The following is a 62720-nucleotide window of genomic DNA, read 5'->3' as shown; positions in this document are numbered from 1 at the left end:
AGTGGGTGGGGTGGAGGGGCTCGAGCCAGCTTGGGGCGTGTCCGGAGCAAAGCAAGCAAGGCAGGGAGATGGAGCTGATCCCGCTGGGGCCAAGTCTCTACGGAGGAGGCTGGCCTGGGGAGCCCAGCTTCCTCCTGGGTGGGCCGGCCCAACCCGCCAGACCAGTGTCTGCTACTCCCAAGCTCTGGGAGGAGCGGAAGGCTGGAGGGGCTGTGGTGGGCACGGGCCCAGGAGCACGTCTGGGGCCTTTCCCCTGGCAATTAACTGCAAGGAGACAGCACAAAACCTCTTGCAAATGAATCCTAGATCTTGTGGGAGCTGGGGCGGTACCCATGGTGGATGCCCAGATCATGGAGAAAAGGGTGGGCTTGGGGGTGGGTGGGGAGACTCCTACACTAGAAAACCAGGCACAGCCCGTCAAAGGGAACGCAGCCAGAAGTCTGGCCTGGGATGCACTGGAGATAGGGAGGGGTGCCCTTGAGGCGGGGAACAAGCCTGCCTGAGATGGGTGAAGGCCAGGAGCTGCTCATTTGGGTCCAGGACAGCAGGAAAACTGGCAGGGAGGATGCCTCTCTGCCCAGTCCTGCAGCAGGAAGGCCAGGCGGCAGGATGGGTCCCTTACTGCAGGCCCAAAGGGGTTTATGAGAGAGAGCACAGGAAAAGCAAAGGGGTGGCGGCAGGCCAGGCTCTCTGCAAAGGCAGTCAGTAGTAGAAGTCTCTGGAGGCTCAGGTAGCCCCATGCAAGCCTGTCTGGCCTGGGTCCTACGCTGATTCTGTCTCTCAGCTTCTGCTCCCCATGACCTGGACAAAGGCCCTGCCCTCGGCCTGAGCTTCCTCCTGTGACTCATCAGGGCCTAACCTCAGTGACCCTTCCTCCCTCTCCAGCCCCGACATCAGGGGACTATTCCATGCCAGGCTGCGTGCTCTTTTGAAGATGGCCATCCAGTCCCCATGACCCTTCCCCAGAGATGGTATAAGAGGCATGGCCTGGAGGCAGGGACAGCATGGAGTGGCTTCTCAGACACTGCTCCCAAAAGGTCTGTGAAGCTCAGGGTCAGCGTGGGGAGAGGAGGAGACTTGGGGCTGGAGGCAGGGACCCAGGGCAGGCCAGAAATAGGGACGCCCTCGGGGAGGACAGTGGCCTTGCAGCCAGTAGGAGAGGAAGGTGAAGGGGAAAGTGGCAGGGGCTGGCAACCACCCAGGCCTCCCTCTCCCCACAGCAGAAAGGGAGAGGTGACAAGAGGACTGAGCTAAGTGATGGTTCTTGGGCTGGGAGACAGCATGGGTCCAGGGCTTAGCTCCACCAACAGAGTGAGAGTCGCCGGGTGCCCTGTTCAACTGCCTCTCCGGGGGGCCTTCCACTTACAGACCCCCACCTGAAGCCTGGACTCTGCATCCCTGAAAAGTCCTCTCTCCCGGGGACCCTGTCCCATTATGAGGGACTCCTCTTCTGACCTTCTCCTCGGACTTGGGAGAGAAGTGTCATTAAGAATGCAACCCCCTGGGGTGCCTGGGTGGCTCAGTGGGTTTAAGCCTCTGCCTTCAGCTCAGGTCACAATCCTAGGGTCCTGGGTTGGAGTCCGGGCCTGCTTCCCCCTCCCCCTCTGCCTGCCTCTCTGCCTACTTGTGATCTCTCTCTGTCAAATAAATAAATAAAATCTTAAAAAAAAAAAAAAAAGAATGCAGCCCCCAGGGTTAGGCTGCCAGGGTTCAAATCCTAGCTCTGCATTTCCCATGTGTCCTTGGGCAAGTTATTTAACCTTGCTGGGCCTCTGTTTCCTCATCTGTAAAATGGGAATGATCACAGTGTTCACAAGGATTTAATGAGCGATACAAGTGCAGTGTACAGCCCAGGACAGGGCAAACATGATGGGGCGTTTCTTCCCAATTTGTTGAACAGAATAGGACCCTCACATCTCTCCACAGACTTGAGGCCAAAGAGGCCAAGTCTGCCTTCCGCTCTCCCCAAAGGCCAGAGAAGTCCAGGTGAAGAAAAGAGGTGGTCTCCCCGTGGTGACCCCTCCCCCAAAACTGTTCATGCTGGGGGCAGAATGTCCACAGCCTCCATAATAAGACGGGCCCTGAGTTCAAGTTCTGCCTCAGTCCCTAAATAGCTCTGTGATCTTGAACCAATAAAATCTCTTGAGTTTCAGCTGTCTCATCTACCAGAGCGGCTTAATAAGGATACCCAGTGCACAAGAGGGTCCTGAAGGTGCTGTCTGCAGAATGCCTGGCAGAGAGAAGCCACTTGTTCAACGGGTGCTGCTGTGGCCACTGGCACACAGTGGGTCCCTAAATGTCAGTATCCCCCACCATGCACGGAAGAGATACTATTTCTTTTCATGCAAAGTTTGTAACCAAGACTCAAGTGAAAAGGACAGACAGACATGGAAGGAAGGGAGAGGCTCCAAGAGACACAAGTGTGTGGCTCGGGTAGAAGTGGCGGGGTGGGGGGGCGATGGTAACTGGCCAACCAGCCAGGCCGGGAAGGCGCTGGGCTGCCCAGCAGGCACCGGGAGCTTTGTGTAAACACTGAGGAAAGGGGGAGGCCAGGGGCAGGGTGCCAACAAGGGTGGGAATGGAGGGGGAAAGGGAAGGCTCCGGGAGGGAGAGCAGGAGGCTGTTTCAGTCTGTCGGAAAATAAGAAAATTGAGACAAATATATCACAGCCGTGAAACTGGTTGGATGCCAAATGAGCCAGATCTGTCAGGAATTTGACCCCAGTGCTAAGCCCCAGTGCTCGGGGCTTGTCACTGACACCGTGAGGGTGGGGACATGTGGCTCTTTAAATAGCTTGGTGTCTCAGAAGTGGGGGAGGCAGAATGTTAAATATGACGCCTGCTGCCATCCTGGCCTCCCCCCCTCCAACAGGCCACAGTGTCTCACCCCCTGCCTCAGGCAGGGCAGCCCTTCCCCACCTCCCTCTTTAGAGGGAAGAGGGGAAGAGGCGGATGAGATGGGGGGGGGAAGATCGCTTTTCCCACCATCAAAAAGGATTCCTTGGGCGCCTGAGTGGCTCAGTGGGTTAAGCCACTGCCTTCGGCTCAGGTCATGATCTCAGGGTCCTGGGATCGAGTCCCGCGTCGGGCTCTCTGCTCAGCGGGGAGCCTGCTTCCTCCTCTCTGTCTGCCTCTCTGCCTACTTGTGATCTGTCTCTGTCAAATGAATAAATAAATTCTTTAAAAAAAAAAAAAAAAAAAAAAAAAAAAAAAAAAAAAAAAAAAGGATTCCTTGATTTCCTGCCTTTGTCTGTTGCACTGGCTTCTGTTTGACCAGTGGGAAGTCCTTCCCGAAGTCTAACCATCATTCTGCTGCAGGCTCAACCTGTCTCTTCTCTTGGTTTCTGCAGCAGAGGCAGAACACAGTCAGTCCCCACCTCCATCCATCAACCTGCAGGGATAGTCTGGGCTCTCCTGACCCCTCATTCTCTCCCTCCCCTCTACTTCTGAGGACCTTTCCTTACTAGACGAAAGGTGGGGAACTGGTTTGGCCTCCTGGCTTTGCAGAGAGCAGGCACCCCCAGTTTCCAGAAGTCAAAGAGCTCTGGCAAGCTCTCCCAAAGCCTGGCTGATGTCCAGCCCAAGCCAGGACCAGATGTCAAGGCAGAGATTACTCCCTTGTGCCAAAGCTTCGCCAGCCCTATTTGGGGAGCAGCTCCTCATTTCCCAGGGGTAAAAGACAGAGACAACTCTCCCAAGACTTAACCTGAAAAAGGCCTTCTGATCCTACCCCAAGAGCAATCAGGAGCCTCACTCGCTCCAGAAGACCCAGCCCTAGACAAAGTCCACCACCACACCCTCCATTCAGCTCAGAATCCCTCCCTCCCGTAAACACAAGCACATGGGACTAAAGATCAAGTGTAAAGATCAAGCGTAAAATCAAAGGGAGTGTGGGCACCGAGACCCGTTCCCTCGAGGACCTAGTGTCAGCATGTGGGGGTTCCATGTTCCAGAACCCCATATCCTGAAGATGTCCTCAGGCACAATCCCCAGGTATCTGCCCTCTCTCAACCTAACATCCCCTGCTCTGTCCTAAGTGTTCTCAGTAGACTGGACTGTGGGATACCAGCAGGCCTGACCCTCCCCGAGAAGGAAGCTGAGTGGCAGATACCAGCGAGATCAAAGATCCAAGAATCAGGGAGATCAAGACGAGAGTTGTGATGTGACCTCTGGCAAAGGCTGGGACCCTCTGAGTTCCCCCCAAGACCCATGGGTCTATCCAAGGCGGCGCTCAGCTTTGTTCAGAGAGGTCAGGCAGGGCTGTCCAGCGTTCTTTAGTAGGGGTGGGGGTAGGGGGGGTGGTGCAGGCTGTGGGCCCAGACAGCAGTGACCCTGGAAGAACCCCCAGGGAAAGGAGACAGGTGTACCCTCCTCAATTTCTCTGCCCTTCCTGCTTTCTTGGCCAGGACCAAGCTCCCTCCTCTGAGAGCGGCCTAAACAGGAAGTGGTGGTTCCAGGCCACCTATGGCCAAGACAGGGTAAGAGGATGCCAGGCCCCGGCCTACACAAGCATCCCTGCCCCCCAGCACTCGGGGCCTCTCTGTGCCACCTTACCTCTCCCTCCTCTCCTCTCCACCCAGCCACACTGTGCCCCGCTGACCTTTTCAAGGCTGCCTGTGGCTGTCCCACTGCCCCCACTTTCTGCCCCTCTGCTCTTGCCGTGCCTCCAGCCCGAGATGCAGAAATCCAAGCTCCTCTCCCTTCACGTGTATGTGTCTAAGCCTGATCAGGCCTGCGAGTCCCCAGTGGAGCCTGTCCCCTTTCTGGGCTTCTCTGACGGACTTCTCCACTTAAAGGACGTAGTCTCCCTTCTGACCTTACTGCTGCCAGGTCTCTGCCCACATTCTGCCCTCTGGGGCCAGCCACACCTGCACCTACCTCCCCCCCAGGGCTCAGCTTTTTGGGGCAGGAGCCTCAGTTCTCACCACTGCTAACCCCGGTCTCTATCCATAGCAAATGCTCAACAGACATTTATTGGTATACGGAAAGAGCCCAGAAGAGGAGCTAAGCCCTCTTACGGTCCTGGAACCAGTCCTAGATGCCAGCCTGTCTCCCCCAGTCACTAACTTGTGAGCTGTTGACTTTGGACCAGGTTTTCCCGCTCTGACCCTTGCTCAGAGCACCCAGTGGTAACATGAGGATTGAATGAGAAAATATACATAAAGTACTTAGGACAATGTCTATTATGTAATTCATAACAGTTATTATGGATATTTGTTAAATAGAAAATATTAGGGAGGGTCGACATTTCCCAGAAACTTAACAGCCTCCCCGCTACCCTCCTTCCAATCCCCGTCTCCTAAGTCTGAGGCGCAGCCTGGACTTCTCAGTACCCTAGTATGACCAGTTTTCCCAAGGTCCTCAGAGACCTTGCGGTGGCCAGATGCAGGGGTGTCCTTCAGGTCTCTTGACTGTCCAGCAGAATTCCAGAGAACCGCCTGCCTGCTCCTACCTGCTCCTGTCCCAGGGCTATCCTAGTTTCCCCACCTACCCCTCCAGCCACTCCTGTCTCTGTTGCTGGCTCATGCTGCTTTGTCTGAACTTCATGTTTTGGGGGCCCTTGGGGCTCCATCCTAGACCTCTTCTCCTCCCTCCTGCCAGTGGCGCATCGGCCTGGCCTAGATGACACGAGTGCAAACTCAGCCTGGGTTCAAAGCCCGGCTCCTGGGGCAGGTTACTTTTTCAGTTCTTGGTTTTCCAGCGGTAAACTCAGGGTAATAGTACCACCTATTCCCAAGCTTATGATGGGGTTAATGAGATTAATATTTATAAAATGCTTAGAATGGTACTTGACATACAGTAAGAGCTATGTATGTGTTTGGTAAATAATTTTTTAAAAAAGATTTTATTTCTTTACTTGACAGAGACAGTGAGAGACGGAACACAAGGGTGGGGGGGGGGGGGGGGGAGAGGCAGGGGGAGAAGCAGGCTCCCCGCTGAGCAGGCGGAGATGGATGCAATGTGGGGCTCCATCCCAGGAGCCCGGGATCATGACCTGAGCTGAAGGCAGACTCTTAACAACCAAGCCACCCGGTTGCCCCAGAAAGAAATTTTTAAAAAATGTTGGGGCACCTGGGTGGCTCAGTCGGTGAAGCGTCTGCCTTCAGCCCAGGTCATGCTCAGCAGGGAGGCTCCTTCGGCATCTACCCCTGTCCCTAAGTCATGCACGCGATGGGTGCACACTCTCTCTCTCTCTCACAAGTAAATAAAATCTTTAAAAAAATGTTAACCACCTCAAAACATAGCTCAAACTAGTTCTCTTTAATATCTCCCTTCCCAAGACCCATGCCCCACCCCAGTCTCGGGCTACTGTGCCCGATGCTAAAACTTACTAGGCCCTGCAGCCACTCCTACCCCTCTAATCTATTTGCTACCACAATAGCCAGAAAATGAGCTTTCCAAGCAAATCTACTCCTGAAATCTCTCCCCTTCAACCCTCAGGGCTTCCTGAGGCTTCGAGAGAGTCAAGATTAAAAGTGTTAATGTGCCCCCAGGCTCTCCACGGGCTGGCCCCCTTCCCTGCCCACCCGCCACCTGTCTCGCACCCACTCTCTGGTTTCCAGCATGGCAGGCCTCCCCGCCTTTCAGGATCTCTCTCTCTTCTGTGTGTGCACATTCTGCGTCTTCTGTGTAGATGACTCCTCCTACTATCCCTGAATTCACCTAGCTAACAGTCATTCATCATCCTGATCTTCCTTCCAAAGCCACGTCCTCCGGGAAGCCCTCCCTGACTGCCCCGCACTGGTCTGGTCCAGTGCCCCCTCACACGCCTTTATAGCACACATATCCTCCACCACACTTTTCCAGACTTACACTTTTACCTTCAGTTGTGTGCTTGTGTGGTTATGGCTGGAGGGCAGGAACCTGTTTTTGCTTTTCTTGCTTTGTCTTTCTAAGTAAGCTCTACACCCAACTTGGGACTTGAATTCAGGACCCTGAGATCAAGAGTTGCACGCTCTCCGACTGAGCCAGCCAGATGCCCCCTGTTTTTATACACTTTTGGATCTCCAGCCCTCAGCCGAGTGCTGGGCACATGGGAGGTGCTTGATACACAAATGAATGGCTGCTTTGGTGGCAGGCAGGTGATTGAGCACAGAAGCTTACAGTGGAGGTTCTGAGGGCAGCCTCTTACTCTCACACCCTCCCCAAGGTCGTCATGGTGCAGAGCTGTACCCTAGTCCGTGCTTCTCACATGATTCCCGCCCTTGATGCTGGCTCCTCTGCCCAGTTGCACTGTGAAGCTCCAAGACTACTCTGGAAACTCACATGGGACATATTTCAGTTTCTCCAGGAGGGTCTAAGACCAGGCTGAGCTCTGCGTGGAGTCCTGTGGCTGCCATACCTCCAGGCCTGGGCTGGGACTGAGGGTTGCTTGGACTCATCCAGAGTGGTCCCTACAAGCATGCTCCCTACCACGCCTGTCCCTTCTGTGCTTGTAAACTGCCCTACTAGGTCTCTTAGTGGCTTCTGCCCTCAGGACAAAATTCTCTCCTCCCTCCCTCTCTCTCTTCCTCCTTCCCTCCCCGACAAACAGCCTGGCCTAAGACTCTGCTAGAAAGGTAAGGTCTGATCCAGGACCTCCCTGTTTTCTCTCCCTAGACCTAAGCACCCACAGCTGCAGTTTTTGACCTGGAAAGCACCGAGGAAGGCAGGGGAAGGCAAGCCCTGTTGGGTGAGAATGGGGATCGAAGAGTTCCTCCTTCCTAGATGAGGGTGTAGGGCAGGAGTCCCGGCAAGTTACCTACCCAGGCGAAGGCCACGCAGGTGGGATACATGGGGGAGGAGGCTGGCACCGAGGTGTAGTAGCGGTACAGCATCATCAGGCTGGCCAAACCATTGAGGAAAGAGGCCATGGCAGAAGCTGGCTCTTGGAAGAACAGGAACCGGGAGAAGGGCCACTGAAAAGGGAACACATGGAGGGGGCCTGAGGGGCAAGCAACCCCTAGCCAGCCCGACCTGCTTTTCCTTGACATGCCACATCAACAGGTCTTCAGCTGGTTCCTTAGCTCTGGACCTTGGCCAAAGCCTCAGGTTCAGTCCCTGTTTGGGTCATTGTGCTCTCCTCCAGGCCCCAGCTGAAGGTCCTCCCTCTGTGGGGCCAGGATTCACAGCACTGGTAAGCCTGGTCTCTGGGAAGACCAGGCGGGCCAGTGCAGGTGGCTCAGTATGGCCTGGGGGAACGAGCATAGACTCGCCATCCAGAAACCTGAGGTCCTAATCTGTCCATCTTCTACCACTGACCACAGGCCTCTGAGCCTTAGCTTATTCTGACTAACTGGGGAGAATTATTCTTGTCAACTTCAACAGTCTAGAACAAGGTTATTATTGGGTGACAAAGCACTAGCAGGGGAGGGGGTGAGAAGATGGGGAAAAAGAGTGATGGGCAGTAAGGAGGGCACGTGACATGATGAGCACCGGGCGTTATATGTGACTGATGAATCACTGACCTCTACCTCTAAAACTAAAAATGTATTCTACGTTGGCTGAGTTTAAATTTAAAAAAAAAGAAGAAGAAAAGAAAAAGCATTAGCAATCTGAGGGGGGTATTACTATTTTAACCCAGAATACTACTGAAGAAGCAAAAGAAAGCATGCTGGGCGGTGGGGTCAGGAAATTCGTTCTTGTAGCAAGATGGACATTCAGCCACCCTAAGAAGTCCACCATCACTCTCTGAGGTCACACAGCTTCCCAGACCTTCTAAGTCCAAATCCAGAGCCAAGACTCACTGGTTCCATCCGATAATATGAAAACCAGAGATTCTGAGAATAAGCACTGACCCTAAACACCAACCCATATCACCCCACAGCTCAGACTGCCTGACTCAAGGGTATCTTTCTCCTACAGCACTGTCACCATATACCATATACTTACCCCGACCCTCCAACTCACCTTGCCATGGAACTGAGGCACTTTGTGACCTTCCTTGAGGTAGAGGCCAACAGTGACCCACATACACTCATACTTACAGTCGTCCTGACAGGTCCAGCCTGAAACACAGAAATGGGACCCGGTGAACTCCCCATCATGGGAGGTACAGAGAGAGGTCAAATGGGACCCAAACTCAAATCCAGGCTAAGAGGGCCTGTAGGTTGGAGAGAACCAGATGAAATCTCAAAATTCTAGCTTCCCACTTGGTTGTATGAGAGACGGTGGGCTACACACATAAAGGAAAGGTATGTGTATGTGGGTGTGTTTTTGAGGATGGGGGTCTGCTGCGAGCAGAGATGTTTCTTCTCTTCTCCTTCCACCAAGATGGGAACTTTGGCATCTGACAGACTCATCAATAGATAGGTGGGCTATATTTGTTATTGCTGAACTCAGGCTTTGGTCTCACTCGCCAGGGAGGAACTCTTGCCATCTTACCCCGCTCACATGAAAATGAAGGAAGCCCAAGTTCTTCCCTCTGACTTCTGAGGCCCCAAACTGCTTATCCAACTTTGTTTTCCATACTTCTTTTCAGGCACCCTGAACCCTGCTCCCTGAGTAAACCAAGCTACCGGAGATGCTCACATCTGCCCAGGGCCTCCATTCTCTCTGTTCCCTCTGGAATGCAAAGGCAGAGTAAAGAGCACAAACTTGTAGTTAGACAGGCCAGAACTGGAAACTCCGCTTTACCACTTTCGGCCTGCGTGACTTAGGGCAGGGCACTTAACCTCTCCAAGTCTCCCCATTGTAAAATTGGGTGAAGGGTAATCACCTTCAAGGGTTGTGAAAATGACCGGACCTACTGTGACTCCTGTCACACACCAGCTGACCACAATGGCCACAGGTCCAAATTTAATGTATCCATCCTGAAGCCCTTCCCTTGAAGAAAGTTCCAAGGATGATCACTGCCCCTACAGTCTCAAAGCCAGAATGATTCCTTCCTCCTCCATATGCCGCTATTGCTTGACTTAGGGGTCTTTTAGGACTCAAATCATCCTCTCCCTTGGGCTGGAGAAGGCTATTGTTCCCGTGAAGACTATGACCCCGAATGCCAGGGCACTGGGTCCAATTTCAGTGTCATTCTCGGGCCAATTCCCAGGAATATTAAATAAATACCAAATTGAATAAATAAAAAAGTAACTAAGACTGGCTGATGCTGCTCTGATCAACCTGGGGCTCCATTCACACTCATAACGGAGAAGGGGTAAACGAAGGTTCAGAGGTGGTTTAGGGGAGCAAGGGGGCGGAACCAAGGCTGAGGGGCGGGGCTTTCCGCGGGGTGGGGCTTACCTGCTAAACTCATGTAGATTGGCTGGCGGGAACGGAAGTGCCTCAGTGCGCCCCCCGAGCAGTTCCGCTCTTCGCATCGGTGCACGCAGTCGCGGTACACCGGCTCGCGGTCGCCCTGGGAGCCGCTTGCCAGCGCGGCTGCTCCAGCTAGCAGCACCAGCCGCGCCGTCCGCCCGGCCATCCCTTCAACCTGGCCCTCCGCCGGCGGAGGAGCTTAAGAAGTCTTCACTTCCGGAGTAACCGGAAGTGCCTTGTGTTCTGTATTCTGCTCTCGGGTGAGTCCACCCGCCTTAAATATAAAAGTGCCCGGATTTCTGTGGGCGCCTGCCCCGCCCCTCGTCTTACTGTCATCTCTATATATCGAGGCGACAGGGCTAAGAGAAGGGGGACGCCAGGTGGGTTAAGGAGCAAAATAAACTGGTCTTTTATCAACATGCGCCCTTTTTCTTCTCTATGCTTTCTTTTATGAGGCATGGTTATTTTTCCGTCACCAGCCCCGTCGAATTTCGCTTCCTAATGGACCTGGAACTGTCCATGTCTCTCCGTCGGCACCACCCTGGTTTAAAGACCTCATCATCTGTCGCCGAGACAGTCGCAGGGGCCCCTTCACGAGTCTCCCTGCCCCCTCCTTTTGACCCCATCGACTCCGCGTTCCGTTAACAAATTCAAATTTGACCGTGAAACTTTTCTTCTTAAATGCTTTACTAGCTCCTAATTACCTCTGGATAAAAATCATAATTCCACAAGTCCTGCATGATCTGACCCCTGCGCTAGACCCAAGGGGCCATGTTTGTCAACCCTCCTGGTTTTGCTTCGTCTCTATCATTCATACTCTCACACCTACTTCTTCTTCTAGTCTCAATTTAAACACCATTTCTGAGAGTGGTAACGCCTGCAGGGTGATATAAGATACAAGTGGTATGTTTTCCCCCAGGGGGGTGGGGACCTCTGCTGTCTTGTTTACCACTCTACTTCCAGCTCTAGGAGAGAATTTGGCTCTGGTAGGCGCTGAGAACTCATTTCTTTTCTTTCTTTCTTTTTCTTCTTCCCTTTTTTTTTAAACGAATAAACTATGTTAATTCAATGTAAGAATCTGGGTGCTGGGGCGCCTGGGTGGCTCAGTGGGTTAAGCCGCTGCCTTCGGCTCAGGTCATGATCTCAGGGTCCTGGGATCGCAGGGAGCCTGCTTCCCTCTCTCTCTCTCTCTGCCTGCCTCTCACCGACTTGTGATTTCTCTCTGTCAAATAAATAAATAAAATCTTTAAAAAAAAAAAAAAAAAAGAATCTGGGTGCTAAACCCAGGGCTCTCAAATCACCAACGTGATACAGACCACACTGAGATGTAATATTAAAAAAAAAAAATCAAGAAGAGGACTTTGGGGTTAGGATACTTGCTCTAATATCCATTTCTTCCTCCCGACATCGCCACCAGGACACACAGACATACCCATGTCATTGAAGCACTGAAGCCTTGTAGCTAGATGCCAAATTAGTGTGTGTAGATTAATGACAGCCTTTCCTTCTCTCTCACTCTCCAACCAGGTCAACTTTTCCTTTTTATATTGAGAAGTGGAATGAACCAGAAGTAAAATTGTATTCCATTTACTTACTCATTTAGCAAACATTTCCTGAGTACTTAGCTCTAGCACCATGCTAGGCAAGACTCAACTCCAGGAGGCCCCATTCATATTGTATTTTCTGTGAATAGCGCTCAGGGGTGCACCATCCACACTGTATTTTTTGTGAATGGTTCCTTTTCGAGTTAAGTATAACTTGAATAGTATCCCCTGGAGTTGAACACCCAATTGATAATGATTGGGAAGCTGAAAGGAACAAAACAACCACTCAGCCCTCCAGGAGCTGACCAGAAGCAATCTAGTGCTAATACTACTTTGCATCTGATAGATCAGTCCTTTTCTACTACTTTATTTCATTTTGTCCTTACTATAATGCTGGGTTTACATTTTTTAAAAGATTTATATTTATTTATTTATTTGACAGAGAGGTAGAGAGAGCACAAGTGGGGAGAGCGAGAGGGAGAAGCAGGCTTTCTGCTGAGCAGGGAGCCCCATGCGGGGCTCGATCCCAGGACTCTGGGATCATGACCTGAGCTGAAGGCAGAGACTTTAACCCATTGAGCCTTCCAGGCACCTCTGGGATCAAATTTTTAATGAGCATCCTCATTTTTAAATGAGCATCCTCATTTTTAAAAAAAGTCAGGGTCCTGGGATCGAGCCCCGTGTCGGGCTCTCTGCTCAGCAGGTAGCCTGCTTTCCCTTCCTCTCTCTTTCTGCCTGCCTCTCTGCCTACTTGTGATCTCTGTCTGTCAAATAAATAAAATCTTTTTAAAAAAAGATTTAATTAATTAATTGATTAATTTGAGAGAGAGAGAGAGAGCATGAGCTCAAAGCCAGGGAAGCGGGGGAGGCAGAGGGGAGAAACAGACTCCCCACTAAGCAGGGAGCCCCTGCTCATGATGGGAGCTGAAGACAGATGTTCAACGGACTGAGCGACCCAGAAACCCCATTGAGAATTTTCATTTAAAGATGAGGAACCTTAGGGATGCCTGGCTGGCTCAGTCAGTAGAGTTCACGACTCTCTCTCTCTCTCTATTAAAGATCTTATTTTATTATTTTTTAAATATTATATTATTTATCTATTTGACAAAGAGAGATAGGGAGAGAGGGAACACAAGCACAGGGAGGCTGGAGAGGGAGAAGCAGGTTCCCTGCTGAGCAGGGAGCCAGATGCGGGGCTGGATCCCAGGACCCTGGGATCATGACATGAACCGAAGGCAGCCACTTAACCAACTGAGTCACCCAGGTGCCTCTAAGATTTTATTCTTAAGTAATCTCTACACCCAACATTGGTCTTGAACTCACAACTCTGAGATCAGAAGTTACAGGCTTGATCTCTGGTTTGTAAGTTTGAGCTCCATTTTGGGTATAGAGATTACTCAAAAATAATTTTTTAAAAAGATTTTATTTGTTTATTTCAGAGAGAGAGAGATAGGAGAGAGAGCAAGCAAACAAGGGGAGTGGCAGAGGGAGAAGCAGACTCCCCACTGAGCAGGGAGCAAGACGGTGGGGCTCAATCCCAGGCCTGTGGGATCAGGACCTGAGCAGAAGGCAGAGGCTTAACTGACTGAGCCACACAGGCACCCCCCAAAATAAAATCTTTCTTAAAAATGAAGAAATTGGGTGCCTGGGTGGTTCCGTGGGTTAAGCCTCTGCCTTCAGCTCAGGTCATGATCTCAGGGTCCTGGGATGGAGTCCCACATTGGACACTCTGCTCAGCAGGGAGCCTGCTTCCCCCTCTCTCTCTGCCTGCCTATCTGCCTACTTGTGATCTCTCTCTGTTAAATAAATAATTAAGATCTTACCCCCCAAAATGAAGAAATTTAGCATAAAAGAGGATAAAATCCTTTGAAAGCAGATTCTCCCTTTGAGAGAACTCTGGAGTAGAGATAGGGTTCTTTTAAAACCTTTAAATTTCTGATTTCAGAGGCTTCATCCTATATTACATATTACATCAAACATTAAAAAGGAAGGGAAGGGGCGCCTGGGTAGCTTAGTCTGCCTTAGAGACTTAGCTCCTGATTTCGGGGGGCCTGGGATTAAGCCCGGAATTCAGCTCCCTGCTCAGCAGGGAGCCTGCTTCTCCCTCCCCCACTCCCCCTGGTGTGTTCCCTCTCTCGCTGTCTCTCTTTCTGTCAAATAAATAAATAAAATCTTAAAAAAATAAAAAGGAACAGGAAATGTAAAAAGAACAATTTCAGGTAGTCACACCTGTGGAGTTATATAATTGGATAATGTAAATAGGGAGGGGGGGTAAGGGAATGGGGAGGGAGGAGAAGGCTACTTTGGATTGGGTGGTCTGAGGAGGCCTTTTGGAGAAGGTGACATTTGAGCTGAAACCTCTGTGACCAAAAGGAACCAGTCCTGTGAACACCTGGGGGCAGATTGTTCTAGGCTGAAGGAACAGTCCTTGCAAAGGCCCTAAGGCAGGAACAAATCTGGCATCTTTGGAAAACAGAAAAGAAGCTTGTGTGTTTGGAAGGCTATGAGCTTGAAGTGACAGCCAGAGACTAGATTCTGTCAGGTCTCGGGTCACAGGTAAGAGTTTAGGGCTCAGTGGGTTAAACCTCTGCCTTCAGCTCAGGTCATGAGCCCCACATCCGGCTCTCTGCTCAGCAGGGAGCCTGCTTCCCCCTCTCTCTGTGCCTGCCTCTCTGCCTACTTGTGATATTTGTCTGTCAAATAAATAAAATCTTGAAAAAAAAAAAGAGTTTAGGCATTGGGAAGTCATTGTGAGCTATTTTAGCACTCGAACAAATAAACTTATGTTTCAAACATTTACTTTGGGGCACCTGGGTGGATCAGTTGGTTAAGTGTCGGCCTTCGGCTCAGGTCATGATCTCAGGGTCCTGGGATTGAGCCTTACATGGGGGGTGTGTGTCCCTGCTCAGTCTGCTCAGTGGGGAGTCTGCTTCTCCTTCTCTCTCTGCCTCTGTGTTCTTCGTCTGTCTGTCTGTCTCTCAAATAAATAAATAAAATCCTTAAAAACAACAATAACAACAAAACATGTACTTTGGCTGTTTTAGGAAAAGAAGGGAGGTAGGATTGAAAGAAGGCAAGAGCAACACGTAGGAGATCAGAGGGTAGTGCTTTCACCCAGAGAAGACCTGATAGAGGCTTGGATGGGCTGGATGGCAAAGATGCCAATCCTTGGATGGGCTGGAGGAAAAGCACAAGTATCAGAAGAGGAAGTGGTAGATCTGAGAACGACCAGATGTAAAAGGCCAGAAGAAGAATCATTAACGTGGGTCCCGTGAATGAAATAATCTGAAACTGGAATTGTCTCTCCAAATCAGGACTTTGTGATTGCCACAGTTTTATGCTTCTGGAAACTTCCCAGCCTTCTCTTCCCCAGATTAAAAGCCAGAGGCAAGAGTGTCCTCATTCACATCCCAGGAGTCTGCATCTTCAGCAGCAAGCCAGGGTAGTCTGGAGTCCTGAGGGGGCTGAGTAGAGCAGGAAAACTCAGTGTTTGTGAAACAGAGAATCTGGACTCTGGCAGAGGGATGGCTCAGTGGGGCTTTCAAGGGATAAGCCTGGGTTTGAAGGAGTCGCTGCTCCCACACTTAAGTCTAAAACAGCGACCAGGAACTATTCAGTTCTCTCATATTTCAGTCAGCAAAATGAAGCCTTGTTCAAGGTCACAGAACCCAGCTACTGTCTGAGGAGAGATCCCTAGATAAACTGAGGGTGCGTGTTAAATGGCCAGCCCAATCACTCAGCACAGGACACAGGAACACAGATCACGACAGTCTTGCATGTACGGGCCAGGAGGGAAGCTCTGTGTACTTCATGCGTTAAAGCCAGGTAAGGCTGGGAATGCCTTTTGTCTTGGCAATGCAGCCTAGAGAGGGAGCGAGAAAGACAAAACTCCCTAGGCCTTGGGCCTGCATTCCTGAGATGGGGTGAGAAGGGCTAAGGGGGGTGATCAGCAGGCCTGGGGTCAGCATGTCTGGTATATTGGCTTGGGCTCTGCTCTTTGCTACCCAGTGACTAAGCTAACCCTGGCCCAGGGAGCAGCCTCCTGGTGGCTGGGTAGCAAGTGTCCTTAAAAGGCCACCTTTAAAAGGGCAGATTTTCTTTCTTTTTCTTTCTCTCCTTCTTTGTTTTTCAAATTTTACTTATTTATTTGACAAAAGGAAAGAACGCACAAGCAGGGGGAGCAGCAGAGGGAGAGGGAGAAACAGGTTCTCCACCAAGCAGGGAGCCTGATGCGGGCCTAGTTCCCAGGACCCCGAGATCATGACCTGAGCAGAAGGCAGACGATTAACCACCTGAGCCACCCAGGCGCTCCTAGAAAGGCGGATTTTCTGGTCAGAAGCTTCCAAATTCCACTCTCCTATGGCTCCAGGGAGGCTTTGTGCCTACTCTTGGGGGACTCCTTCCATATAACTAATTCACACAGATGCTTCCCCAGCAACTCCTGCCCCAGACTCAAGGCCCTGTGGAGTAGGCCCCAGTCTGTGGCCCGGACCTCGGACTGTGGACCGTCTCCTCCCTTTATGTGTTTGTTTTCAGTCCTCTGACCCCAGGTTGGCTGGTGAGGTAGGCAGAAGGAAGGACACACACACACACACACACACACTCACACACACACACACACACACACACACACACACACACACACACACGGTCTCCTGTGTCCCCCAGTCTGAGAGGCTGGTCAATGATTGACTGGCATTTCACAGGCTACTGGTTTCAGACTCCAGCCTGTTGACCCTCAGAGGTCATCTCCTTAAGCCAGAGCCCCGTCCTGCCTCTTCAGTACCACTGGTCTGGCCCTACACCTCCACCACCCACAGGCCCAGGTACCTCCTCAGGGGGATCTCAGGCATCTGCCCTCTGCCCCTCCTTGGCTCTCCTCTCCCCTGCAGTTGCCCCTCTCCTCCTGCCTCTCTCTCCACAGGCCCCTCACCGGACCCTTCTGGCAAACTCTCAGGCTCCTCCTCCCTCCCCGCTGAGGCCCCCTCAACCACTGTCCCTCAGACATCCTCTTTCCTTGGCTCTCCAGCCAGGCCCTGCTGGAGAGGCAGTGGAGGGGAGAAACGAATCAGCAGCGCCCACCCCTGCCCCCCTTCCTCTCCTCTTGTCAAACACCAGACAAGGTTTTCCCCTTCCTTCCCGGCTCTGAATGGGCTCATTCTCTTTGGAAGACTGGCCCCTCTCGAGCCTCCTCCCCGGGCGTGAGTTCTGACCCCGCTCCTCCCCCATCCCCACGCCGGCCGCCCCGCTCCTGCTGGCCCCGCCTTCTCTGGGCAACCCACTGGGACTGAGCATTGTCTCCAGTCCGGGGTGGTGGGGGTGGGGGGTTCCTGGGATCTGGGATGCGGAGAGGGTGTGCTTGTTGCCTGGGTGGGGGTTAGGCAGGAGGACATAGGATCTTTGTAGAGGAAGGACTGGTAGTTACCAGGATACCTTGGAGAGTCCTTCTCAAGCTCCGCTGTGGGAGGAGGGGGTGTTGGGGGAGGGGTGGTTCATGGTACTCTCGATTCGGGACTGGAGCAGAACGCATGAAGGTAAAGCCTTCTGGTTCAGTTTCCCTTAGTTCCCTTGCAATTTCAAGGCTCCTTTCATGCAAAATGGGGAAAGATACCATGCGCCTCATTTGACATCCCAGGACTCAGCGTGCTGAGAGGAGTGTGACTCCCAGGACAGCTGGGGGCCTGGAGGACGGGTCCAGTAAAGGACGTTCCATAGCAGCTTTCCTGGCTGGACAGACCTTCCTAACTAGAGCAGGGGAGTGTAGGACCTGGCGGAGAAGGGACATCTCTAACACTGACCCTAACACTACCCCATGAAGAGTGACACTCGAGTGTGAGCATGATCAGCAAGTGACTCTTGGAGCTAGGTCCAGGGTCTCCTCTCCCTCAGGGCTGAGAGACACCTTGACCAGGACCCTGGGTTTGGGTTTGTGATGGCTGAGGGTGATGGACTGGTTTGGGCTAGCTGTTCCCCTTTTCCCTCATTAGCCCTGAGACAGATGCTCCTGGGGAAATTGATTAACTCACATGAGCATCTTTTCCTTGACCCCACCCTCACACTAATTAACTCCAACTCTAAGCACAAAGAAAATAGGGGTGTTGATGCCCATCCTGAAGGACTGCCATGGTGTTCCCCCACCCCAGCAATATTTCTCAAACATTTGTGACTACTATCCAAGGAATAAATCTGTTGAGTATCATCACCCAGGATATACACAAACTTACCCACACTAACATGTGATGAGCACAATCATTTCTATTCCATTCTATTTCTTACAAAAAAAAAAAAAAAAAAAAGACTTGTATTGATCATCTAAATTGGTTTGATGACTGACCTTCCAAGAGAACTTAACCTGCAGTTTGCACATTGCTAGTTCAAGCCAGAGGTGGACTATTCCCGTGGTGTTAAAGAAGGGTAAGCCCCAGGCCCCTCATTTGTATACATGTATATAAGTTTGTGCTCACAACTTTTTATTCCTTATCTTGAAGGGAGCCCCTCAAATTTCAAAATTCAAGCACCGCAAAACCTGCATCTTTCCCAGTGTAAGTAAACCTGCGACTTAAATGAGCAATTACCTTGTGCTCCATACTATTCTGAGCACTTCGCAAACACTGTCTCCTTTAATCCCTGGGACAGTATGCCAGATGCTGTTTTACGAGTGAGCAAACTTGGTCACTTGCCTAAGGTCATACTGCTAATATGTGGCCGATCTGGAGATTTGAACCCAGGTGGTTCTGATCCCAACCCCCACCCCCACCCCTGCCTATAATGCTGCTAGGAATATGAAAACAGTTTAAGAAATGCTGGTGTCCTTCATTCTCCAGTCCTCACTAGATGCCTCTGATCCCCTCTTGACCAGCACAGGCATGCTCTGCTCTTGGTCGAGGCATTCCAACTAGAGTTTGACAGACATAGGAAGTAAAAAATAAGGATGCCCCGTCAAATTTGAATTTCAGCTAAACAACGATTAATGTGTTAAGTATGTCCCATGCATTTTTGGTTGGAATTTCCAACGGAAACACACCTTCCTTCTGTCAACCCATCCTATCTCCCACTGGGCCTTAAGAGCAGGATCTGGGGCTCCAGATGGAATGCAGAGTGGGTAGGCAGAATTGGACACGCTAGTAAAATGCAAAGGACAAAAAAAGAACTTTGCATGGATTGGGAGCCCAGTGTCCCCCTAAAACCAAGAGAGGAATGTTCTTCGAAAGATTAAGTTGGATGCGCCTCAATTTGACTCTCCTCCAAACTTGTAGACCCAGTATTAAAACTGTGCTTTTCAACCTGGAAGAGATGCCCCCAAAATTCGAGAAGGTAGGCAAGGGAGTCCCGGAGGCCACAAGTTAAACACAACCCACCCATCCCCTTTACTATCAATTTGATTTGAGGATGTGGTGGGAGAACCATTGTTGGATATATATTTTTTAAATAGGCACAGGATGGAGTAGGATGCGAACTTGCCGGGAACGTCTGCGGTGAAACCTGCGACTTCAAGGAACGTTAAGGATGGCAGGCTGAAGCATTTGCCCTGGACTCCCCCCGGGTGTGTGTGTGTCGGGGCCGGGGGGCGATCGGCGTCCCCCGCTGTAGGGTTCTCCGTGGGAACGCGCGAGAAGTGCGCAGGCGACCCCGGCGTCCGGGCGCCGGGAGGGGCGCACCCCAGGCCTGCGCGCCGAGGGAGAAAGTGAAGCTGGGAGTTGCCACTCCCAGGGACTCGCTGGAATGCGGTGGCGGGGGTGGGGGGGCGAGCCGGGAGCGCGCTCGCTCCCAATCACGGGAGGCGGAGGAGGTGGAGGAGGAGGGCTGCCTTGAGGAAGTACAAGAATGAAGTTGTGGAGCTGAGAGTGCCCTGCGTTGAGCCCCGGGAGCCGAGCAGAGACCCCAAGCAGCCGTTCGGCCCTTCGCCGCCCGGTCCAGCCCGAGCCATGGGGCCGGAGCCGCAGTGAGCACCATGGAGCTGGCGGCCTGGTGCCGCTGGGGGCTCCTGCTCGCCCTCCTGCCCTCCGGAGCCGTGGGCACCCAAGGTGGGTCTGGTGAGGGGAGGGCGCGGAGCGGAGACGCGACCCTGCAGCCCGGGGCTCCACGCCGAAGTCTCCGGTCAGGCGGGGGGCAGAGGGGGGCCACGCGAGCTCGCCGATCTGCGGTTTCGGACGGTCCCGGCGCGGCGGGCAGCCGGCCGGGGCGGGGAGGGGGGCCCCCGGGAAGGTGGGGCAGGGGGCGAAGACGCCCTAGGGGCGTCCTGGTCCGGAGACTGGCGCTTTCCAGACTCCGCCAAGGCTCTGGGAACTTGTCAGAAAAGTTCTCTGAAATTGTTCAGAAAGTTTGCCCTCAAAGGGTGGTACTGCATGGGGCATGTGTGTGAGCGTTTTTCCCCTTTCTGGAGCCCCTTCAGACCTTCTCAAAGCCTTTCCAGTTGGCAGCCTCCGCCTCCAGACTGGACTGGGCTGGATTCCTCGGGGGTCCCTGCGGCTGCCCCTCCCCCTACCCCCTCCCCGTCCCCCGCCCCCTGCCCGCAGCGGGTAGGGTTTAGTTGCTCCAGCTTCGGGCAGGATCGGGGTGTGGAGGGGGTTGGTGGTGGTGGGGAAAACAACCTGTCCGGCCAGAGCCGGGCCGGGGAGAGGGTGGCCGGTCCGACTGCAGGGTTGCCTCACGCTGGAGACTGAGGTGGGGGGAGGGGGAGACGTTTGTTGGGAGCGAGTTTCTTTAGGGCCAGCTCGGGGACTGTGCGCTTTGTGACTTTTGGAGAGCATGGACCACGGACGGGTGGTGGTGGGTTTCCTGGTCTGGGGCACAAGAGGGCCAGAGTTCCAAGCGAGGGATTCCTGGGCAGTTGTGGGGGCGGGGTGGAGAAGGAAAGTTGAAGAAATCCAGCCAGACGCGGGTACCCGGGCGCTGGATCGTCCTTCATGCTGCGTGTGGGGAAGGTTGGTGGTGGGGGCTGTGTTGTGTGGGTTTTGCCCCACTTTGTCCCTCTGGATGCACTGACAGGTAAAGCTGAGGTGGGCTGGAAAGACACTTTATGCCAGGCATGGTGCATGGCGGTTGGTGTGCATTCCTTCCTTTAAATCGTCAGACCGACCCTACAAGAGGAGACCTGCTGGTATTCTGGTTTCCAGGTGAAAACCGGGGCTTAAAGAGGTTTAAATAGCATCAAGGAAGTGGTGGGTCCAAGACTGGATCCCGGACAGTGTGACCCGCAAGCACACATTGGAAGTCCCTGTATCGGTCAACCTTGAACAATGGTGGAGACTGCTCCCTGCATCCCTGGGTTGCAGCGGGCGAGACGAAATAAGAGTGTTCTGGGAGTGGTGGGTGGTCTCCATTGGTCAGGGAGTCTGGAGAAGGGGTGGGTGTCATCCTGTGTGTGTGTTGCCCCTGGGCGCTGAGCGCTGCTGTGTTATCAGAGGGGTTTTGTCCCTGGGTGTTCCGGTGTTGTGTGGCCTGTGTGTTTGTGTGTCTGGGCTTTAGTGTTGCCAAACAGTAGTCTCCCTGCTGGCTTGGGGACTTAGCTGAACTCTGCCCTCAGGAGGAACTCCCTCAAGGTGCTGGGCCAGATCTGCTGTAAACAAGGGGAGGTGGCCCCACACCTTCTCTCCCAGGAAGGAGGCTCGGCTTTCCTGGGAGCCCGTCCTTCTCCCTGTTTCCCAGGCTGGTGCCCTCAGCCCTGACCTTCTGCTGGGATGGGTGAGGCTGGGCTGTGTGGTCAGACGGGGTTGCTGCCGATCTGAGGGCTCGGTTCTCCCACAGACAACTGGGGCCTCCTCAGGTCGATCTCACCCCTCCGTCTGCGCTGCTGGGTGCAAAGACAGATGTTGGGCGTGTCGGGCAGAAAATGGTGGCGGCAACAGCGCTGTGCCCAGCTGCCTCCAGTGTCCCTGTTGTATGGCAGGGCTGAGGGCTAAGGCAGGAATTTGAAGGAAAGGAGATGGAGAGGACCGGAGGGGCAGGATTTTGCCAGGATCCATTCCTAAATATTTATTTATTTCTGAGAAAGGGGGGGAGGAGGGAGGGGCAGAGGGGGAGAGAGAGAGAGATTCTCAAGCAGACGCCCCGCTGAGTGCCACCCCCTCCTCCCGCGGCCCCCCCCAGGTGAGGTCTCAGTCTGATACCCGTAGGATCCATCCTTAGAGGTCAAAGTTTTGTCAAGTGTAGTAAACACATACTTCTTATCTTGCAGAGCTCGTATTTTTAATTCCCAAACGATTCTTCCAACAACTTCCTTTTTACCATACTTGGGGGAAGTAACTACATTTTAATATTCAAGGAGAAGAAAAAAAACAATGAAATGCTAGAATGAAATGGAAAATGGAAAAAGGGAAAACACAGGGCAATCAAATACAAAAGCACCTTTTATTTTCTCTTGGTTTGGAATTACCCATACTCCTGCTATATGAACTTCTCTTGCCTTAAATTAAAAAAAAAGAAAGAAAGAAAGAAAAAAAAAGTGCAGTGTGCTATCTACGTGCCAGGTTCTTTTCCACGGATGGTTTATTTCATCTCTGCAACAATCCCATGAAGTAGGTATACACGGTTCAAAAAAAGTGAAGTGACTTATCCATGGCTTCCGAGAGACCCAAACATGTCTAGACCCAATAATAATGTCTAACGAGGAAGCATTAAGAGTTGGGTGAAGTTTTGGGGTGCCTGAGGGCTCAGTGGGTTAAGTGGGATCAGGTCATGATCCCAGGGTCCTGGGATCAAGCCCCGCATCGGGTTCCCTGCTTGGCAAGGAGCCTGCTTCCCTTCCTCTCTCTCTGTCTGCCTCTCTGCCTACTTGTGGTTTCTCTCTCTCTCTGTCAAATAAATGAATAAAATCTTTAAAAAAAAAAAAAAGAGTTGGGTGAAGTTTTATCCTATTCCACAGGAATGGGGTGAGTAAAGCCTCAGGGGCCGCTGGGTAGCCAGACTGGGGTAGAGGTGCTACTCTGTAATTCTGGCAAATGACCTCCTTTATCTAGGCTATAGAAAGGGGAGTTAGCTGGGCCCCACCGAGGTCCTCTCCCTCCCTGTCCTGCCCATGCTTGCCTTCCTCTCGCGCCCCCCAGGCATGGCAAGGGGCTGAGAGCAGGGACAGGGCAGAAACCAGGGGGGCCTGCAGGGTATGGGACAGCTGAGTGGAAGCATGAGAAGCCAGTAGGGGGCTAGAGTTGGGGGGTGCTGGAGGAGGGCCCAAGTAGTTGTGCGTACCCCTGGGTGCTGAAATGATCTGGAAAGAGGTCCCCCCACTACCACCACATTGCCTCTGCCGGTGGGAAGACCTCCATCTCTTGCTGGGGCCACCTTTCTTCCCCACCCCTGGGCATGAGGGGTGTGTGCTCTCCAGGAGTGGGAGAATTATGATAGCCAATGTTTGTGTTGTCTCAGTTCTGTTTACAAAGCCTTGTTGTGTTTACAGACTGCTTTTTGATTCATTATCTCATTTAACTCTCATTTAACTTCTCTGCAGAGAGTAAGAGTTGTTATTGTTTTATTATGCCATCCTTACAGCCAAGTTCAGGTCACTAAATATTCATTGAGAGTGCCTGCAAAGTCATAGGCACTGCTGGGCCTAGAGATGAACCTGATGTGGACTCTGTCCCAGAGGTCCAGGGACTTGCTCAGGGTCACACACAAGCAGCCCAGCTAGGGTTCTGGTTTAATGACCCTGAGCCCAGGCCCTTGTCTGATATTGGCCTTGATACACCACGTGTGTGTGGTGGGTGAGTTCTGGGCATCTTACCCACCTGGGCTCTTACCCTTTGGGTCTGGGGGAGGTGAGCTTTGGGGGTGCAGGTAGTGACATGGAGACCAAAGGAAGTATCTCTTGCTGGTGAGCAAAAGAAGCATCTGGGGCTGAAGTGTCATGGGGAGGAAAGAACCCTCTTGAGAGCATTCCCACAGTGTGGACCGAACCTTGACACTGAGGTCCAGCCGGAGGGGATATGAAAGACCCTGAACAGCCTTTGAGCAGAGGGATGGGCACCACTGCTTCAACTGATCTTTTGGTTTGGAAGTTCTTGATTGGATTCCTTCCTTCCATCCATCCATCCATCCATCCATCCATCCATCCGTCGTCATCCAGCAAACTCTTACCTGGTGTTGGGCTGGTCCTGCATCATTGTGCTGCACCAGAGAGCTGGAGATCGGGGCCCCTGAAGGTCAGGTGTCCTGGAGACGCAGAGCCCCTCTGTAGAACAGGACTTCCCACCCCCTCCTCCAGAAGGTCAGTGGAGGCTGGGTGGATATGGGGGACTGGTGAGGACTGGAGAGGAGGAGATTGGTGAGGAGAAGGGGAGTGGTGGGAGGGGCTGAGCTTCCTGGTGAAGGGGAAGGAGTCAGAGAGGTAGGGGAGGTGACAAGAGGCCCTTCTTGGCTTCATGTCAACTTGGTGGGGGAATTTGCCTGCCAGCCTCCAGCTCCCTGGGAGAGAGTAGGTCTCCGTACCAATTTTGCCACCTGTTGCGAATACTTAAAGAATCTTAGACTCAAATCAGCCACAGACAAACTCACTAGCGGGGCGGGACTACCACTCTTTGGTCCTGGACTCAGCGCAGCCCCCCTTCCCTGCCCAGAGCCTATCATGTTTATCAGTGGCATCAACTGAATTGGTGTGTCTTTCCCTTTGCACCAGGCGTTGGGGGGGAATTTGTCCGTGTCCAGTGAAAAATGTAGGATCTAAAGTCAGACTCAAGTTCAAATCCTACCTCTCTTGGCTTACAAGCTTGATGATCTCAGGAGAGTTAGCCCTGTCTGCCTCAGCTTTCTTTGGGAGATAAGAGTTTGCAGTTCTTGAAACTCCGCCCAGAGGGCCTGCCCGCAAACAGTAGGTGCTCAGTTAATGTCCCTGCCCTGGGTGTTCCCATTGTTGATGTTTTCCTATTGCCTGGTTGCCACAGCTGGTGTCCCTTAGAGGTGGCAGAGGGCCTCAGGGGGTGGAGACAGCCTCTGCCTCAGCTCTGTTTGTCCCTGTCGCAGGCTTGGGCAGGCTTGGGCCAGAGCTTTGGGGTCTGGGCCTAAAGACAGCTGTGCCTACAGAGCAGCTGAGGCTGCTGAGGCCGCGGGAGGTCCTTGCAGCGGGCGTTATTTTGGGCCTGTTCTGCCATCCCCAGCTCCTATTTCTCTTGGGAGTCTGGAGAGAGGGACCCTTGAGTTCTATTTCTGGGCCCTCCCCTTCCTCCTCCTCCTCCTCTGCTTCCTTCCCTCTCTGTCCCAGGGGTGGGAGAAGAGACCACACTGGCTTTTACTGGTAGACTGTCAGCTCATGGCCCACAGGCCCAGGCGGGAACCCCAGGAGCTTGCCCCACTAGCCTCTTCCCAGCTTTTGGGAGGCAGAGGGATCTTTTGTTATGCCCAGGTCCCCAGGACTGGACTTCAGGCTCCACGTTGCTAGGAGAGCAGGAGCCCTGCTGTTAGACCTTAGAGTCCGCCACCACTGTCCCCTGTAGGCTGGGGGAGGTAGGGTGGCGGCCCACAGGAATTGAGGTGGCTCAGACACCTGTGGGCTGTGTCTCTGGGGGTGCCCTCCGCCCACCTCGCCCCCAACCCCGGCACACCCTCCTGGGCAAGACGAGCTAGGTGATTCATCTTCTCACCAGAGCAGAAAAACGAGTTCAACTGGGCACTTTACTCTCCCCCCTGCTGGCAGGCACGGAGCCAGCGGTTGTCCACAGTAGCCCCTCACTAGGGTTGGCTTTCCTTCTAGATTCCTGGGCTTCGTAGGCCCTTCTGGGCTCAGCGACACCCTGTGGGGGCCCAGGGGGGCTGGGGAGGCAGTTCGGCTCGATGCCCCTTGGCTGGTGGCTGGCACCGGGCAGGTAGGCAGAGCTGACGTAGTGCCCTTGCGGCAGGCGTTTCGTGGCAAAGACTCTGCCAGCTGGTTCTGGAGCCTTGCCCTGAGGAGGTGGCAAGGGTGAAGTGCCAGCACAGGAGCCATCAGAGGAGGCATCGTCCAGGCCCAAGGTCTGTGGCCTGGGTCCGGATGCCCATTGTTGGGGGTCTGATACTCCTTTTTTTGGCTGGGGGAATTCCAGAGGTCCCTGCAAGTGACCAGGCCCCTAGGGGTCCCCATGCCCCAGCTGTGACTCTACCCGACTTCCTGGGTGGCATTGTGAGGGTGGATATCCCTTGCCAAGAGGTTGGCATGTGGGTGGTATTGGAATGGGGTGCGGAGAGTGCCCTGAGTTTGTTTGCTTGGGAGAGGGGCAGGGGGTACCCCGAAGATGCATGATTCATCATGGCCTCTCTAGGGGGATTTTTACCCCTTGGCCATGGGTCGGGCCTTTGGGACAAAGGGAGGCTTTCTTTGCCAGCCAACACGCTGTATCAGGCAGGCAGGCTCCCCAGGCCTGGCACAGTGGGGGCCCCTTCTGGATGGGCCACGTTAGAAGGGGCCTCTCCTTGGATTTCCCTCCTCTTCCCAAACTTGCAAACCTTCTTTTGCAGTTGTGCCTCCTGCAGGTGTAAGGGACATGGGAAAGGCTCCTTCGCTTGTGCTTTCTCACCGTCGAGATGGCACGACTCGGGGGCAGGGGGGGTGTGGAGGAGGGGCCAGGCTGCAGAAGCCCCTGGGCAGCGCCCTCTGACCCATGCCCTCCCTCCCACCAGTGTGCACCGGCACAGACATGAAGCTGCGGCTCCCAGCCAGTCCCGAGACCCACCTGGATATGCTCCGCCACCTCTACCAGGCCTGTCAAGTGGTGCAGGGTAACCTGGAGCTCACCTACCTGCCTGCCAATGCCAGCCTGTCCTTCCTGCAGGTGAGGCCCCTGGGTGACCCAGCCAGGCTCTGCCTCCAGCTGAGCGGAGCCCTATGCCAATAAGTGCTGAGAGAAGAGGGTGCTGTCTGTTTCTGCTCTCGTTGCGGTTCCTTAACTGGGAAGTCCTTTCTGATGTCTGCCCCCTGTCTCTGCTGCTGCAAGAGTGGTTGACTCCCTCTCTGTGACATGGCAGGCCACGGACATCTCGGGGTGGAATGGACTCGATTCTGTGCTAAGTTTTTTTGCTCTCTTGCCAGCATGATCCCTTCCCCCCGTCCCCCTGCCCTAGCCGTTGTCCCTGCCCTGCCTGGAGTGGCGAGTGGGCAGCTAGGAGATACGGGTTCTAGGTACCTGTTCTGGTACTAACAAGCTATGCAAGTGTGGTCTTGGCCCTTGGCTTTGGAAGCAGTAAGAGGCGTAGACTGCCATCTGGGAAACTATCAAATGGGAAATGTGTGTGAAAGCGTCTCATGAACGGGAGAGAGCGGGAACCAGCCTGTTGGGTTGTGGCCACTGCGACCTGGATTGGGGCCATGTGCGTGATGCGGGATCAAATCACAGACATCCTCTCACGCAGGTCTTTTCCTTTCATGGCCGAGGAAGCTGAGATGCAGAGCGGGTGGGACGCTTGCTCTCAGTTCAAAAGTGCTCCACCCACCGTCTTGACCCTACAAGAATCTGACTTGGGGAGGTGGAGAGGGGCCTTGGTCTTTATGCCTGAGAGAACTGGACTTCTCAGTGGAGGGGGGCTTGGCCCCAGATCCCAAGCCCTTGGTAACCCTGAGGGGGTCTTAGGGGACTGGTAGTGTTCCAGGGCCCAGGCCTGCCTCAGCCCCGCGACCCTCTTCCCTCCCAGGATATCCAGGAGGTGCAGGGCTACGTGCTCATCGCTCACAGCCAAGTGAGGCAGGTCCCGCTGCAGAGGCTCCGAATTGTACGGGGCACCCAGCTCTTTGAGGACCACTATGCCCTGGCCGTGCTGGACAATGGAGACCCGCCCGAGGGGGGCCCCTCTGTGGCAGGGGCTGCCCCAGGAGGGCTGCGGGAGCTGCAGCTTCGAAGCCTCACAGGTGGTCATCACTGTCACCATCACCTTCTCCTCGATGTTGGGAGCTGGCAGGGGCCACCGCTAGCCATGGGAGGCTGTGGGTGAATTAGAACTTGAATCCCTCAGGATGGATGCAGGTAGAGATAAGGAAGGTGCCGGGAAGAAGGGAAACGGGAAGTCACGGCTTGTATGAGCCTGCACAGTTTGGTAATGAGGATACAGGCTGGGGTTTCTCCACTTCTTGGCCAAGCACCCATGTGCAGTGAACAACCTGTGTAACTGTATGTGGCAGCCTCGGAGCTGACAGTATCCCAGACTCTGTGGCTGGTTATTTTGCACACAGGATCCCATCTTGGTGCTATCTTGTAAAGAAGCATCAATATTAGGCTCTTTTTACAGATGAGAAAACAGAAAGGCTTACAGTGAATGGGTGACTTGCTCAAGGTTACATAGCTAGTTAGTGATGAGGCTGGTTTTCAGGCTCCAGAGTCTCTCCTAACCATGAGGCAGTGTGCCCAGGGGGTAGAGGTGGGAGGATAGGAGAGAGTGACGTGGACATCTGGACCAGGTCATGGACAGCCCACCCCTCCCTGGAACTCAGGTTGTTCATGTGTATGTGGAGCAGGGGTGGGGTGGGGCTGGTAGAGCTAGAAGATGCGGGTGTCTTCTCTGTGGGGCGAGTTTAAGAGCCCTGCTCCCCTCTCAAGAAGCCAGGAGGGCCCCACTGGAAGGCAGAAGGTGGCCGGCAGGAGAGGAAGGTGCTAATTATTGCTCACCCTGCAGAGATCCTGAAGGGCGGGGTCTTGATTCAGCGGAACCCACAGCTCTGCCACCAGGACACGATCCTGTGGAAGGACATCTTCCACAAGAACAACCAGCTGGCCCTCACGCTAATAGACACCAACCGCTCTCGGGCCTGTAAGCCATGCTCCTCCCTCCCTGCCTGCCACTTCCACTCTTTCTTGGGCAGCCCGGAGCCCCAGACTCCTGGCTTACACCCACCATCCGAGCCCTGCGCTAACCCTGCCCATTTCCTCATTCTACCCCATTCTCTCCGTGTCTCTTCATCTCTGTGGCCCTCTGTCCTGCCTCCCTCTGCTTTTAGAGTGCGCCTCGGGTCCTTCGTTCCTGCCAAGTCTTTCCTTGTTGTGTATTTAACCTTCTGATCTCTGTCTCTCTGTTTCTGTCCCTAGGCCAGCCCTGTTCTCCAGCTTGTAAAGACCTCCACTGCTGGGGAGCAAGTTCCGGGGACTGTCAGAGCTGTGAGTCTTAGGCCCAGAATCTGGGGGACAGGGGGCTGAGTGGAGGAAAGGGGACATGGGGCGAGGCGCGGGTTACCAGGCCTCGGTGTCTTCCCTCGAGTGGGAGGTCGTGATGCCAGGGAGGGTTTGGTGCCCGGCGGGGGACTGCCCAGGCCTCATCCTGCCCCTTGTCTGACAGTGACGCGAACCGTCTGTGCTGGCGGCTGTGCCCGCTGCAAGGGCCCGAAACCCACGGACTGCTGCCACGAGCAGTGTGCGGCTGGCTGCACGGGCCCCAAGCACTCGGACTGCCTGGTACGTGCCCATGGAGCCCCAGGGTGGGCACAAGGCAAGAGGCGCCCCACCGGCTGCGGCCCTCTTGCCCCTTGAACACCAGGGAAGAGCAACCCAGTGACCACCAGCTGCCTGTCCCTCTTGTCCACCCACTCCCCACCCCTCCAGGCCTGCCTTCACTTCAACCACAGTGGCATCTGTGAGCTACACTGTCCAGCCCTGGTCACCTACAACACAGACACCTTCGAATCCATGCCCAACCCTGAGGGCCGGTACACCTTCGGAGCCAGCTGTGTGACCTCCTGTCCCTGTGAGTGCCAGGGACAAATGTCATTTCGTAATTTTGCTTGGAGGGGGGCTGGTTTGCTGGTTTATGTAAATGGCAGCTCAGGTGCAACCAAGAGCCCAGGCTGAGGAGCTGGGCCGCCTGGGTTTGAAACCTAGCTCTCCCATATTCTAGTCATGTGACCTGCCCACTGTACCTTCGTGTTCTCATCTGTGAAATGGGAACGATAGCCCCACCCTTGTAAGGTGGTTATAATGTTTGAACGAGTTCTTATATTTTTATTATTTTTTAAAAGATTTTATTTTATTTTATTTATTTGACAGCAAGAGAGATCACAAGTAGGCAGAGAGGCAGGAAGAGGGGAGGGGGAAGCAGGCTCCCTGCTGAGCAGAGAGCCCGATGTGGGGCCTGATCCCATATATATATATATATATATATTCTTTTTAATTAATTAATTAATTAATTTGACACAGAGAGATCACAAGTAGGCAGAGAGGCAGGCAGAAGAGGAAGGGAAGCAAGCTTCCCGCTGAGCAGAGAGCCTGATGCGGGCCTCGATCCCAGGACCCTGTGATCATGACCTGAGCCGAAGGCAGCGAGCGGCTCAACCCACTGAGCCACCCAGGCGCCCCTAGTTCTTATATTTTTAAAAGATTCATTTATTTATTTTTAGAGAGAGAGATTGCAGGGGGAGGGGCAGAGGGAGAGAATCTCAAGCAGACTCCTTATTGAGTGCAGAGCCTAATGAGGGCTGATCTCAGGACCCGGAGATCATGACCTCAGAAATGAAGAGTTGGATGCTTAACTGACTGAGCTGCCCTGGCGCCCCTGAATAAGTTAATATTTGTAAAGCTCTTACAACAGGGCCTGGCACATACTGAGCACTCCCTAACTGCTGATTTTTATTCAATAGTCTAGATTGGTCAGAGTTTCTTTTAACAGCTTCCCTATTTATTGATGTGCATTCAGGGACTGACCTTGGATGTAGGGCCCTCTTTCTTCCCATCATGGGTGACAGGAGTGGGCTCTCGGGTCCTGGTTGTGCCCTCCCCATGGTAGGTCAGAATGAATGTAGAGCCGGACTGTGCTCAAGTCCTGGCTTCTCCACTTAATAGCACAAAGACCTCGAGTAATTTACATAAAATGCTTTGGTTCCCTCTTGACAAAAAGGGAGTCAGTGTCCATCACATAGGGTTGCTGTGAGGTGTAAATGAAGGTCAAGTGCACAGACACATAGTAAGGGCATTTCAGTATTGGTCGGTCCTGTTTACTCTGTGGGCACGGGGACATTGCTCATGTTGTGGCATAAGGGGCCAGGGCACCCGGACCCACGGTCTCCCTCTCCTCAGACAATTACCTGTCAACGGATGTGGGATCCTGCACCCTGGTCTGTCCCCTGAACAACCAAGAGGTGACGGCTGAGGATGGAACGCAGCGTTGTGAGAAATGCAGCAAGCCCTGTGCCCGAGGTGACTGCTGGCCATACCCTGAGCCAGGCTGCGCTTCCTGTCCCTCTGCACACCCAGCTCAGCGTTGCCCGCTATCCCGACCCTCTTCAGACCCTCCTGGGACCCCGTCCTTTCCTTCCTCTGCCTCTGTCCTGGCCCTCCCTGGATCGGCCCCACACATTCCCCCATATCTCCTATCAGTGTGTGAGGGGGTATATGGCCCCAGGGCCGGGGGCTGGGGTGCAGGCTGTGGGCAGGGCCCCGCAAGTGGAGGCCCTAATGCTCCGTGTGGGGGCCAGGATGGCCCCCCCTCACCCCTGCCCCTTCCCACAGTGTGCTACGGCCTGGGCATGGAGCACCTGCGGGAGGTGAGGGCGGTCACCAGCGCCAACATCCAAGAGTTTGCCGGCTGCAAGAAGATCTTTGGGAGCCTGGCATTTCTGCCAGAGAGCTTTGAGGGGTAAGGATCTGCGAAGTGCAGGGCGGGCACAGTGGTCTGAGGACGCTCACCAAATCCTGAGCGCCCAGAAGTGGCAGCCTCTCTCTGGGGACTGAGTGGCGGCGGGTGTGGGGTGGGGGGAGGCTTGTTCTCATCAATGACGTGTTCTCCGCAAACATGCACTTGTAGGGCGGTCCAGCCATTCAAAAATTCTCCTTGAGTTCGTAGTGGCTTTATTCATATAGCCCCCAGCTGGGAATAATGCAAATGCCTCTCAGAAGGTGAAGAGGTTAATAGATGGTGGTATATCTAAACACTGGAATTCTCAAGTGATAAAAAAGAGACAAAGTAGACACTGGTGGATTCGACAGCATGGACAGACCTCAGGACCCTTATGTCCCGCAAAATAAGCCAGGCAAGAGAGAGGCCCCATGGCACGATTCTCTTCACGTGAGGCTCTAGAATACGCAGAACCGCCCTGTGGTAATAGAAATCAGAACAGTGGTCGTCCCCGGGGTTGGGGGGGCGGCCTGGAAAAGGGACATGAGAGAAATTTCTGGGGTGAATGGCAGCATTCCGTGTATCAGTTGGGGTCGTGGATACATGAGTGAATGCACTTGTCGAAACTTCTCCAAGTGGACATTAAAATTGTGCATTTTATTGCATGTGAATGAGACCTCCTTAAGATTATGTGTTAAAAAAGGAGAAAAAAAAATTCCCTTTAACCCTTCCTATAGCTGTGTTCCCCGTTCAGAGGAAACCACTGCTGACAGCTTGCGTGGGTTCTTCTAGACCAATTCTCCATCTGTGGACACACGCAGAGGAACATAGCTGTAGTAATTTTGTTGAGGAGGTTGACTTAAAGTGGGAGCTCACTGTGGGCCTTGTCTGCCTCTTGCCCTGGAGAGTTGGCCATGACCCTTCGTGTCGGGCTGCCTCTCGCAGGCGAGAGCTGGGGCTGAGGAGCCAGGTGGCCTGGGTTTGGAACCTGGCTCTCCCATAGTCTGGTCATATTACTTGTCTGTTGTACCTTCATATTCTCATCTGTAAAATGGGGGCAAGGATAGCCCCACCCTCACAAGGTGGTTACAACGTGTGAATGAGTTAGTAATATTCATGTGCTGTTAGAATGGTACCTGGCAGATACTAAGTGCTTTTTTTTTTTTTAAGTGCTCTTAAATGTTAATTTTCGTCTCTAGTCAGGGTGGATAGGGTTTATATTTAACAGCTCCCCTATTTCCTGATGGGTATTTAGGTCGTTATCAGTTTTGGCTCTTAGAAACAGTTCTGTGCTGTACGTGTCTCTGGAACAGGAGCCAATGTCTGTCTAGGCCACATTCCTAGAAGTAGGATTTCTAGATCAAAGCATATAAATACTGTTTTGACAGACCCTGCCAAACTAGGGCCTGGGCTTTGAAACTCGGGATGAAAACAGCCGGGCTTGATGGGCAAAGGGTTTAAGTGAAGTCATTAATGGAAGGGGGAAGGGGGGTGGGGCTGGGCCAGCTCCGGGGGGTCATGCCCACCCGCTTCCTGGCCGTGCTGACTCCTCTCCTAATCCTCCTTCTAGAGACCCAGCCTCCAACACTGCCCCCCTCCAGCCTGAGCAGCTCAGAGTGTTTGAGGCCTTGGAGGAGATCACAGGTGGGCTTTGCCTCTCAGCATGCTGCTCGGATGGGGTCGGGGGTCCTCCTCCTGTCCCCACACCTCTAGCCTCCCCCTGTGCCTGCAGGTTACCTGTACATCTCAGCATGGCCAGACAGCCTGCCTGACCTCAGTGTCTTCCAGAACCTGCGAGTCATCCGGGGACGAGTTCTGCATGAGTGAGCACCGGGGAAGCAGGGCCCCAAGGAGAGGCTGTGGGTGCGGTGGGCACTCATTCCCCGGGGGGGGCTCCAGCAGTAAACCTTCCACGGGAGTTTGCCTAGTGTGCTGGGGACGGGAGGGAGGTGAGGGCAGCCCTTGCCGACGAGGGAGGGTCGGTGGTACAGCCAAACCGTCCTCCCACAGCGGTGCCTACTCGCTGACCCTGCGAGGGCTGGGCATCAGCTCTCTGGGGCTGCGCTCGCTGCGGGAACTGGGCAGCGGGCTGGTCCTCATCCACCGCAACGCCCACCTGTGCTTCATACACACGGTGCCCTGGGACCAGCTCTTCCGGAACCCGCACCAGGCCCTGCTCCACAGCGCCAACCGGCCAGAGGCTGAGTGTGGTAAGATAGGGAGCCTGGCACCGCGCGCTCCCCGTCTGCCAAGCACCCACCCGGGTGCCCCGGTGGGTTGGGGGGAGCCTAGCAGCAGCAATCTCGGGCTCGTGCAGATTGCCTGTTCCTGACCGGCTCTGGCTGGCTTGACCTCTGGGCATGGCTTCTGGCTGGGTCCTGCCACACCGCCTTGGTGTCCCTGCCTTTCCTCTCTGGTCCTGGAACCTCTGCTCTTTGTGTCCCCTCACCCTCCCCTGCATTGCCCAGCACCTGTACCCACCACTCCGGGTCACAGCCACCACCCCCAGCCTCCTCCCCTGGGTCACTTGGACCTGGAACCTCCCTTGAGTGTCTCCTCTGACCCCTTCCTCCTCACTGCAGTGGGCGAGGGCCTGGCCTGCTACCCGCTGTGCGCCCATGGGCACTGCTGGGGTCCGGGGCCCACCCAGTGCGTCAACTGCAGCCAATTCCTTCGGGGCCAGGAGTGCGTGGAGGAATGCCGAGTACTGCAGGGGTATGCGGGGCGGGGTAGGGGGGCGGCCAGGGAGAGGGCCCAGGGGCTCCTTCCAGACACCCCCCTCATCAGCCACCCCCTCTGTCAGGCTACCCCGGGAGTATGTGAAGGACAGGTACTGTCTCCCATGCCACTCCGAGTGTCGGCCGCAGAACGGCTCAGTAACCTGCTTTGGGTCGGTGAGTTGCCGGTGGGCTCGAGCTGGTGGGGAGGGAAGCGAGGACTGGAGGGAAACCAGGCCAAGTCTGCTCAACTGTCCCAGGAGAGGGCTCGGAGTTCAGACCTGGATGAGGGGAGGGTTGAGGACTCGGGGGACGCTGGGGACTGCAGGAGTTGTGTGGCAGACCACGTGACCCTGTGGACCATGTAGGCGGCCCAGGGAGGCCCCTGTGCTTGGCTGTGGTTGTGCCATGGCAGTCAGACCTCTGTGCTTAGGCATGAGACTATCTGGATTCGAATCCAGGCCCTGCTTCCAGCCTTGATTTTTTTCATTTGTAAAATGAGTATCACTTGAGTTACCTCCCTGGAAAGTAGTAAGCATGAATTTAAAATAGGGCTTGGTGCCCTGCTCAAGCACCAGAAGGATTTGCTACATATTAGTTACTGTTAACTTGCTCTTTTATCTTAGTAATAGGCTCTCCTATGGGGTTGAAGCCTGGGACCTGGGGCGGGAGACCCAGCAGGTCTGCAGCAGGTCTGGGCTGTCCCAGGAGCGGGGTTGAGGGGGAAGGAGCGCATGCTGTTGAGTGGGAAGCGTGAAGGGGACACATGGGTCAGGTCCTGCTGCCCTGGGAGGTGTTGGTGCCAGCCCCCTACAAATCCTTCCTCCCCTCCCAGGAAGCTGACCAGTGTGTGGCCTGCGCCCACTACAAAGACACTCCCTTTTGCGTGGCTCGCTGCCCCAGTGGCGTGAAACCCGACCTCTCCTTCATGCCCATTTGGAAGTTCGCCGATGAGGAGGGCACGTGCCAGCCATGCCCCATCAACTGCACCCACTCGTGAGTCTGAGGCCCTTTCTGCAGGCAGGAGCACTTTGTCCCGGAGCCTTTCTGGGGCTCTTATTGTAAAAGGGGGATAACTCTGCCTTTGCTTATCCTGAGACTCTTAGTTTGTTTTGTTCTTTTCTAATCCCCAAAGTAGCACTTGTAAAAAAAAAAATTTTTTTTTTAAGATTTTATTTACTCATTTGAGAGAGAGAGAGAGACAGAGAGAGAGGAGAGTACTAGCAGGTGGGAGAGGCAGAGGGAGAAGGAGACTCCCTGCTGATCTAGGAATGGGGCTCGATTCCGGGGTCCTGGGATTGTGACCTGAGCTGAAGGCAGACGTTTAACTGACTGAGCCACCCGGGGGCCCCTGTTAAAAATTTTTTAATGAGGCACGCCTGGGTGGCTCAGTGGGTTAAAGCCTCTTTGGCTCAGGTCACGATCCAGCTGTCCTGGGATCAAGCCCCACATCAGGCTCTCTGCTCAGCAGGGAGCCTGCTTCCCTTCCCCTCTCTCTGCCTGCCTCTCTGCCTCCTTGTGATCTCTGTCTGTCAAATAAATGAATAAAATCTTAAAAAAAAATTTTTAATGAAAGCATGAAATATAAATGAATGTTGTTGGCAGTTGTATCCCCACTGCTAATAATTTGTAATATTTTTTCTCCAGTTTTTACCTGTGCACATGCTAACATAATTATTATTATACCACGTTAAATGAGTTTGAATATATATAATTACTCTTAGTTGTTTTTATCTATTCACATTCTAACATGTTATTATAATAGATAAACTGTTAATATACATTATTATTCTCTTACTGTTTTTATCTGTGCACACGCTAACATACTATTTTTTACTAAAATAAGATCATAGACCATACATATTGTTTGCAAATTGCTTTCTTTTTTTTTTTTTTAAGATTTTTATTTATTTTATTTTTGAGAGAGAGAGCACAGGCAGGAAGGACAGAGGGAGAGGGAGAAGCAGGCTTTCTGCTGAGCAGGGAGCCCGATGCGGGGCTCGATCCCAAGACCCTGGGACCATGATGTGAGCCGAAGGCAGATGCTTAACTGATTGAGCCACCCAGGTGCCCCTGCTTTTTTTTTACACTTAACAGAAGCTTGCAATGTTTTTCCATGTCCTAACATGGTGATTTACCCTATTCTATTTTTTATTTTTCATTTAGTTCTTTAGTTACACGTGAGACCCATGAATACATCCTTATGTTGAACATGTTCAGCAATATTAAAGTATAAATACGGCAAAGCAAACGTGCCCTTTTGTTCCACTCCCCTGGGAAGAACCATCAGATTGACTCCAGTTTGTCATCCTTCCAGGCTTTTCCCTACACATTCACGTAAACATATATTACATTTATAGTAGTTGAGTCCTGTAAGAGTGCTGTTTTTGTAGGTCAGAAATGGTCAAGGAACCGCAGTTTCATATAGTTCCTCTGCTACACCGTCAGGTTTGTGTGCACACATCAGTTAATGCAAACAGGGTCATGCTCTGTACACTGTTCTGTATTTCGCTTCCCTCCTGTCCCCCCCCCCCCCAGTTTATGTATCTTGGGGTCCTTTCGTGTGAATGCACCCATTTTTTTTAACTACTACATCTGCAGCACAGATGTAGTAGTATTTTTTTTCTTTCTTTTTTCTTGCTCGTTCTTTTCTTTTTCTTTCTGTTGTATTTTATTACACTTGAGCTCCGTGTACGGGTGAGCATCTTGTACGTGCCCCCTGGCGTACAGGTGTTGTCATATTTAGGGTCTATCCCAAGAAGTGGAACCACTGGGTCACAAACAGGATTTCCTAGGTGTCGCCAAACGGTCCCCTGCAGACGTTGGGCCAGTTTTCTCCCCTGGCATTCTTTTGCAGCAGAAGTGGCCGTCCTTTTGGACTTGATGCTCCTTTGGGTGCCCCTCAGTTCCTACCCTCCCAATTCCAGGGAGGTGGAGGGGAGCAGGAAATTCGAGTTCAAGGCCAGAGAAGGAATCTCCTTGTGGGGTGGTAGGAACAGCACTGGTGACCTTGAGTCCAGTTTCTGCCTTTGTCAGATGGTTAATAGCCCAGCCACTGCCATCCCAGGATGGTTGTGAGGCTGGAGTAAGCCCGGGAGGTGGTGTTCAGCGTGGCTGATGGGTCTGTCTCTCCTGCAGCTGTGCGGATCTGGACGAGAGGGGCTGCCCCGCCGAGCAGAGAGCCAGGTCAGCCCAGTCCCCGGGACATGCCCTATGCTGCCCCTCAACCCCCTACCAGTCCCTGGGTGGTTGTTGCTGTTTGGGGGGGGGTCTCCTGACATGACACCTGTCCCTTCCTAGCCTAGTCTCCCACTGTTGATTCCCCTTTCAGTTTGTTTCAACGAGTGGATGGAGGACCTCCTTAGGATGCCTAGGGGGCGGGGAACAGGAAAAGATGGCGAAGACCCCGCCACTATCTCCTTACCCTTGAGTAGCTAGATGTCTCATAAGGGACAAAGGGAGCATTCAACTCCCAGGATAAAAGGTAGATTGAGAAGACAGTGGTGGACACTTCTAGCCCTTTTTAACCCCATCTCCAAATTATGTGCCTGCCCATGGCTCTAGCCTAGAACTCTGAAACTTCCTGACAAAAATCACCAGGGAGCTGGTTAACTGCCAGCTGGAGCGGATGATGAAGTCTTAACCGGGTGGGGGAGGCTTCAAGGAGGAGGTGGCATTTGAGCCAGGCCTTGAAGGTAGGTCACTTGCATTAGACAGAAGGCAACCGGGTGTCACGGTGGGGGAGGGGCCAGGAACATCTAGGAAGTGTTCAGTTTGAAGGTTCTGGTGTGGTGGGCCACTGAGTGAGCACACAGAAGGGAGGAAGGGATGAAGTCTGAGTCGGGTTAGGGCATAGACCTTCCTTCACTACTGGGCCACAGGGTTGGACTTGATTTCTGGGCAGTGGGGAGCTTTGGGAAAGACTCTGGGGACAAAAACAGATCGGAGTGTGTCCTCAGCAATTGTTTGTCCGTGAAACAAGCATTCACGAGAGGTCTGTGGTGTGCCAGGCTTTGGCCAAGCAAGGGAGGGGGGCACGCGTGGCCATGGCGGGGGTCAACCCCCAGGAGCTTCATCTGTCCCAGGATGAGCTGAGGCTGGAACGATGACCCTATGGAGAAATGGTGGTCCAGGCAGAAGTAATGGAATGCACCAAGGCTGGGGGTGTGGAAAATCATGACCTATGGGTGAAAAATTTGGCTCAAACATCAGAATCACTGGGTGTGCATTTCTGGGCCCCGCCCCATACCACAGTCAGAGTTGCTGGGAGTGGGGCTCCAGACTTGGGCCCATTAACCAGCTCCCTGGTGATTTTTGTCAGGAAGTTTCAGAGTTCTAGGCTAGAGCCATGGGCAGGCACATAATTTGGAGATGGGGTTAAAAAGGGCTAGAAGTGTCCACCACTCCAAGGTGGTTGGAGCCAAGGGAGAAAGAGAGGATGGAGTCCATGGGTCGTCCTTCCAACTATCCCCCTTTTAAAATTTTTATTATTTATTTATTTTTTTAAAGGTTTTTATTTATTTGACAGAGAGATCACAAGTAGGCAGAGAGGCAGGCAGGCAGAGAGAGAGAGGGAAGCAGGCTCCTGCTGAGCAGAGAGCCTGATACAGGGCTTGATCCCAGGACCCTGAGATCATGACCTGAGCTGAAGGCAGAGGCTTAACCCACTGAGCCACCCCGGGCCCCCCCCCCCCCCCCCCCCAGCCTTTTTTAAAGATTTTCATTTATTGAGAGAGAGAATGAGCAGGAGAGAGGTAGAGGAACAAGCTGATTCCTGACACTGAGCTTGGATCCCTGCAGGGAGCTTGGTCCCAAGACCCTGAGACCATGACCTGAGCCACCCTGGCACCCCCCAACTTACTTACCAAACACTAGTGACCTGCATCTCCTTCACCCCTCCTGGAAGAATGCCCCTCCATCATCCCTGCACGGCCCCGCCTGTTCCTCACTCCCTAACACTATCCTTGGCTTCCGCCCTCAGCCCTGTGACGTCCATCATTGCCGCTGTGGTGGGCATTCTGCTGGCCGTGCTTGTGGGGCTGGTCCTCGGCATCCTAATCAAGCGAAGGCGGCAGAAGATCCGCAAGTACACGATGCGGAGGCTGCTGCAGGAAACCGAGGTGAGCCTGTCTGAGGGCCTCCCTGTTGGTTTGGGGTCTGCGGTCCAGCCTCTGTCACTGACGCACCACCTCCCTCACCCCAGCTGGTGGAGCCGCTGACGCCCAGCGGAGCCATGCCCAACCAGGCTCAGATGCGGATCCTGAAAGAGACAGAACTGAGGAAGGTGAAAGTGCTTGGATCCGGAGCCTTTGGCACTGTCTACAAGGTCAGGGGTGGGGCCAAAGTTCCGAGGGGGCGGTCCCAGAGGTGGGCGGTCCCAGCGGCGGTGTGGGGGTGTGGCCAGGAGAGCTGAGAGCAGGGTGGAGGAGGGGTGCTGTTTTAGGAGGCTGGAACAAGAGGAAAGGGAGAGGAGGGCGGGATTTAAATAGTGGGGTTGGCCCCGTGGTGGACAGGGCATTGGGAACACAAGTAAGGACCTTCCGGATGACTGCAGGTTGGATCTGGTGTGCCCTCTTCCTTCTCACATCCTCCTCTCTCTGCGCAGGGCATCTGGATCCCTGATGGGGAAAATGTGAAGATTCCAGTGGCCATTAAAGTGTTGAGGGAAAACACATCTCCCAAAGCCAACAAAGAAATCTTGGACGTAAGCCCCTCCACCCTCTCCAGCCGGGAGTACATGAGGGAACCCCAGACTGCAGGTCTGGGCTCTGGTCTCTCTCTCTTCACTGGGGCTTGGGGAAATATGTTGTGGTCATCCAAACCTCGACTCTTAACCTCCTACCTGTGGGCCACGGTTCTGGTTTGTGACAGATGGGGCTGGATTGACTGAGGGTCCCCAGTGATGCCTCGGCCCTCAAGAGGGGTGTGTGGTTGTTGGGGGGCTCTGGTCTCCCACTCCCTCTCAGTGTGTATCCTTGCCACCAGGAAGCATATGTGATGGCTGGCGTGGGCTCCCCATATGTGTCCCGCCTTCTGGGCATCTGCCTGACATCCACGGTGCAGCTGGTGACACAGCTTATGCCCTATGGCTGCCTCTTAGACCACGTCCGAGAGCATCGTGGGCGCCTGGGCTCCCAAGACCTGCTGAACTGGTGTGTGCAGATCGCCAAGGTACGCGCTTGGAGGACCTGGGCTCTGCGGGTGTCTTTGAGGGCAAGCCTCTCTCTCCACGCAGGGCCAGGATGGTAGGTTTCTTGGGAGAATACAGCCAAAGTGGGGTCCACAGCGATGTCTCTGATCACAGGGGATGAGCTACTTAGAGGATGTTCGGCTGGTGCACAGGGACCTGGCTGCCCGGAACGTGCTGGTCAAGAGTCCCAACCATGTCAAGATAACAGACTTTGGGCTGGCTCGGCTGCTGGACATTGACGAGACCGAGTACCACGCAGATGGGGGCAAGGTAAGAGGAGGGAGCAGGGTGAGGCAAGGTGGGGTGGGGTCTGGCCGCTGGGAGAACTCTAAGAATAGCCATGTCCCCACCACACCTAGTTTGAGAACTTCTTCACTCTCCCAGGTGCCCATCAAGTGGATGGCGCTGGAGTCCATTCTCCGCCGGCGGTTCACCCACCAGAGTGACGTGTGGAGCTACGGTGTGTGGCCGGGAGGGTTGGGAGGAGAGATGGACAAGGATCCATGGCCCTGGTGTGGAGGGCACGGAGGGAGGAAGAGAGAAGCAATGGGAGAATGAATGGAGACATTTTAGCATGAATGTGGGAGGAAAGAAAGGGGCTGCCAGGGTCTATGCACTTCTCTGAGACTAGGGATAGGCTGGGTGGCTTCTGCCCCTTGGCAGTACCCCCTCCTTTCTTTCCCCCGTGGTGCCAGGCTCTTGGGTAAAGCCTCTGGGGCTCAGTGCACTAAAGGGCCATCCTGCCTCCCCCCCACCCCAACCTCTAACCCTACCCCCTTCTCTGCCCCAGGTGTGACTGTGTGGGAACTGATGACTTTTGGGGCCAAACCTTACGATGGGATCCCAGCCCGGGAGATCCCTGACCTGCTGGAAAAGGGGGAACGGCTGCCCCAGCCCCCCATCTGCACCATTGACGTCTACATGATCATGGTCAAATGTGCGTGGCTGAGCTGTGCTGGCTGCCTGGAGGAGGGATGAGAGGTCCTGGGTGGAAGGGCCTCCCAGGGGGCTGGGAGAGGACCAAGTGCAGGGTCCCTAGTATGGTTAAAGGAGCCCTTGGAAGGGTCTCACTTCTCTTTTACACTACCAGGCCAGAGGAGCTCTAGAAGACCAGCTAGTTAGAGACTTACATGCAACATAGAAAGGGGAAACTAGTAGAGATTCTCAGAGGATCTAGTTGAGGACCTGAGTCTGAGTCTTCTCTACCCCACCCGCTCAAGGGGGGGCGGGTGTCTAGATCAGACTGGAGGGGGAGAGAGTGGGGCTGGGCCGCACACAGGCTGCAGCCAGAACTGAGATGCTGAGCTCCGTGCTACCTCCAGGTTGGATGATAGACTCTGAATGTCGACCACGGTTCCGGGAGTTGGTGGCCGAATTCTCCCGCATGGCCAGGGACCCCCAGCGCTTCGTGGTCATCCAGGTACTGGGCCTTTCCCCTCGGTCCCTGCCTGTGAGTGAAGAGCATTCACCCGCAGAGGGTGGGAAGGAAGAGGATTCCCGGTCCCAGGCCTCCAAGCCCAGCCCTTGCTGGATCTGTCAGACCTGGTCCTCCCTGAGCCTTCCCGGGGAGGCTGTGCATGAGGCCGAGGAGAGGCTGCCACGCTGTCTCCCTCCCCAGAATGAAGACTTGGGCCCCGCCAGCCCACTGGACAGCACCTTCTACCGCTCGCTGCTGGAAGATGATGACATGGGGGACCTCGTGGATGCTGAGGAGTACCTGGTGCCCCAGCAGGGGTTCTTCTGCCCCGACCCTGCCCCAGGTGCTGGGGGCCCAGCCCACCGCAGGCACCGCAGCTCATCCACGAGGGTCAGTGCGCTCAGTCACACTGTGGTGGGTGGGCGTACTTCCCTCCCCCACGGACTAGGGTCTCTTTCTCCTATGTCACCCCCTATCACCTCTCATGGAGACCCCACCATTCCTGAGGACTCCTCCTGCCTTCCAGCCCTTGACCTCTTTCTCTCCACGGTGACTGTTTCAAACCCCAGTGGTGACCTGTTTATCTCCTGTGATCTTGTCACTTCCCTTGGAGTCTCCATCCCAGATCCATGAATAACCCCATCACAATCCCCTCTCGTCTCCAGAGTGGCGGTGGTGAGCTGACACTGGGACTGGAGCCCTCCGAGGAGGAGCCCCCCAAGTCTCCACGGGCACCCTCAGAGGGGGCTGGCTCTGACGTGTTTGATGGCGACTTGGGAATGGGGGCAGCCAAGGGGCTGCAGAGCCTTCCCCCACAGGACACCAGCCCTCTACAGCGGTACAGCGAAGACCCTACTGCACCCCTGCCCCCAGAGACTGATGGCTACGTTGCCCCCCTGACCTGCAGCCCCCAGCCTGGTATGGAATCCAGGCCCAACCTGAGAGATTGGGAGGGAAGTGCGGGAGGAAGTTGGGAGTGTGGGGGGCAGTGGTAGCAATGGGGACTCATGGGTTCCTTCCCCTAACAAGGCACCCCCCCTTGCCCTTTCAGAATACGTGAACCAGCCGGAGGTTTGGCCGCAGCCCCCCTCACCCCTAGAAGGCCCTCTGCCACCGCCTCGACCTGCCGGTGCCACTCTGGAAAGGCCCAAGACTCTGTCCCCCAAGACTCTCTCCCCTGGCAAGAATGGGGTTGCCAAAGACGTTTTTGCCTTTGGGAGTGCTGTGGAGAACCCTGAGTACTTGGTACCCCGGGGCAGGGCTGCCCCTCAGCCCCACCCTCCTCCAGCCTTCAGTCCAGCCTTTGACAACCTCTATTACTGGGACCAGGACCCATCAGAGCGGGGCTCTCCACCCAGCACCTTTGAAGGGACCCCTACAGCAGAGAACCCTGAGTACCTGGGCCTGGATGTGCCAGTGTGAGCCAGAAGTCCAAGTCTGCCGAGGCCCTGCCGAACCCTCAGGGAAGTCAGGGGAAGGCCTGACTTCTGGCTCGAGTTGGGGTGAGGCAGGAAATGGGCCCTTGGCCCTGAATCCAGGGCATCCTGCTGCACTAGGAACCAACCCTCCTCCAAGTCCCAGAGAGGGGCTCAGCCTGGTTGGTGGAGGGGACAGCACTGGGGAGTCTTGAGCGATGTTGGAGCCCTACCCAGCCAACTCTTTGGTCCCATGGATGCCACAGCCAGTCTCCTCACCTGAGGGAGCAGCTCACTTATTCCAGATCTTTGACATTGAAGGACATGGGGAAGCTGGGCCTCTGAAGGGGAGGAGGCTCTGAGGGAGAGTCTTAAGCAAGAGCAGCCCATTCAGAGACGGTCCCTGAGACCTAACTCTGCGCCCTGGAAGACGGGAGCAGCAAAGCCGCCAGATCAGTCCTTGTACAGAGTGCTTTTCTTGTTTTGTTTTTACTTTTTTTAAAAAGATGAAATAAGGACTCCGGGAGAGCGGGTGTTGTGGAGAGGGGTGGGACCCTGGGGTGGGGGTAAGAGTGTCCTTTCTCCATACCCACTTTCTCCATTTGCAAATATATTTTGGAAAATAGCTGGGCATCAGCCTATGTCTGGGGTGGCTCTGTGCCAACCCTTACCCCCTGCCTAACTTAAATTCAAGTCATCTTCTCTGGAGGGAGTGGCTAGGAATCCGGAAAGCTTGAATGAGAAGACTATCCTGTTTCTTGGCTTTTGGGTTGTGTGTGTGTGTGGGGGGGGGGGGGTGGAATCTTCAAGTTGGGATTTTAATCTGAGAGCCCTTTGACAACCAGATCATTCTGGTTTAGAAATAATGAGTTCCTAAGGCCACGCACTGGAAATGAGGGTTATTTCCTCCCCTTGGGGGGGTGGGGAGGGAGGTAATGCATACTGTGTGACTCGTTTTCCTTCCCTTGGCTATGAGTGAGGAAATCATTGAACTAGAAGTAACTATCCCAAAAAAGCCCACCCACTCAGCAGAGCCCCCCTGGTGGTATAAAGGCTGGGCAGGCCCCTATGCTACCAAACCCCCCCCCCCACACACACACACAAACATAAAAACACACACTAGATTGGTACAGGGGTTTGCAGTACCACTTTATTTCCAATAGCTGACATTGCCCAGGGCTAGTGGAAGGTAAGAGTTAGAACCGTGGTGGCATTTGACCGGTACAGCTGAGCTGGAGTGGGGAGCAGACTTGGGCGCTGATCCTGGGAAGGGGGTATAAGGCGGCTGTGGAAATGTCCATGGAGAAGGTCTCTCTCCCATCCCCAAGACCACGGCAGCTTCTATTCCCTCTTGGTATCCAAAGGGACAAAGTGGAGGCCAGAGTCTTTTAGCTTACCAGGACCCAGGTGAGGGGAAAGAGGCAGTGGGGAGCCCTCAGCAGGACCAGACAGGAGACCATGGCTTGGGTCCCAAAACTGAGCAGGAACCCAGAATCACGTGTAGTTACAGGATGACGCATGGAGGACGGCTGTTGGTGATCTTTTCTAGGGGTTCTCCGTTACTGGCTCTTCGGATGGCCTCAATGAGCTAGAGGGCAGAGGTGGAATGGAATGATCCATTGCAGGGGAAGGGTGAACCGGGGCCTCCTGACATTATAAATACTCACATCTTTCTCATAAGGGAAGCCCCCATTTTCCAGCTTGGAGAACACCAGCTGTCCATTGATTTCGATCTCAAAGGCACCTGGTATTAAAAGAATGAACTGTATGCTGACAACAGGCATGTAAGGAGAGGCTCTCACACTCCTTGGACTCTTCGCAGGCTCCTTTCTGTCTCCACCGACCCCACGAGAGACTAGTTCTCTGAGCCATTTCCCAAACCCGGCTCAAGCCAAAGGAACCCCAGGGAGGAGTTACCTGTGTGTCCTCTGAACTCTGGGTTCATAATTCAAAGAAGCGCTCCCTCCCCTCCAACCCTACACTTCTGCAGTCTCACCCATTTTTCCCTACAGGTTTCCTCTGTGTCCGCCGCCCTCACCTTTGGAAGGGGCCTCGAGTTGGTCGGACGTTTTACTCTGTGCCAGACACTGCTGGACACTATATAACACAGCCAGTTCCAGGGCTAGAAAGTGGGAGAGTTGAGATTTAGAACACTGACTCAGCAGGTGTTCTGCGGGCCTCACCTGTGCCCCCCAGGCGCGACTCGATCTCAATGCCGGGGTACTGCTCCTTCACGGCACTCGCCAGCTCCAGGTAGGTCGCCTCAAAACCGCAGGGTTCACTAGGGACAAGATGCTTGGGCTCTGCCTGGGTTTCGGAGGAGGGGCCTCCCGTGGACCCACCCCCATTCGGTCGGGACACCCCACGGGCTGGAAACACTCACCAGTACTCCACCACGATGCGTACCCCACTACCCGGTTCAATTTCCCCGGGAGGGGGCGCTTCAGACGTCGGCCCCGGCTCCCCGCTCATTGCTCCCGACTCTGCTTCAGCTGCCGCTTCCGGGTGTGACGCGACGCCGCGAGCACGTGACGGGGCGGGGCCTCTGGGCGGAGCGGGCCGCGCGTTACGTCCGGGCGCCCCCTGCAGGCCGCGATTGCTGCTGCGTTTTGACCCTAACCCCAGTTTGAGGGCTGTGGGCTGGGTGGACTGGTCCTGATCACCTTACCCCGCCCGGGTTCTCAGAGCGCCGGACTTGCCCGGCATCTCGTGTCCGCTGGACGTCACGGCTACATACATATAATCTCATGAACTATCTTAGACTGCAAGTGCTTTACAGTTTACAAAAGGAAGAGAAAGTGATGGGGCAAGTGGATCCAGGGCCTGGGGTTGGCTGATGTTACGAGATGGTTGCTGTTTCTTGCTAACATGCTGATGGCGTTTTAAACCACCCCATAGTTCAACACTCCGGGGCTTCAGACTCAAGCTCCAAAGCTGTAGGCACAGTCGGGGACAGTGACTGCTTCTTCCCTGCAGTCTGGAAGCTAAGGCTTTGGGGCTTCCACTCCTTAGGCTCTACACTCACACCTGCCGGGTTCCTGCACCTCCCCCATCTCATCCTGGCCTGGGCTGGCATTGAACTCTGAAAATGGAGGCTGTTTTGCTGCCTTTTTTCTCTCAGGAGTCCTTGGGATATACCATAATATCCTAACAGGTCACCTACATTATTACCATCCCCTCAAATCATGAATTTTGGGGGGCTCCTGGGTGGCACAGTCAATTCAGCTACCAACTCTTGCTTTCCTCTCAGGTTGTGATCTCAGGGCCCTGATCTCAGGGTCTTGAGATGGAGCCCCGCAGCAGGACCCGTGCTCTGCGAGGAATCTGCTTAAGACTCTCTTTCTCTGCCCCTCCCCAACTAAAATAAAAAAAATAATTAAAAAAAAATGCAATTAAAAAAAAATTCAGTGATTTCCAGAGTTGTGCCACCATCACTACAGTCAGTTCCGGAACCTTTCCATCAGTCTAGAAAGGTCCCTCCTGCTTGTTTACAGTCCAGCCTCCAGCTTCAACCCTGGGCAACCATTGGTCTGCTTTCGGTCTATAAATTTGCCTTTTCTGGACATTTTATATAAATGCTATAATATGTAGTCTTTCGCTTCTGGCTTTTTTCATTCATTCTAAACCTTTTGAGGTTCATCTACGCTGTAGCAATGGGGCTGTTTGCTCTCTTTGGTTGCTGAACAGTATCCCACTGTACAGTTATACCATCTTTTTTGCTGATCTATTCAATATCAGCTGACGGTCATTTGTGTTTCCAGTTCTTAGCTATTTTGGATAATGCTGCTATGAACGTTCATGTAAGTGTCTTTGTATGTTATGCGTGTTGTCATTTCTCTAGGAGTAGAATTGCTAGGTTGCATGGTAAGTTTATGTTTAACTTTTTGAGAAACGGCCAAACTGTTATTCAAAAATGTCTGTACCATTTTATATTCCCACCAGCAATATACAAGGATTTGTTTACCCATATCCCTGTCAACACTTATTGTCTGTCTCTGATTATAGCTATCCTGGTGGGTGTGAGGTGGTATATCATTGTGGTTTTAATTTGCATTTCTCTAATGACTAATGATGTTGAGCATCTTTTCGTATGCTTATTAGCCATCCATGGCCCTCATTTAGAAAAACATCTATTCAAATCTTTTGCCCATTTTAAAACATTTTTTTTTAAACATTTTCTTTATTAGGTGCCTGGGTGGCTCAGTTAGTTAAGCAACTGCCTTCGGTTCAGGTCATGATCCTGGAGTCCTGGGATGGAGTCCTGCATTAGGCTCCCTGCTCAGCAGGAAGTCTGCTTCTCCCTCTGATCCTGCCCCTTCTCATGCTCTCTCTCTCTCTCTCTCTCTCTCTCATTCTCTCTCTTTCAAATAAATAAGTAAAATCTTAAAATTTTTTTTTTCTTTATTTATTTGAGAGAGAAAGAGTGAGAGAGAGCATAAGAGTGGAGAAGCAGACTCCCCATGGAGCTGGGGGCCCAATGCAGGACTCGATCCAGGGAATCTGGGATCATGATGTGAGCTGAAGGCAGTCGCTTAATCAACTGAGCCACCCAGGCGCCCTCTTTTGCCATTTTTTAAAAAGATTTTTATTTATTTATTTGCGAAAGAGAGTGTGTAGGAGAGAGAGGGAGAGATCATGAGCAGGGGGAGATGTACAGATGGAGAAGCAGACTCCACCTTGAGTGGGGAGCCCCATACAGAACTCGATCCCAGAACCCCGGGATCATGACCTGAGTGGAAGTCAGACATTTAACCAACTGAGCCACCCAGGCATCCCAACAAGTTGGCTTTTGTTGTTGTTGTTGTTGTTGTTTAAATTTTCTTAGTGATGTCTTTTGAAGTGCAAAAAACTTAAATTTTGATGACGTCCAATTTGCTGATTTTTTTGGTCAGTTGTGCTTTTGCTGTTGTATCTAAGATCGCTGCCTAACTTAAGCTCAAGAAGATTTTTTCCCCATAGTTTCTTCAGACGTTTTATTTTTGCTCTTACATTTAAGTCTATGATCTATCTTGAGTTAATCTTTGTAGATTGTGAGGTAAGGATCTAAGCTCATCTTCTGGCATGTGGAGAGTTGATTGTCCCAGAACCATTTATTGAAAAGATTAATCTGGGGTGACTGGGTGGCTCAGGCGTTGGGCTTCTGCCTTTGGCTCAGGTCATGACCCCGGGGTCCTGGGATTTGAGTCCTGCATGGGGCTCCCTACTCATCGGGTTGTCTGCTTTTCTCTCTAACCCTCCCCCCGCTTGTGATCTTTCTCTCTCATGCTCTCTCTCTCTCTCTCTCAAAAAAATAAATAAAATCTTTTTAAAAGTTCAGATATAACTTATACACAGTAAAATTTGTCCTCTTGAATGTACCTTTCTGTGAGTTCTAACCGAGCTGTGTACCTACCACCATGACCAAGATATAGAACAGCTCCACTACCTCCTCACAAGTCCCCTTCCCCTTCGCTGTCAACCCATCTCCCTCCTCCCTGACCCCAGATCTCTCTTCTGTCCTTATAGTCCCACCCCCTCCCAAAAGCCATATAAATAGAATCCTACAGGGCTCAGCCTTCTGAGTCCAGCTTCCCTCTCTAACCGCATCCTTCAACATCCAGCGTGATCTTTTCAAAATATAAATCTGCCTGCCTTTCTGTGCCTGGAGAGCCACTGCCGGGTATGGCCTCGACCCATAGTTCCTGCCTGTCTGGACAGACAGGATGGATGGCTCTTAAACCTGGTTTAACCACCTGAGGGCTTGTCAATACCACACATTCCTGGGTCTTGGCCCTGGAGACTGAGATTCAGTAGATGGGGAGGGGCCCAGGGATCTGTTTTTACATAAGCCTGAGGAGATATGGAGGCAGGTGGTCCCCGGCCACACTTCGAGAAACACAGCTGAGTCCAAAGCACTTGCCTTTCTCCTCACCAGCCCGGGCTTAGCTGTGTGGCCTCCTCTCTTTCCTTCTCCTCAACCCCACTGTGCCTTTTCATGCCATGTCCCCTCCCGATAAGGGTTTTAGCACTTGTTTCCTCATCGGGAATGGAACTCCCCCCATTCCCACCCACCCTTCTCCCTGCTTCAGTTTCCCCTCTGCTCGCTTGTCACTTACACAGACAAGGTTCCCCAACTCATTGGGTGAGTCATTCTCCCAGCATACTGGTCACCTGTCACTTCTTATTTGTGTGTGATTTTTTTTTTTTTTTTAGAGAGGGGGAGGGGCAGAAGGAGAGGGAAAATGAGAGAATCTTCTTTTTTTTTTTTAATATCTTATTTATTTATTTGACAGAGAGAGACACAGCGAGAGAGGGAGAACAAGATTCCCTTGGAGCGGGGAGCCCAACGTGGGGCTTGATCCCAGGACCCTGGGACCTCGACCCAAGCTGAAGGCAGACGCTTATCAACTGAGCCACCCAGGTGTCCCGAGACTGAGAGGATCTTAAGCAGGCTCCACACCCAGCATGGAGCCCAATACAGGGCTTGATCTCATAACTCTTGAGATCATGAACCATGTCGGTCATTTCAAGAATTGGTCACATAACTGACTGAATCACCCAGGCGCCCCTTAGGGGATTTTTCTATTAACATCAGTCTCCCCAACTGGGCTGCAGGAGGATGAGGGCAGGGTCTGTTTTTGCTGCTCCCTGCTTTTTCCCCAGTACCATGCATGGGGTTTGCCTATAGTAGGTACTTAACAAATATTATTGAATGAAGGAAGGAATCTTTGAGTGAGTCGTCTACTGTGCTTTGCACAAGCTGCTGCTCCAAGAGCCAGGTGACCTCGCCCCTCCCCCACTTCTTTGTTTAGTCCACTCATACTGGTTTTTCTAGGAAAACCCCATTTGGGGAAAGTTGAGGCTTGAGCCACTCCTTGATAGTACCTCAGGGCAGACTGCTTATCACTCTAAGTACTGTTTGTTTACCCAACTGTCACCCACTTGAGGCTGGGAGGTGGCTACTGCCTTTGATCTGCGCCCTTCCAGGCCCTCTCCCTGACCCTTCTGTTTGCCTAATGCTGGAGGAGAGAGCTAAAGTGATTGCTCAAAGGGGAGTCCCCTGGCACCTGGCCAGAGCTTTCCCTAGATCATTCCTCCTACCATGAGACCCTGTATAACCCCTTAGCTTTCGGAAGAAGCTGAGACCCTGGACTTTGCAAAGAAGGGAGAACTTCGGGGCCCCTGGGTGGCTCCGTTGTTAAGGTGTGCTTTCCGCTAGGGTGGTGGACCCAGGGTCCTGGGATTGGGCCCTGCATCAGGCTCTCTGCTTGGCGGGAAGCCTGCTTCTCCCTCTCCCACTCCCCCTGCTTGTGTTCACTCTCTCGCTGTGTTTCTGTCAAAAAAAAAAAAAAAAAAAAAAGTCAAGAAGGGAGAACATCTCCCTGGATGCCTCTGAGGGCCAGGGTGCGGGCTGGGTGGCCAGACTGTGGTTGGAGGTCAAGGAGCAGCCCCTGTTCCTGGACACCCTTCTGACAGTCTTCCCTCTTTGGCTGAGTGCTCCTTGCCCCATCAGGTGGGCCCAGACAGGCCCCCTGGCTTGGCCAATGAGCAGACCAGATTTGGTGAGGAGTATGGGGAAGGGTGAGCCCCGTTTCCCGTACCCTCCAGCCCCTAGTCCCTCCCTCCCACATCAGGAGGACTCTGGATCTTCCGCTCTGAGACTGCTCAGCTCCACCATTCTCCCCGCCTCTCCCCTGGCACCTGTTGCCACCCGGTTAAGAAGGGCAAAAACAATCCCGGCCAGCCAGCGTGGAGTGTCAGGGAGTCCCGCCCCTCCTCCTCTGGTTCCTCCTCCTGTGATTCTTCCCCAGGCCCCGCCCCCACCTGCCCAAGATAATTTTAGTTTCCTTGGGCCAGGAGCTTGGACACACAGGGCTCTCCCTCCCCCCAACCCTCACTCTACGTCCAAAGTCGGGACACCCTCCTGCCACCTGTAGGGAAGAAGGAGTGGATTTGAAATCAAGTCCAGGTGTCTGGGGTCCCAAGACAGAACCGAACTTTGTACCCGGTGTCCTGCTACTTCTGTTGGGGCCCTCCAGGTAAGATGACCAAAATCGGTCCCAGCAACCTGCTCCCACCCCCAGCCGCCCCAGCGCCCAGGGCTGTGCCCATGTCAGGGCCAGGAGCTGGCAGGTTGCCCAGGTGGGCGGTCGGGCGGCCGCCTGACTCCCCCCTCAATGATGTCAGGCCAAGGGCGGGGGCAGGAGGGGGACAGGTAGTTAAGGGCCTGGCGTCTCCCTCTCTAAACCGGTGGCCCCAGCCAAGTGTTCCGACGTCCAGGGTCCAGGTAAGGACCCAGCGGGCACTTCGTCTTGAGGGTGGGAGCAGCGGCAGGTCCGGGGTCAATGTTTAAAGATTCAGCCTCCTGCTGTGTTGCTCTGGCCGCCTCGCTTTCTTTTTCTCCAATCGCCCATATCCCGCCCCTTCCTCACCATCTGCCCTCAGTCTTTCCCTATTCTCATTTCCTGTCTTCCTTAGTCCTTCCTTTCCTCCCTGTAGCCCGCCTCCGTCCGGCGCCCGGACAAAGCAGCTGATGGGGATGGGGAAGAAAGATCTCCGATCCTCTCGGGGAGACGCGGCTTTCCCGCTGAAACTAGTCCCTCCCCACCTTCCCAGAAAAAGAGCTAGGTGGGGGCCTGAGCACCCAGGGCTGCCTAGAGGCATTCCTGGCTCAGCCTGAGGTTATCCGTTTGAGGTTTTCCCAAGACTCTACCAAGACTGACGTCTCCCCGCAGGGGCGGGGGGCACCCTCCAATTTGGAAGGCAGCCGAGGAGAGGAATCTCCTAAATTGTTAGAGCTCGGTCTCGGGATTGTTTGCCTGCTCAAAATACAGGGCCCTGCCCTAGGAAGGGGAGGTGGAGGCGGGGCAGGCCCCGGGGTCCTTCCTGGCGTCGGAATGAAGGCTGGAAGGCTAGAGGTCTGGATGCGGGGGGTCTGCGGTGGAGCGGGGACTAGGGAAAGTGTGTGTGTGCGTGTTTGGGGGCAGGGGGCAGTGTTTGGAGAAAGACCCGAGTTTGGATTTCCCTGATACCGCGGGGATGGAGAATGCACCTGTCCGCCCTTGGAAGGCCTCCCAACTCTACTGCCCCTCCAGAAGGGCCTGTCTTGGTCGGCCTGTGCTAGACTGCTCGCCCCTCTCCGCCCCATCCCCTTGGAGCTGGGGGAGCCCTCCAGGAAGGCAAGCAGCCTGTAATGATTAACTCCACAGACACAATCTAGCATTCTTCCCAAATTAAACTTTAAGAAAGCTTACCCTCCGCCCCCCCCGCCTTTCCCATTGGGCGTTTTTTTCCAGAGTTAGGGAGTGGGCGGGGCCTCAGCGACCTGGGCCCTCCTCCCAACTCCGGGTCATCTAGGGGTTTCCCGCCTCCTTACCTGGGCCCTGCAAGCTCACAACTCCCGCAAGGTTGAAACTTCCAACCACCGCCCCCCCTCCCCGCCCCGGCCCCCATAAATCCCGATGGGGGCGGACGTGGAGTGCTGGGCTGGCTGGACCGGGGCCTTCCCGCCACCTGCTGGTCCCCCCGTCTAGGCCTCGGCCCTGCCAGCCCCTCCCCCCTCCCCTGGCTAGCGACGGAGGTGGCCTTGTTTTCCAAGGGCCCTTAATACTGGGCCCTGCCACCCGCCCTTGGGGCCAGCCAGGTGGGGCGAGATTCAGGAAGTAAACAAGGAGGCAGGAGGCTGGGAGGGCGGGAAAGAGGGTGGGGCTGGAGCCGCGGGGCAGGAGAGGCGGTTGGGGAAGCCAGGACTTGGGAGTCCTAGTGTTGAGGGGACTGAGACCTTGGGGGTGGGTTCTTTCCATAGAAGCTTTCCTAGGGCCCCCGTTTGAAAGGTTCAGGACTCTTGGGAGAGTGTTCCCCGGGCCCCAGAGCTAGGACCCGCTTCTCCTCCCATCCCATCTGTTTGGTTCTAACTGCCCCACTCTTCTCTTGCCTTAGAAGGGTCTGGAAGGCAAGGTGGGAATCCAAAGGCCAAATCCAAGTCTTCACGGGTCCTCCAGCCCTCTGAGGCCAGATTCTAATCTGATTCTGATTTAAATCTCCCATTTCCCTGCCCAAACACTGCCCTGATTCCTTTTCCCTCTGGGATGGAGTAGGACCCCACTTTTGGTCTCTGGGTACCACCCCCCCCCCAGCTCTCCCTGGAGTGAAGTCACCAGGGTTGGTGACCCCAGGGTAGAGGGGATGGGAGCTGGGACATAGTGCCTCGTTGGTGTTCTGGAGACTTGTTGATGTTTGCTGCTGGGTGTGTCTTGCATCTCCCCCCCCCCCCCCCCCCCCCCCCCCGCAGGACCCTGAGTCCCCTAAGCCCCTCCCTGCCTCACCCTCCTGGCCTTTTCCTCGTCTGCCTGTGTCTTTCTCTTGGGTGTCTTGCTACTTCTGCTCTGGTAGTACCCCTCTGCCTGGGACATCCCAGAGAGTGTATTGGGAGGACCTCATCCCCCCCAAAGTTGACATAGATGAGTCCTCTGGGCCCACTGTGGCCTGGGTGCTAGGAGTGGGAGGCAGCAGAATGAAAGCCTGGTAGGTCCCAGACAGGATAGGGAGCACTACATGGCTTTTTTGGGTGAGTGAGGGCATCACTGGGGGGTTGGGTCTGCTCCAGCTAGGCCTTTGAAGCCAGGCCAGGTCTTTTTTCTCTCCTTAGGTAAGGGGACTCCCGGACTGAGAGGTGACTAGGTGACTAGGGGACCCGGAAAGGCAGATTGCAGGTCCCACCTGGACTGGAGGTGGGCCGGGGTGGGGAGGCAAAAATGAGGTCGGAGGAGCTGCAGGGCCCACCATCTTCCTTCTCCTCCTCCCCTAGCCGATCCCTGCTTTGCGCCTCCCCCTCCCCCCTGTTCTTCCCCGCCTGGTCGGTTGGGGATGGGAGGGGGGAGAGGTGGGTAGAGAGGCAGGGCTGTTTGTATTTCTCCTAAGTCAGGAAGTCGTGCAGATGAGTCAAGGTTGAATAGAGAGCCCCAGGCAGTGGTGTCCCGCCCCACCCTGACTCACCTGTCCCCCAAATCCTCTCACTTAATGGTTAGGGGCCTGCCCCGTCCTGGAGGGTCAGTGCCAGGTCCTGCAGGCAGCCTAACAGCACTGGCCTAGGTCTCCAGTTCTCCCAGGTCCTCCCAAGTTCCAGCCAGGGGGAGGGGTCCTGCTTCCTGTGGAGGAGGGGCCTGTGCTGCCTCTGTCCCCGGTGGGCATCTTTGTCCCAGCTCTCCTGTCCTTACTTGTTGTAGGTGCCTATGCAGTACCTGTGGGCGATAGGATGTGGGTAGGACCCCAGCCCTGCCTGGGGGTGCTGGGTGGCTCCAGACCAGTGGGTGGATAAGACAGGTGCATGGAATTGGCGCAGAGGCCGCAGCACAGTACAGAGCAGGAGCCCTTCTGTCTGGAAGTGGAAAATCCAGGAAGGCTGCTTGGAGGAGGTGGCCTTGGCATTGGGGCTTTAAGAAAACTGGGCAGGAGGAATCTGGAGAGGGTACCCAAAGTTTGGGGGCTGCTGGGGGATGGCCCCCCCAGGCTAGTCCTGTCCTCCCTGCTGCTGAGCCTGCCTCCTGGCCTCCTGGTTCCTGTCTTTCCCCACCTCCTTCTCCCCTTCTGCGCATCACTCAGCACTTGGGCAGGCGTTGTCACAACAGGCTCTGGCAGCTAGGTCTGGCAATGAAGCACTGGAAAAACCCGGGGCAGAGCCCAGAGGAGTGAATGCCCCATGCTTAGGGCATGCTCAGAGACTGAGAGTCACACAGTCTGTGGCACACAGAGTCTGTTGCCGCTGCTGGGCTTGTGGTGGGGGGACCCTCTTAGCTCTTCCCCTGGGCAACGTGGCGCTGACAGAAGAGCACTGTACTTGGAGTCCAAACACTGAGTTCCAGTACCTGACTCACCTGTGACGGGGGCAAGAATGCTTCCTTCTCAGGAACTTGGTGTCCCCTTTTGCAAACGGGCTCATACTACCCTTCCCCAAAAGCTCCAGGGAAACTCCAGTTAGAGGAGGTGCTGTGTCAGCTCCGAGGGGCTCCTTGGCAGCTGTGTGAAGTCAGGACATCTGGGTCCTCTTGGCCCCTCTCTGTGGGACAAGGGCACAAGAGTGGCTGCTTTCAGCTCCCTCTTCTCCCTCAGATGGTATGGAGCTGGGTCTGTCTCCACCTCAGCTCAGCAGCTCCCCAGAAGACCTGTACCTGGCCCCTGGGACCCCTCCTGGGACTCCCCCGCCTCCCGATGCCCCTCTTCCTGGGGAGGTGAAGAGGTCCCAGCCTCTGCCCATTCCGACCAGGTACAATGGGTGGATGGAGCTGAGGAGGGGCTGGTGGTGGTCGGGGTTGGGGGGGTTTCAGTGCTGGGTAAGGCAGAAGCTTGCAGTCCACAAATTCTCTGCCTCCCTTCCTTGGGCCCCAGGAATCTTCTTCGAGAGGAGGAGCTGCGGACAAGCTCTCTGCCTTCCATCCCCAACCCCTTCCCTGAGCTCTGCAGTCCTCCTTCACAGACCCCCATTCTTGGGGGGTCCTCCAGTGCCAGGGGGCTGCCCCCTCGAGACACCAGCTGCCCCCATGTGAGTTGTCTTGGGAGAGAGAAGGCAGGGATATGGGGGTGCTGTGGGACTGGGGTGGATATGGTGCTGCTCCCATAGAGGTGGGTGGATTTGGTCAGGGGTCCCTGTGGGTACAGCAGGCAGGGGAAGGGAAGGAACCACCCTTGCCCTTCTCCAGTCGTTGGCGATTCCTGGATTGCAGGTAGTAAAGGTGTACAGCGAGGACGGAGCCTGCCGGTCTGTGGAGGTGGCGGCGGGCGCTACAGCCCGCTACGTCTGTGAGATGCTGGTGCAGCGAGCTCGTGCCCTGAGTGATGAAAACTGGGGGCTGGTGGAGTGCCACCCCCACCTAGCACTGGGTGAGCTGGGGTGCCAGGGGCTGTCTGGACAGGGAGGCGATGCTTCGCACCTTGGGCTAGGCAGGTGCCTGCCTGGTCTCCGCCGACCCCTGCTGTTTGCCCTTGACCCCAGAGCGGGGCTTGGAGGACCATGAGTCCGTGGTGGAAGTGCAGGCTGCCTGGCCCATTGGTGGAGACAGCCGCTTTGTTTTCCGGAAGAACTTCGCCAAGTATGAACTGTTCAAGAGCTCTCCAGTGAGTGTGTGGGAGGGGACTCTGGGCACTGGGATACCCCGATCCCCACCCTGGCTCCTCGACCCCTGACTCCTGACTCCTTTCCCCCCAGCACACCCTATTCCCAGAAAAGATGGTCTCCAGCTGTGTGGACGCACACACAGGCATATCCCACGAAGACCTCATCCAGGTAAAGGGACACCCCCATCCCGTGGCATACTCATGATTGCCCAGGACCCCCTATTGGTTTTTTGGCCCTTAAGCATTTTGCCTCCCCTCTGTGTGGTGGAGAGTCTAGCGCAGTGCTCAGTGACTAGACAAGTCACGTTTCCTGGCTGACCATCAGTTTCTTTGTCTGTGAAATGGGACAATAAATGTATGCGGCACGGCTTCTCTCCTGAAGGCCTGTGCGTGTGTGTGTGCGCGTGTGCATGTGCGTGTGCGTGTGTGTGTCCCTCTTGGCATTTCACCCTCTCACCCTCTTCCTGCTCTCTTCCGGCCCCAGAATTTCCTGAATGCAGGTAGCTTCCCAGAGATCCAGGGCTTCCTGCAGCTCCGGGGATCAGGACGGAAGCTTTGGAAACGCTTCTTCTGCTTTCTGCGCCGGTCTGGCCTCTACTACTCCACCAAGGGCACCTCCAAGGTGAAGTCTTTTTTTTTTTTTTTTAAAGATTTTATTTATTTATTTGACAGAGATCACAAGTAGGCAGAGAGGCAGGCAGAGAGAGAGGGGGAAGCAGGCTCCCTGCTGAGCAGAGAGCCCGATGTGGGGCTCCATCCTAGGAGCCTGCGATCATGACCTGAGCTGAAGGCAGAGGCTTTAAACCACTGAGCCACCCAAGCGCCCCTCCAAGGTGAAGTCTTGAGGGTTGACAGCCTCAGCCCCTGGGATATCCCATTCCCGGAGCTGTCTCTTCCCTTCCTGGAATGCCTAGATCTTTCTCTCCCTGCGCCCCGAGACCCTCTGCTGCTTCTCTTTCCCTCCTGGCTCACCTACCCCAGGAAGTAGTAGTGGGAAAGGCAGGTGAAGACTGAGTTTGAATCCTGGTTCTCCTTCTGTTTGCTGTGTGACCTGGGGCACTTCTCTGATCCTTTCAGAAATCTCCCCAGCTAGCTTACAGGGACAGCAGTTAGGGGGACAGGGGCTGTCTGTAACAGGTCCTGCCCATGCTGCCTAGGATCCGAGGCACCTGCAGTATATAGCAGATGTGAACGAGTCCAACGTGTATGTGGTGACCCAGGGCCGCAAGCTCTATGGGATGCCCACCGACTTCGGCTTCTGTATCAAGGTAAAGACCCCGGCTGGGCCCTGGAGGGAATGGGAGCTGCTTAGGCCCCAGGATCCCACCTAGGGCTTCTGAGCTCCATCTGGGACACCCAGATGCCTCTCCCTGCACCCTGCCCTGCCCCTCGGAGACAGACATCTGGTCCTAATGGCAGATACGGGACCCGCTGTTTGCCCTTCCTACAGCCCAACAAGCTTCGAAATGGCCACAAGGGGCTTCGGGTCTTCTGCAGTGAGGATGAGCAGAGCCGTGGCTGCTGGTTAGCAGCTTTCCGCCTCTTCAAGGTGGGCCTCACCCTCCGGATCCCTTTTGCACAAGTAGCTCTGCCCTCAGGAACGAGGGAGCGCTCTCAGTATGCCCAGGCCAAGGCTGAGTCCTGGCTCTGGCCTCAGAACGCTCCTTATCTGGTGGTAGGGGGGTTTCACAGCCCCGTCCCCAGCACCTGCTTGACCTCAGGCTCTCTTTCTATCTCTGCCCCGAAGTATGGGGCACAGCTGTATAAGAATTACCAGCAGGCCCAGTCCCGCCACCTGCGCCCGTCCTGTGTGGGCTCTCCACCTTTGGTGAGTGTGCACGGGGGCATTAGCTGGGCCTGGGCACCCAGGCCCCATCCTGGGGAAACATGGGCGCTCTTCTGACTCCTCCACATCCTGTCCCATCTACAGAGGAGTGTCTCTGATAACACCCTGGTGGCCATGGACTTCTCTGGCCATGCTGGGCGTGTCATCGAGAACCCCCGGGAAGCTCTGAGTGCAGCCCTGGAGGAGGCCCAGGCCTGGAGGGTGAGGGGCCCACAGCCATCTGCATGTTTGTCCTGGGGACCTTGTGTGTGTGTGTGTGTGTGTGTGTGTGTTTAAGAAGGGGGAGGGGCAGAGGAAGCAGGAGAGAGAGAGACTCTTAAGCAAGCTCTATACTCAGCATGGAGCCCAACTCTGGGCTCAGTCTCCCCACCCCGAGATCATGACCTGAGCTGAAATCAAGAGTCGGATGCTGAACTGGCTGAGCCACCCAGGTGCCCCCCTCCTTGTGGGTTTCCGTGGCATGGGAGGAAAAAAGGCGTAAGGGAGTTCCCCAGGTGCGGAAAGGGGCTCTGTATTCTCGAGGTGTTGGGTCATACCCCAATCACGCCCTGATCCCCTGTGTCCCCCACTGCTCTACAGAAGAACCACCGTCTCAGCCTGCCCACCCCAGGCTCGGGCACAAGCCTCAGTGCAGGTAGGTGAGCACCCAGTGTCCTCAGGGGCGGGGGTTGCCGTGGCTTCTTTGAGCATTCCTGGTGGGGGTGGCTAGGGTGTTGGGGGGGTCCTCCTCCCCAGAATGACTGCCCTTCTGCATTCCCCAACTCCAGCCATCCACCGCACCCAGCCCTGGTTTCACGGACGCATTTCCCGAGAGGAGAGCCAGCGGCTCATCGGGCAGCAGGGCCTGGTAGACGGGTAAGGGGCAGGGCTGAGCAGGAAAACAGACCCAGGGATAGGAGGGACCCTGTGTCGGGGTGGCAGCTCTGGGTCTTCAGGTGACGGTGCCCTGTCTCCTGGCAGCCTCTTCCTGGTCCGAGAGAGTCAGCGGAACCCACAAGGCTTTGTCCTCTCCCTGTGCCACCTGCAAAAGGTCAAACATTATCTTATCCTCCCGGTGAGTCATCCCCGTCCTCCTCCTCAAGCCCCTGGAGCAGCTCCACAGCTCCTCCCCTCCGCCCCCACCGTGTGTCTGGGGTCTCTCGGGGAGATGCCTACACCCCCGCGCCTCCCCCGACCTGCTGTCCCCTCTGGCTGTCCCCCAGAGCGAGGAGGAGGGCCGCCTCTACTTCAGCATGGACGACGGCCAAACTCGCTTCACCGACCTGCTGCAGCTCGTGGAGTTCCACCAGCTAAACCGCGGCATCCTGCCCTGCGTGCTCCGCCACTGCTGCACCCGCGTGGCGCTGTGACCCGGCTCTGGCCGCCTGGGTGCGTGTAGAGCGGACTCCAGGGCACAGAAGCTCACGCACGGGCTCCGGAGCTCAGGAGGATTCCCCTCCCCCGGAGAGCGCGGTCTGCTTTGCTCTGTTGCCTCTCCCTCAGGCAGCAAGCGCCCCCGCCTCACCCCCCACCTCTCTTCTCAAGAAAAGGCACTGGGGGTGGGGGCTCCCCTCCCCGGAGCTCCTGGGCTCGGCCCTGGGGCAGGGCATTATGGGAGAAATGGGGGCAGCCCAGGTGGTCTTAGCCCCCTCCCCCCCACTTTGTACAGACTGAGAGGCCAGTTGATCTGCTTTGTTTTATATGAGTGATAATAAAGCTTATTTTTTGATACATCCGTGAGTTCTGTCTGGCAAGACCTGGCTCGTGGAGTGGAGCAGAGGAGTGGGAGAGGGGGGCACCAGGCCTCGGCAAATGTGTCAGATGGCTGGGGCCACGTGTCCTCCAGCCTGGACGTTTCTTGAGGACAGGGTGGTCTTGGTTATCGGAGTCTCCAGTGAATGAAAGCATGTATGAGGGACTGTCATCCAGGTGCCATCTCCTGACAGGCCCTAAAGGAAGTCCTGTGGGCCAGCTGTTCAGATGAGTCCTGGCAAACACGCAGTTAGGAATCTCCCACCCCTATCCGGATACATGGCCCAACACCTCTCCCAAGTCCACATCAACCCCTCTCCCTCCTGCTTTCTTTTCTTTTCTTTTTTTTTTTTTTCCAAAGACTTTCTTTAATTAGAGAGTGAGAGAGAGCACTAGAGCGGGGTGAGGGACAGAGGGAGAAGCAGACTCTGCTGAGCCAGGAGCCCAATGTGGGGCTCCATCCTGGGACTCAGAGATCATGAACAGAGCCAAAGACAGACGCTTAACTGACTGAGCCACCCAAGTACCCCTCCCTCCTACTTTGTCTTATAGTTTGCTCCCTCTAGAAGGCCATATAAATGGGACCCCACAACACTCAGCCCTTTAAGTCTTGCTTCCCTCTCTAACCCAATCTCCAACATCCAGAGTAACCTTTACAATATACAAGCCCAGGTGGACCCTGTAGGGTCTGGACTCTCCCCACTGCCCATGTTGGTCTGTTATGGTCTAAAAAGAGTTTTGTCAAAACCGTTTTACAGGTTTTGCTCTTAGGTGACAGGAGAGCTTTAAAATGACTCAAACTGGCAACACCTGGACCTGCCATTTGATCTTTAAATCACAGAGGAAGACCTCTCCAGACAAGTGAGCTCCACCTCGGCATTATTTTTGCCAAGAAATAGAACCTCCATCTCATCCCTTGGATCTAGCGGCTAGTTTATCAGAAAAAAATGGACAGAGGAACATGTGAAATGACACATGGGGATACGATTACCCAAATCCAGACTAGGAAACTACAGAGCAGAGAACCCAGCTTTGACAACAAAATTACAAGAAAAGATGGGGAATCTCTAGATCTCAAGAAATTTAGCCATACGTGTAATGTGTTGACCTTGTTTGATTCAAATCTGAACTAGCTAACTGTAAAAAACATTTATGAGCAATCGGGGGAAATTCGAACTCTGATGAGATATTTAATGATATCAAGGAATTATGGTTAACTTTTCAAGGGGTGATAATGGTATTCGTGTGTGCGTGTGTTATGTGTTTAAGTCTTCAACCTTGAGAGATTCATTCTGAGGTATTTATAGGTGAAATGACGTCTTTGCTTTGCTTTTTAAAATAACCCCAAGGTTAGGGATGTGAGTATGGTCATAGGCTGGCTGTAAGTTGATAATGGTTGAAGCTGGGTGATGGGTACACAGGGATTTGTTAAATTCTTTAAATTTGTGTTAGCTTGAAAATTCTATAATACAAAAAATTTTTAATGGAGAAATCTCTCCCCGAATCTTTGAGATTGGGCATGAGGCGGTGGGATCCTGTTTTGTTGGTGAGGAAACTGATGGCTCAGCGAGACCTGCCCCAAATTACGGTTAGTGGGAGAGCCAGGATTTCAACCCAGGTCTGAATACAGGTCTGGGCTGTTCTGCTGCCCCTGCCTGGCTGACTTCCAGGTGGAATTCCTAAGTGGCCTGCGGGGGTGGGGATGGGGAGGAGGGGTGGGGGTGTTTTCCCTTGGAGAGCCCCTCCCTTCTCTGTAGCCCTGGTCTCTGGCTTGGGGGGGGGGGGGTTGTCCTGAAGTGACCCTGAGAAGGACCAGCCACCACAGTCAGCCCTTGGGCCAGGCTTGTCACCCCCAACCTTTGGGGCTGGGGAGCCAGGCCTGTCAGACAGAGTGGGGAAGATAGGCCTCATCCACCCTCTAGCTTAGAACCTTCTGGGGACTTACCCTGAAGAAATTACTGCGGCCAGGCATGAGAGAGGTACCGGTTTTGTTTTTTGTTAGCAGGACTCCCTCAGGCAGCAGGGACCAGAGCAACCTGTTGCCTGCTGCCTGCCATGGTTTCCAGAACCATCCCATCACCAGCTCCTCCTCCGGCCTGAGCTGACTGGTGCTGGCTATGTGACTGGCCAGGGATACCCAGGTCCCCTTCTAAGGTGTGGGTGCTAGGGGTCCATGCTGGGGTGGGAGAAAAGCGGCCAGAATGAGTCATGTCCAGGCATTTAAGCTGTATTTATAAAGCCCGGTGTCTCTTCATAGCCTGAGGCACCAGTCAGGGGACAATGGCCTTCTATGTCAATCAGCTAATTAGAGTATGTGGCACAGATACGGTTTTCACTTCATGCACAGGAAACTGAGGCTCAAAAAGCATGACCCACCTGAGGTCTTATATGGAGTTAGAGGCAGAGGTCAGACTCTGCCCAGCTTTAGGTGGTAGAACGTAGCCCTTCTCTGCCCTTCATTCTCTGCCCCCTCTGTTCTTTTTTTTTTTTTTTTAAGATTTTATTTATTTATTTGACAGAGAGATCACAAGTAGGCAGAGACGCAGGCAGAGAGGGGGGGGGGAAGCAGGCTCCCCGCTGAGCAGAGCCAGATGCAGGGCTCGATCCCAGGAACCTGAAATCATGACCTGAGCCAAAGGCAGAGGCTTAGCCCACTGAGCCACCCAGGTACCCCTACCACCTCTGTTCTTAGTGCTGGCTACTGTGAAGGACCTGGACCACTGGGGACCCTTTGAGGAGGCAGCTGGCTTGACCCTGAGCAGCACACTGGCAATCAACAGATGAACGTCCTCACGGGGTGGCTGAGATCTCTGACTTCTTGGAGGAGAGGCAGCTGCTGAGAATGTGGGGGACAAGGGCCCCTCAAGATCAGCTTGCAGAGGGATCCAGGACAAGACTCCCCAGCTCTGAAGACATGGAAAGGCTGCTGTTCTACTGCCGAAGAGGCCAGACGGCAGAAGGGACTTCCATGGACAGCTGCAGTGTGGCTAGTGGAGGCTTGTGGTTTTGATGGAATCTGGGCTGCTGGGAGGGCAGCAGGGGCCTTGTGGA

The 62720-nt window shown here is 54.3% G+C and overlaps 4 protein-coding genes across 9 annotated transcripts in view; 2 read left to right on the top strand and 2 right to left on the bottom strand.

Annotated features, from left to right (window-relative positions):
• The window catches only part of PGAP3 (post-GPI attachment to proteins phospholipase 3), a 13277-nt gene extending 2680 nt beyond the window's left edge, over window positions 1–10597 (bottom strand). The window contains exons 1-3 of one of the 5 annotated variants that reach the window (XM_059379067.1): window positions 10215–10585; window positions 8889–8986; window positions 7745–7897 (exon numbers count right to left, since the gene is read on the bottom strand). In XM_059379067.1, coding sequence (XP_059235050.1) covers window positions 7745–7897; window positions 8889–8986; window positions 10215–10395 — 432 coding nt within the window. In that variant the 5' untranslated portion in view covers window positions 10396–10585. Of the gene's footprint in view, window positions 1–7744; window positions 7898–8888; window positions 8987–10214 lie in introns of all 5 variants that reach the window. The other 4 variants (XM_059379066.1, XM_059379068.1, XM_059379069.1 and 1 more) reach the window with 4 other exon arrangements.
• An 8941-nt stretch (window positions 10598–19538) lies between these two features.
• Window positions 19539–43764, top strand: ERBB2 (erb-b2 receptor tyrosine kinase 2). The gene is made up of 27 exons (XM_059379812.1): window positions 19539–19797; window positions 26357–26508; window positions 27365–27578; window positions 28340–28474; window positions 28750–28818; window positions 28997–29112; window positions 29260–29401; window positions 30727–30846; window positions 31159–31285; window positions 32835–32908; window positions 32997–33087; window positions 33275–33474; window positions 33847–33979; window positions 34068–34158; window positions 34817–34977; window positions 37120–37167; window positions 38963–39101; window positions 39185–39307; window positions 39587–39685; window positions 39967–40152; window positions 40286–40441; window positions 40556–40631; window positions 40962–41108; window positions 41494–41591; window positions 41790–41978; window positions 42254–42506; window positions 42640–43764. The coding sequence occupies exons 1-27, from the start codon at window positions 19725–19727 to the stop codon at window positions 43008–43010; spliced, it is 3783 nt and encodes a 1260-aa protein (XP_059235795.1). The 5' UTR covers window positions 19539–19724; the 3' UTR covers window positions 43011–43764.
• A 367-nt stretch (window positions 43765–44131) lies between these two features.
• On the bottom strand, window positions 44132–45533 carry MIEN1 (migration and invasion enhancer 1). Its single transcript, XM_059379813.1, has 4 exons — window positions 45387–45533; window positions 45187–45284; window positions 44671–44747; window positions 44132–44591 (listed from the first exon to the last, which is right to left on the bottom strand). The coding sequence occupies exons 1-4, from the start codon at window positions 45473–45475 to the stop codon at window positions 44508–44510; spliced, it is 348 nt and encodes a 115-aa protein (XP_059235796.1). The 5' UTR covers window positions 45476–45533; the 3' UTR covers window positions 44132–44507.
• A 5287-nt stretch (window positions 45534–50820) lies between these two features.
• On the top strand, window positions 50821–59650 carry GRB7 (growth factor receptor bound protein 7). Of its 2 annotated transcripts, none has more exons than XM_059378911.1 (15): window positions 50821–51021; window positions 55091–55244; window positions 55367–55520; window positions 55702–55858; window positions 55971–56092; window positions 56184–56261; window positions 56577–56714; window positions 57250–57360; window positions 57543–57641; window positions 57840–57920; window positions 58023–58139; window positions 58518–58572; window positions 58706–58793; window positions 58899–58992; window positions 59141–59650. In XM_059378911.1, exons 2-15 carry the CDS (start codon window positions 55096–55098, stop codon window positions 59285–59287), a joined length of 1590 nt encoding a protein of 529 aa, XP_059234894.1. In that variant the 5' UTR covers window positions 50821–51021; window positions 55091–55095; the 3' UTR covers window positions 59288–59650. The 2 variants fall into 2 exon arrangements, with proteins under 2 accessions (XP_059234894.1, XP_059234893.1); XM_059378910.1 differs by lacking the exon at window positions 50821–51021 and adding an exon at window positions 51162–51269.
• The last annotated feature ends 3070 nt before the right edge of the window (window positions 59651–62720 follow it).

This window comes from Mustela nigripes, chromosome 16 (genome assembly GCF_022355385.1).
Source record: "Mustela nigripes isolate SB6536 chromosome 16, MUSNIG.SB6536, whole genome shotgun sequence".
NCBI lineage: Eukaryota > Metazoa > Chordata > Mammalia > Carnivora > Mustelidae > Mustela > Mustela nigripes.
The sequence above is the reverse complement of the archived record's forward strand: the minus strand, read 5'-3'. Positions and strand labels throughout refer to the sequence as shown.

What these genes read in the sequence shown, in the direction of transcription:
- GRB7 (XM_059378911.1), top strand. Translation starts at nt 55,096, where the DNA reads ATGGAGCTGGGTCTGTCTCCACCTCAGCTCAGCAGCTCCCCAGAAGAC. An exon ending in GTGTGGGCTCTCCACCTTTG is followed by an intron (nt 57,921 to 58,022) that starts GTGAGTGTGCAC and finishes TCCCATCTACAG; the next exon opens with AGGAGTGTCTCTGATAACAC. An exon ending in CAGCAGGGCCTGGTAGACGG is followed by an intron (nt 58,794 to 58,898) that starts GTAAGGGGCAGG and finishes GTCTCCTGGCAG; the next exon opens with CCTCTTCCTGGTCCGAGAGA.
- MIEN1 (XM_059379813.1), bottom strand. Translation starts at nt 45,475, where the DNA reads ATGAGCGGGGAGCCGGGGCCGACGTCTGAAGCGCCCCCTCCCGGGGAA. An exon ending in GTCGCGCCTGGGGGGCACAG is followed by an intron (nt 44,748 to 45,186) that starts GTGAGGCCCGCA and finishes TTTTAATACCAG; the next exon opens with GTGCCTTTGAGATCGAAATC. An exon ending in GCTTCCCTTATGAGAAAGAT is followed by an intron (nt 44,592 to 44,670) that starts GTGAGTATTTAT and finishes TCTGCCCTCTAG; the next exon opens with CTCATTGAGGCCATCCGAAG.
- ERBB2 (XM_059379812.1), top strand. Translation starts at nt 19,725, where the DNA reads ATGGAGCTGGCGGCCTGGTGCCGCTGGGGGCTCCTGCTCGCCCTCCTG. An exon ending in CCAGCCTGTCCTTCCTGCAG is followed by an intron (nt 26,509 to 27,364) that starts GTGAGGCCCCTG and finishes CTTCCCTCCCAG; the next exon opens with GATATCCAGGAGGTGCAGGG. An exon ending in TTCCGGGGACTGTCAGAGCT is followed by an intron (nt 28,819 to 28,996) that starts GTGAGTCTTAGG and finishes CTTGTCTGACAG; the next exon opens with TGACGCGAACCGTCTGTGCT.